Source organism: Mus caroli, unplaced genomic scaffold (assembly GCF_978045245.1).
Source record: "Mus caroli unplaced genomic scaffold, Mus_caroli_1 scaffold_13, whole genome shotgun sequence".
In the NCBI taxonomy this organism is placed as follows: domain Eukaryota; kingdom Metazoa; phylum Chordata; class Mammalia; order Rodentia; family Muridae; genus Mus; species Mus caroli.
This window is the reverse complement of record NW_028227268.1, coordinates 4,511,297-4,582,801: the sequence shown is the minus strand read 5'-3', so window position 1 is coordinate 4,582,801 and position 71,505 is coordinate 4,511,297. Positions and strand designations below refer to the sequence as shown.

General features: G+C 50.8%; 1 long non-coding RNA gene across 7 annotated transcripts; it reads left to right on the top strand.

Annotated features, from left to right (window-relative positions):
• The first annotated feature begins 55,315 nt into the window (after positions 1-55,315).
• Positions 55,316-68,324, top strand: LOC110306019 (uncharacterized). 7 transcript variants are annotated; one of them, XR_015044920.1, is made up of 4 exons: positions 55,316-55,630; positions 56,688-59,498; positions 64,173-64,266; positions 64,617-68,324. It is a non-coding gene; the product is annotated as an uncharacterized LOC110306019 (long non-coding RNA). The 7 variants fall into 7 exon arrangements; XR_015044918.1 differs by lacking the exons at positions 64,173-64,266; positions 64,617-68,324 and having other exon boundaries at positions 56,688-56,967; positions 57,467-62,064; XR_015044921.1 differs by lacking the exons at positions 64,173-64,266; positions 64,617-68,324 and adding an exon at positions 60,952-62,064.
• The last annotated feature ends 3,181 nt before the right edge of the window (positions 68,325-71,505 follow it).

Sequence of the window (71,505 nt, the reverse complement as noted above, 5' to 3'; positions counted from 1 at the left end):
CTAACCAGCTGGGCGCGCACAGATCATGGGTGGTGGTGCTCGCCTTTCATGTCAGCCAGCACTTGGGGAATGCCCTTGTGCTCAAGACCAGCCTGGTCCTGTGTTCCAGAGTACCCAAGGCTACACAGAGAAAGTCTATCCCAAAACAAACAAACACAAACAAACAGAAAAAAGAAAGACGATAACAAAATAAAATAGCGCCCGGAGGCACCTGAGTCACAGAAAGCACATCTTACCTGCTGCTGTAGAAGCAGCTGGAGGGAATCCCCCCGAAGTTATTTTTGAACTCATAACCATATGTGTGTCTATCTTTATTTTATGCACACAAACTTACACCCTCCCTGTGCAGACACCAATGTCTGACACTTTCCTACAGTGATTTTGGCTCTACCTTGCCCTTTTATTGGCTGCGTAGTACTCCGTGACATCATGGCCTCAACTTTCCACCCACAGCAGTGGGTGCTTTGGTCCCTGATGGTGCTTTGCCCTTGTGATGTCCCTGCAGCTGGCATTTTTGAGCAGACATCTTCACTCCACACATCCACAGATGATTGCTAAAGGCAGAGTAGAGTTCATTGTTGCTGGGGGGTGGGGGTAGTCAATGAAAGAGTTGGTAATACATAGAAACAAAGGGCATGTGAAGTGATAAGACAAGCCTGTCATTTGCAGATGACACTTTCCCACCTAGAATGTCCAGTAGAATCAGCTGATAACGGTTAAAACTAACATAGAATCAGCAAGATGACCAGGCAGAGGCTCCACGCTGCAAAAAGACCCAAGGACTGGGTACCCGATGGCTCTCCCCTCTCATTGGTCCTTTCTTCCTAGACTCCAGCCAGATCCAGTTAGGACATTTAATGGATGGGACATTCGAATTCTGGTTCCCAAAGTCCTCTCCAGCAGTTGGTCTCAAACTTAAGGGAATATCAAAGTCCCCTGGAAGGCTTATTAAAATGAACAAGCCCCAACCGGTTTGCAAACCTTCATGTTCAGGTCTGCACGCAGGAGGGGAACCAGCACCTTAACCAAGCTTTTCAGGGGCAACAAGGACCTAAAGATGCTCTCTGTGTTCATAAAGCCTGCAGTTTGGGGAAAGCAAGCCCCATTCCCACTCTCCCATCAAAGACTTGGCAGTTTTGCTAGTTGGATGGGGGGAAATATTACCCTATTTTCTGACTCCAGTTTGCACTCCTGTGATTATGACTGGAGCTGACATGATCCTCCATGTTCTCCTTGACCTCTGTTTTCATGCCATAGGATGCAAAAGAGACTACATGTGGCTCTGTCCCCTCATTGGGTCCCACCCACCCACCATGAGGAAAGAATCCAACCTCTGCCTTGAGAGAAGTCCTGCCCCGATCTAGCTCAGAGTCCAGTGATCTAGTTTGCAGCTCAGGGAGTCCTCAGTCCTAGTGGTTCCACCCTCCTTAGAAGCCCCTGTCTGCAGCCCTGGGGTGTTTCCTGCATCAAAGGAAGTTTTCAGTAGAAAGGACAAAGAATGGATCCAGAAGCCTTGGCCACGTGTTTTTCACTGAAGACTCAAAGCCACCCTGGACTCTCAGCCAAGGCTTTATTGTCTATTTAAAATGAGGGGCTGACACTTAGGGGATGGGAAGATGGATCAAGGACACTAGAAAGCCACCCAGGGTTAGAGAAGCATATGTATGGGGAGGACAATTGTCTTCCTGCCATTAGATCCTGTGGCTTCAGCAGTGTATTCTGGCATGTCGGTTAATGAAGATGCAGAGCCTGGGCAACAGGGTGCTCTGTTTCAGTCCACAGTCTCCCTCCAGAAAAAATGCTACTGGAATTATTCTGCATTTTCAGGTCTGCCGAAGCTTCAGCAATAGAAGCCTTTTATGCAAATGTGCTGTGGAAAGAATGCATTGTGAATATAGACCCTTAGGATTCTGGAGCTCTAGTTACTCCATACGTGTAACACATCCTGCAAAGAGGCAACTGTTTTGAACCAACAAGCTTCTTTTCAAGGAAGTTTGTCTCTCCTTGAAGTTAGACCCTGTTTCTGCACACAGATTTATAGGGCGTAGTGACAGGTCAGCATTGGTGCCATGAGCACAGTCCATGAGAGGAGATAGAACCTGTCCATGCACCCTTTGTGCCAATGTCTTTCCATCCATTCACCCACCCACCCATTCATCCATCCATCCATTCATCCACCTACCTATCCATTCATCCACCTGCTTAACCATCAATCTCTCTACCCATTCATCCATCCATTTATCCATCTGTCCACCTGTCCATCCATCCTTCTACCCATCTATCCATCCATCCACCCATCCATCCATTCACTCATCTATCCATCCATTCATCTTTCTTCCCATCTACCCATACATCCACCCATCTACCCATCTGTCCATCCATTCATCTTGACTCCTTCACCCATCTACACATCCATCCATCCACCTACTTATCCACCAGTCTCTCTACCCATTCATCCATCCATTTATCCATCCATCCATCTGCCCACCCATCCATTCATCCATCCACCTGTCCATCCATCCTTCTATGCATCCATCCATCCATCCATTCATCTTTCTTCCCATCCATCCAACCATCCATCCACTCACTCATCTATCCATCCACTCATCTTTCTTCCCATCTATCCATCCACCCACCCATCTACCCATCTCTCCATCCATCCATCTTGACTCCTTCACCTATCTACCCACCCATCCATCTGCCTACTTATCCACTAATCTTTCTATCTATCCATCCATTAATCCATCCAGCCTCCATCCATCCATCCTCCAGCCAGCCAGCCAGCCATCCGTTCACTCATCCATCATCTATCTTTCTATCCATCCATCCATCCATCCATCCATCCATCCATCCATCCATCCTCTGATTCACTCACCCATTTATCCACCTCCACATACCCATCTTTCATCCCTCCCTCCCATTTATCTATTCTTCCTTCATCTGTCCACCCACCTATCCATTCCTTCATCTTCCTGTCTCTCCATTCCTCTAGCCACTTATCACCTGCCCTTCTATCCTTACCTCTACCTGTCCCTCTAGTCGCTCACACAAATTTCCTCTACCTGGGACACAGTAACTAACCAGAGGAAGGCACAGACAGCACAGTTCCTAGTCTTGACAGACAGTAGGCAACAACGGCGAGTCTAAGTGAGAAGGCCAGGCGTTTTAAAAGCTCGGTGTGGGCTGCCATAGTCACAGGCAGAGCCTGTGCTGGGAGAAACCTAGGCTCCAGATCCCCAGAGTCTATGAGAAGCTCAGAACTGCTTAGTGGCTTTTGCAGTCATAAGCAGAGAGTCCTGTCAGGGAGCTGAGGGTCCTGAGGTACCGGATGGCTGACAGAGTATCCCTTGATCTAAGATCTGGTATCCCATGGTGTCCCACCCCAGTCTTCCCAGACTCTAGTTGAGCAATTATCTTCCCATTTTGTAAACAAGAAAACTGAGGCTCAGAGTATATGAGGCATCACCGAGCCGAGCCCACTTAGCCTCCAGAGCAGGATTTGAACTTGCAGAATTCTGAGCTATATTTATTTCATCCTCCCCAGACTCCCCTCCAAAGAGAGACAAGACTTTCCCTATTGGAGCCCTGACTGTGTCACCACAGGCCCAAGGTGAGAGGCAGGGTCCGGTTGGATCAAACACCTGTCCCACCCTGTTCCTTTGAGGCCTGGCCACTGGGATGGAAAGCCGGAGGCAGCCATGCCCCACCAGGCTGAAGGCTCACAGAAGCGCGAAACCTCTTTACTGCCCCCATTTACAGTGATACGCGCTGCTGCCCATTTTGTTTGTAAAGTGTGATAAGATGTTTGCTTAGCCTCACTGTCCGCGTTAAATCGTCTCAGTCACATTTTAAAGCCTAACTTAAGAAACCCATACACTCTTCCACATCGGGGCAGGATGGGGAGACAAACGTGGGTTTGGACCGCGTCTGTTTTTAGTAACACCACTTGAGTTAGGGTTTCGTGTTTGTAGGTGTAGTCGGCTCCTGGGGCGGGGAGGGGGGGGCGGGGCTCTTGTCTTTGCTCCCCGTGGTGCATCTCTAAATTAGGAGTTATTGCTCAGTGCTCCCCCGAGCCTGTGGGGCATCCCTTTTCCTGATCATCTCGTCTATATGCTTCCAGTCGGGAAAAGAATTTGTTCTAAAGGAGGAAAGGCATAGCAGGCAGAGGAAGCAGCCAGGTGAAGCAGCCAGCAGCTAGAGGCTAGAGGCTAGAGGCTAGAGCCAGCCACAGGTGGCAAACGGTAGGCTCTGAAGCCAAACAGGTTCCAAGGCCACCCACACCCCGCCCCCGCGCCCCGGACTCTCCTCTCTGCTGTCTCCTTGGCCCGCACCATGAACTGATTCCTGCCGTCTAGGTCTTCTGCCTCTCTGCATTTTCCTAGCAGTATCCATTCCTTGTCCTCTCTTTATCTCCCTGGCGGCTCCAGCCTCTCCCGGGTTCGTAGAGCTCCAGACGCAGCGAGCGTTCCTGGGGATTGAGGCTTTTGCTCCCCCACCTACAGGGCAGCACGGTCCAGCTGAAGCCCCTCCCACCCCTACCAGCTCCTCCCCCTTACCCTTCACAGGCTTCTCTCTCCAGTAGGGTTCATGCACTCTGGCATCTGTTTTTTTTAAAAGAAGCCCTGTCCCTAGAACTCTCCTTGTGGTTCAAGCCACTTCTGCTGACAACCTCAGGAACTTACCTTGTCCTCAACAGGGAAGACCAGACTTGTGCCTGTATGAGGGCGTTTGCCACCTATTGGGAGGTCCTACCTGGGTGCATGGAACCCCTAAACCTGGTTAGTTCCAATCCATGTCTTGGGGTGTGTGGGCCTTCAAGTCAGGAGCTCCCTCTCCAGCTATCTGAAGGGCCACACTTGCGCAGGAAGAAAGTCCTTTATTACCACCTGAGGCCTTCACCAAGGGTGGAGAGAGCCCACCACAGTAAAAACCCTCCCCAGCTGCTCCCCAGGGGAGGGAGAGAAGACAGAAGGACTCTGGACACTTCTGGCATTTTTTTTCTGCTGGGGACTCAGCATCCTGGGGACTCAGTGTCCTGGGCCCTTCAGGTCTAGGAATCCCCATCTGCTAGGACCAGGCGCCTCTTGGCATCGTTTAGAGGCCCGCCTCCCTGGTCAGCCTCCCTGCAGGAAAGTGCCCTGTGCAGGACAAATCCTCTTACAGCCTTGGAGACCAGAGAGAGAAGACAGCACATAGGCCAGGCAGAGTGGGCCTGTGGAGACTCTGCAGGAGATCTGCTATTTTCTCCCAATTTGCCTCCATCCCCTGTGAATTCTCTTAACTGGGGATCTGTATGCTGCCGCCTCCTCCTCCTCCTCCTCCTCCTCCTCTTCCTCCTTCTTCTCCTTCTCCTTCTCCTTCTCCTTCTTCTTCTTCTTCCTCCTCCTCTTCCTCCTCCTCTTCTTCCTCCTCTTCTCCTCCTCCTCCTTCTCTCCTTCCTCCTCCTCTCCCCTTTCCCCCTCTGTCTCTGTATATTTCTCTCTTTCCTTATCTCTCCCTCTCCTTCTCTCTCCCCCTCTCTATTCCTCTCCTTCCCTCTCTCCCTCTGTGGGTGTGTGTGCACCTGTGCATGTGCACATGTGTGAGTGTGTGTTGGTATGCATGTGTGCACACTTGGCTCCTGTGTGGAAGCCAGAGGTTCACACAGGGCATCTTCCTAAGTCAGTCTGCACCTCTCTTTCTTTCTCTCTCTCTCTCTTTCTCTCTCACTCTTTCTTCTTTCCTTCCCTCCCTCCCTCCCTCCCTCCTTCCTTCCTTCCTTCCTTCCTTCCTTCCTTCCTTCCTTTCTCCCTCTTTCTTTTTAAAAATTTATTTATTTTATGTAGTCCCATTATGGATGGTTGTGAGCCACCATGTAGTTGCCTGGAATTGAACTCAGGACCTCTGGAAAGAGCAACCAGTGATCCTAATGGCTGAGCCACCTCTCCAGCCCGGCACCTTCCTTTCTGAGACTCACGTCCAACCTGGAGCTTATTGCTCGGGCTTGACTGGCTGACCAGCAAGCCCCGTGGATTGGCCTGTCTCCACCCCTACCCACTGGGAGTACAGACTTGTGCTGACATACCAAGCTTTTGAGAGGTTTAGGGACACAAACTCAGGTCCTCCTGCCTGTGTAGCAGGAGCCACTTTATTCACTGGCCCACCAATCCGTTCTGTCTCTGTAAGAATACTCACTGGGTTCTGCTACCCTGCCCAAATCCAGGTTAACCTCAACTCCACCAGTGTCTTAATTACATCTCCAGAGACCCCTTTTCCAAACGAGGACCACACTGTCTTAGTCCAAACTGGCATGGCTCTGGGGGCACACTACTGAAACCAGAGCACCCCCTTCCAGGTCCTTCACGATCTCATTTATGCATTCTTTCCTGCTGGAGGGACATGAAGATAGCTTTTGATCTCACTGAATTACTAAAGAATAAATGGTCCAAATGTTGGAGAAGATGGTGGCCGAGCAGGAAGCTAAGAACAAAAGAGAGGTTCAGCTGCCCTGGGATAGGTAGATAGGGCTTCTGCCTTATTTCTTTCCCTTCTCCTTTCTGTTCTTACCCTCCCAGCTCCCCCCTTCTCTTCTCCCCTCCCCTCAGCTGCTATGGAGGCCGTGGCCACAATTTATTATGCAGAGATGGACAGCTGGCACCGAGGCAGGCGCATCCTCGGAGGGGCATGCCGTATTTCAAACAAAGAACACACAGCAAAGGACCTGTGTGGGATCTGTGAGCATCTGTGTCGAGCGAGATTTATCTAAGCAAGCAGAGGGGCCCTCACCTTGGGCTTGAGAGCTTTAAAGGGAACAGGCGACCACGGCAGAGGGACAGAGAGACACTTGTGATTATCATTATTTAATATAATGGTCCTAAACTGTTGGGAGGGGTAGAGATGCCACAGGAGGACTGTTTTTTATTACGGGAGATAACGGTGCAGAGAACGGTGACAGGGAGGAGGGAGACTGTGCATTCCTGAAGGGGAAAGAGCAGGATCAGGAGCTGCAGGGAGAAAATAAACAGAGTCCCCTCCCTCTCGCTCCCCTCCCCTGCCTCCCCTCCTTCCCCTCCCTCTCCCTTGCTTCCCTTGCCTTTCCTACCTGCAGCTGCCGCAGAGGGATGAGGAAACTGCCTTGGAGAGGTTTCAGGAACAGAGAAAGGAGCCCAGCATCCTCAGCACCTGAAGCAGGGATTCAACAGGGCTGCAGGATCCCCAGGGGCTGCCAGAAGACCCAGGGTAGGGGGTGGGAGGGGCACATCTGGATCAAGGGAAGCTAGGATGGGAGGGGACAGTGAAGAAGGCCCAGGAACTAAGCTGGTGGTTTGCTTTTTCTGGGGTCCCAAACGCCAACCTGTGTCTCCTCCTGGGGGAGTTGACTGGGTCCGTTTGACGCTGCTGAAACTGAGGGTTTGGGTCCAGGGTCAGTTATGTGGACCATGCCCCCACCAGGTGCTCCTGGCTTCCATACTGTAACCAACTGTAGTGACATTCTGTTCTCCTGCAGAGTCCAGTCTCCCAAATCCTCCTCCCTAAGACAGGATAAAAGGTGTCATCACCCAATGATGTTCTCTCTGGAATGTGCCAGCCCCCAGCAGCATCTCTCTGGAATGTGCCAGCCCGGTACTCCCCGCAGCAAGGACCTGGCAGGGCTTGAGCATCAGGCTGGGGAAGGAGAAGGAGCAGGAGCTGGACCCCTCTTGGCAGCCGTGGAAAAGCCCAGGTAGAACAGAGGGCCTCACAGCCTGTTTCCACGGAAAGGTTTCTTCACCCCCAAAGCAGCTCAGATGCAAGACACAGGGAGGAGAAAACAAGGCAGGAATAGAACTTGAGAGGGTGATGTGGTGCAGAGTGTACTCCCCAAGGAGCGCTCTAGAGCTCAGACAGGGTGGAGCCCAGAGGAAGCAGGGATGGGTGCTTTACTGGCTGGCAGGCAGAGGCAGAGGCAGAGGCAGAGGCAGAGGCAGAGGCAGAGGCAGAGGCAGAGGCAGAGGCAGAGGCAGAGGCAGAGGCAGAGGCAGAGGCAGAGGCAGAGGCAGAGGCAGAGGCAGAGGCAGAGGCAGAGGCAGAGGCAGAGGCAGAGGCAGAGGCAGAGGCAGAGGCAGAGGCAGAGGCAGAGGCAGAGGCAGAGGCAGAGGCAGAGGCAGAGGCAGAGGCAGAGGCAGAGGCAGAGGCAGAGGCAGAGGCAGAGGCAGAGGCAGAGGCAGAGGCAGAGGCAGTCTTTGGCTATGAATGAGCTCCAGGGCAGACAGTGGTCAGTTGGGAGTGGGGACATCACTGGTGATGCCCTGAGAAGCACTGAGTAAAGTGGGGCCTGAGGTGGCCTGGGGTGCCCTGCAGGACCCTCCCCCACACAGGTACAAGGCAGTTCCCACTACTGTTTGTAGGCGACGCCAGGTCAGAGTCAAGCTACCCCAGACTGGTTTCACCTCCAATTCTAAGCACAGCCTTGGACCTCAGTCTCCTTGTCTATAAAATGTGGCTAAAGAAGGGGCACACCCTCAGGGCCTTCTCATCTCACCCAGCTTTGTCACACAGGGGAGGGGGGAGGGGTGGGAGAGAAGAAGGAGGGAGGAAGTGAGGGGGAGGGGAAGAGAAGGGGAGGGAGGAGAGAGAGGGAATGGGGAAGGAGGTAAAAGGGAGAGGGAGAGGAAGGGGAGGGGGCAGGGAGAGACCCAGCTTTGTCACACAGGGGAGGGGGGAGGGGTGGGAGAGAAGAAGGAGGGAGGAAGTGAGGGGGAGGGGAAGAGAAGGGGAGGGAGGAGAGAGAGGGAATGGGGAAGGAGGTAAAAGGGAGAGGGAGAGGAAGGGGAGGGGGCAGGGAGAGACAGAGAGAGAGGAAGGGAGGGGGGAGGAAGAAGGAGGGAGGAAGAAAGGGGAGGGGAGGAGAGAGAGGGAATGGGGAAGAAAGGGAGAGAGGGAGGGAGAGAGGGAAAGAAGGAGGGAGGGAGGGAGGGAGAGAGAGAGAGAGAGAGAGAGAGAGAGAGAGAGAGAGAGAGAGAGAGAGAGAGAGAGAGAACAAAAACACAAGCAGGCCTAGCTATGGATGGGCACCAGGGCAGTTAGTGTCTCTGTAGGCCATAAGGAACCTGGCTGTGTGAAAGAGGGACTCTAGCCATCTGGAAGAATGGTCTGTTTCACACACACACACACACACACACACACACACACACACACACACACACACACACTGCTGAGCCACCAAGGGTCTCTTGAGGCCAGTCAGGGAGACAGCCAGGGTGGACAGACAGCAGAGGTGCAGCAAGCCTCTGTCCCCTCTTTTCCTCTGGGCCACCAGCCTCAGGCATCCTGGTGCCTCTGAAGTGCCTGGGGAGGCTGCTGTCTGAGAGGCAGAGATTTCCACAAAATCAGCTTCTCCAAGGCTTGGCTTGTGTGGGAGATGTCTTACCTGGAAGGACGGCTGAACGTGCTTACAATTCTCCTTTCTACAGTTCTGCTTCTCATCTAACCTAGATCCTTCATGTTCTACTTAAACATGTTTCATGGGCTGCTTTTTTAAATGTAGTCATTTATTTTTGCATGTGTATATTTGTGGGCTTGTGTGCACATGTGTGCTCATGTGTGGAGGTTAGAGGTCAACAGCAGATGTCTTCCTCAATTGCTCTGGCCATATTCTTTTGAGACAGGATCTCTCACTGAACCTGGAGCTTGCTGATTCGGACCCTCCTGTCATAGTCTGCTTTACCCTCAACCCCCACACACCCAGCTCTGAGTTCACACACTTCTATACCCAGCTTTTCTGTGAATGCTGGGGTTGAAATTCCAGTCCTCATGTTTGCACAGCAAATCTTTCCTGACCAAGCCATTGCCCTGGGTCCTGTTTTCCTTTTAATGATCACTGAAGCTCAAACAGAAGAGAAAGGACTTTTCCTTAAATTCTTCATTCAATCTCTCAACTATGGGCTCCCTTTCTGTTGCGTGGGAGCCCCCACTCACTGGGGCACCGCCCAGGGTCTCTCACTTTGGGAGACCTGGCTCTGGGTTTTTTCCCTCCACCCTGCTTCCTTATTGAGAGATGGTGTAAGTATTGGAGAGAGAGAGAGAGAGAGAGAGAGAGAGAGAGAGAGAGAGAGAGAGAGAGAGAGAGAACCCATGGCTCTGGAAAAATGATGTGTGACACTCTTCATATGGGTCCCGTGATTAGCGGGCGCCTTGACTCCCTCCACCATAACGCTGGGGGGTGCAGGCTGCACTCTCTAATTCCAGATAATTAAAGAGCAATCGAGCTCTTTCTAGCTGCTTGGGGTATGAAGGCTGCTGCCATTAATGAGGTGAAGCCCTCCCCATTCTTCACACCTGGCTGCAAATCTTGGCCTCTGTCCTGCAAATTGAGAGACAACCAGGTCTCAGAGGCCACTGGATGTGTGTGCACATGTATGCCTCTGTGCACACGGGGATTGCATGTGTGCATACGGAGGTCACACCTGTGTGCATGTATGTATATGTGTGTGTACAGAGGTCACAACTGTGTGCATGTGTGTGTGTGTGTAGGTCATACCTGTGCCCATGTGTGTACATGTATGTATATGGAGGTTATGCCTGTGCCCATGTGTGTTGGAGTGGGACCATTTACTGGAGTCATACCTGCTCCTCTTGTCCTCCCAGCCCCAGGGAATGTTCACGTTTGCTGCCATCATTATAGAGAACAAGTGAAGTCATGACTGTGCAGAGCAATCTCAAAGAGAGCACAAGGCCCTTGCCCTTGCCCTGGTCCTAGGAGACTCCAGGACACCCACAGGCCCCTGAGCTGCAGGTTTCAGCAGTGACTAGTGTTCCACAGGAAGACAACAGTCCCACTGCAGAGGCCCATCTGTTTCTGCAGGCCACCAGGGCCACCAGGCTGCTGCTTGTCCTGGGGGATGTGTAGGTGTGACTGGCATGTGTGATAGCAGAGCCTGAAGTCTGCAGGGGCCTCCAGGCCTCCCTGGGAGAACAGAGCAGAGGCTAATTGCAGGCAGAAAGGACCGACAGATCTCCTGGACTGCAGAGTGAATCTGTCACGTTCCTTGATAATCCTCAGTCTCCTCTCACTGAGTCTCCCTGGTCTCCCGCTGACTCAGCGCTCCCGGTCAGTAGATGCAGAGCTGCCTTTGAGAACAGACTCAGAAGTAGGTACTGGGCACTCCCTGGCACTTGGACCAGAGATGCAGCTAATGGAGGCTTCTTGTCTTATTAATACAGTGTTGGTTTATAAATTTTATTTACAGTGTGTGTGTGTGTGTAGTCAAATGCATGAACACGCACATGTGTTGTGGTGTCCTGGTGGAGTTCCCAGAACAACTTGTGGAAGTCAGTTCTCTCCTCCTACGATCAAGCTTGACAGCAATCGCCTTTCCCTGATGAGCCATCTCGCTGGCCCTGAAGAACAAAGCCAGCGATTAGAAGAAATCAGTTTGTCTATTTTTTCCAGAGAGTTCTAAACCTCTGTGTTTTCTTCCGAGTGGCCGATTGCTCTCAAGCCTTCCGTCTGTGGCGTTTTCCTCTGTGTGGCTGCCGCACACACACAGTTAGGTCTACGACCATTTCCAACCTGCATGCATACAGGCTTAAGGACTGGCGTCTCCATTCTTCTATATGAAAAGCTTGTGTTTTAGCCCCAGTAACTAACAAAGCTGTGTGGTCCCTTCGTGAGTGCCTGGTGAGTTTACTGGGGAAGCACCCACTGTGCATTTGCATCTATCCAAGTATAAACCTCTTCTTCTCTACACAAACTCAGGGGCCCGCCCATGCCAGGCAAGCACTCCACCCTGGGCTGCCTCCAGTCCATCTAGGCAGCTATCTTCATGCCTCTGTAGCAGTTCTTGGCCTGCAGGCCAAGGAGACACTAGGGGGTTATACCAAGGTCAGCTGTGTCTACTCCAATAAAGCCTTTTGGGAGAGCAGGGGTGAGGTTCCGGTGGGTAAGGTACTCGCTGTGCAGCTGTGAGGGCCCGAGTTTGGATCCCCAGAACCCAGTTAAAATCCAGGTAGGAGTGGTGGAAACTGACTCTGCCTTAAGATATAAGGTGGGCAGTGATGGAGCCAACCTTAGGCTGCACAGGCAGCAGCACATACATGTGTACACACCACGTACACACATATAAAACACCCAGCCACAGGCAGCAATGCATACATGTGCACACACCATGTATATGCATATAAAACACCCCCAATTTTCAGAAACAGCACTTGGGGTGTGGGCTCCACAGACCTAAGGGGTCTAACCTGAGCCATATTTGGCTGGGACCAGTGAGTGGCTATAGAACCTCTTAGCCTGAGCTTCTGTGATGGTTTGTACATGCTTGGCTCAAGGACTGGCTCTATTTGGAGGTATGGCCTTGTTGGAGTAGGTGTGTCACTGTGGGCATAGGCTTTAATACCCTCATCCTAGCTGCCTGGAAGCCATTATTCTGTTAGCAGCCTACAGATGAAGATGTAGAACTCTGCAGGCACCATGCCTGCCTGGATGCTGCCATGTTGCTGCCTTGATGATGATGGACTGAACCTCTGAACCTGTAAGCCAGCCCCAATTAAATGCTGTCCTTATGAGAATCGTTTGGTCATTGTGTCTGTTCACAGCAGTAAAACCCTAACTAAGACAGCTTCTATAACACAACTACCACAGACAGAGTGGTTGAATCAGTAAATACATCTTTTACAGTCCTAGAGGTTGGAAGCCCCAGCTCAGGGAGGGGTGGTTTCATTCTCTGTGGAAGTTGGCTGGCTTTCCTTAACCTCACCTGGGAGAGAGGGGAATCGAAACTTCTCCTGTGGCCTAAGCGGTCTGGGGTCTCTCTCGCTCACAGGGCTCCTCCCTTGTGACCCAGTCTTCTCCCAGAGGCCACACCTCCTAACACTTCCGCACTGAGTCTTGGCTTAACACACAGACTTAGGGTGACACAAGCCTAAGTCTGTCACATCCTGTGTGCCCTTACTCTAACATAGGCTGACTATTACTCCGGTCACTATTAGAATGGGCACCCTTGTTAGAAGCAGGCATTGTGTGGATTAGCACCACCCCTCCCGCTTTGAGACAGGAGCTCAGGTAGCCGAGATCACAAAGTGGCCTCAGACTTCCTACACAGCTGAATATGACGCTGACTTTCTCATCCCCCTGCCTTTGCCTCCCAAGGGCCGGGATGGATTGGAGCCCAGAGCTTCCTGCATTCTAGGCAAACCCTCTACCAACTGAGTGTCTTACAGCTGAGCCATATTTATGCACACTCTTAATTCCTCAGGGTTTTGTGGTCCACATTTGTAAATAAAGACATTGAGAGTTCCCGTGTAAAATTACCTAACCCAGGATCAAGGTTCTGCCAGTCTGGGCAGCCATTTAATTTCATGCATTGCAACAATGTGTATGCTGTGGATATGTGGGAGGGGCCACAGAGGAATGTGAGTCCAGGTGCGGTGGGTGAGGCTCACCCGGGTCAGTTCTCATCCACAACTTCAAAGGCAAGAAGTTGCACCATGCAGAATCAGGGCTTGGGTATCTGGCTCTATGCAAGGCTGGTAGTTTGGTTCATTTGCTCCAATCTTTCACACTCTTTCTACTATCTTCGAAGCCCTCCTTCTTCTGGCCTTCTGGCTGTCTGTCCTCACCACTCAGCTCTGAACATCAGTGCCATAGTTCAGCTAAGATTGCCACTCCTCTCCTGAACAAGGATTTAAAGCAAACCCCGAGTTTCCTGCAGCCACTTTCCACCTTCCTGACAATAGCAGACATCACTAATCAATCACAGCACCCTAGCTGTTCAAGCATCCCAAGCCTTCCTGATCTTTCTCAATAAAGGGTGGCCTCTGGCAGTCTGGGAGCAGCATGAGGAATGAACTCTGTTTTCCATCCCGGCTTTTTATCTTTCCTGGTTTTTTTTTTTTTTTTTTTTTTTTTTTATGCTCAGGCCCACTCTAGGTTGCTGTCTAGGTAAGCACTGCCTGTGTTTCATGCACGCATCCATCTCTAAGGGACACTCCTCATGTTCCTGAGCACACCATGCCTTCACAATCTGTCTGCCACCCCAGCATCCCAGCACCTGGCGCACACACACACACACACACACACACACACTCACACTGCACAGCACCCAGAGTCTCGGGCTGGCTTGCTGTCACTCGGGTTCCAGGCTAAGCAGGTTAGCTGGTCCCAAGGCCACCATGAAACTCAGGCTTGGAATTCTTTGAAGGTCTGTCTTGCTTCCCTGCCCTACACTTGCCCCACCCTCCCTTTCCTGCCTTGTACAGCCCACATCACACATCTGCCCACACCCCTACCCCACCCTGAGATCCCCGGCTCTCTGGCTTTTGTTGTGTTGTCTCAACTCCAGCACCCCAACAGTGCCTGGCACATTGTAGGGAGATGAAATTTCTTGGTGTGGAGGAGACCCTCCTGAAGTAAGTCTCAGCCCCGCCCCTCCCCCCTCTGGGGGGGCTGGTTGGTACTTATGAGCTCTGATTGGCAGGTGCATATGGCTTGGATAAATGGGAGGAGGGAAGCGTGTTCGCACTTGCTTAATACGCTCAGTGTTGTTGACAACTGAATGGCTCTGGGGAGGCATCAGGGAGGAAGATAGAGGAGTCTTGGGCTCAGGGATGGGAGGACAGCCAGGGCTGGGTCTCAGGCTTCTCCTGGGGACCCACATAGTAAACAAGGACCCTTCAGGGCAGGCTTTCCCTCATTGTAGTCTGCAACACAGAGACTCTGCCTCTGCCCTGAGCATTTCCAGAGACGCTGTAAAGTCACTTGTGCAAAGCCTTGGAGCAGTGGTGCCCAACTGTCCTAATGCTGCGACTTTTAACACAGTCCGTCATGTGGTGGTGACCCTCCCCCAACTTCCCCAAAATAAAATTATTTTGTTGTTACTTCATAAGTGTAATTTTACTGCTGTTATCATGGGTCATAGTGTAATATCTGATATGTGACCCTCGTGAGAAGGTCATTCCACCCCCAAAGAGGTCGAGACCCACAGGTTGAGAACCATTGCCTTAGAGGCTCCGCCCCTCTGTAAGGGTCCATGATTCAACAAAGAATGATACCCTGGACTCACATAGTGTGTAAAAGCAGAGACTGTTTTATTCTGCAGAAGTCCAGCATGCTGGGGTCTCCCATTCCAAGATGGAAAGATAACCAAGTGAGCTCGCAGGCCTGATTTGAAGGACCTTAGGGGGATTCTGGGGACCTTTATCTCACTCTATCTCTAGGGACCTTCCAGAACCCTTACGGGGCATGGGGCAGGAAGCTGTTGCTGGGGAGGAATGGAACTGTTGCTGACCCCGTTGCCCTTGCCTCAGCCCAGGTGGCAGGACAGCTTCTGATGACAGGGGCATTTCTGACTAGCCATCTGTAGCCTGGGGTTTTTCTAGTAACTGACTTGTGTGGAATTGCCCAGTTCTTAGGCCTAGTCTGCTGAACTGCCAGTTTGAAGCCTATCATGGAGTCAGCCTAGCCTTCTCACCTCAAATGTAATAACAGCAAGACGGCCCTGTGAGTGAAGGTGCTTGCTCCCAGCCAAGCCTCATGACCTGATTTCTCCTGGCTAGGCACCATGTTCTGCCTCCCACATGGTGGGATGAGAGAAATGACACTCGAAAGTTGTGCTCTGACCTCCACGTGTGCACCATAGCACGTGTGTGCACATAATAAATACTTAGACACAATGAAAAAAATTTTAATGGGATGATGTGTACTGTGTGCTCGGTCCCCTTTTTGGCTCAGCCTGTACCGATGAAATATATCCTACAAACAAGTTCAGAATATGGAGTAGAGAGATGGCTCAGTGCTTCTAGGGGACCTGAGTTTAGCCTCCAGGACCCACATCACTTTGGTACGACTAGGCTTGAGTTCAAATGCTGCTCTGTCCCCTACAGTCCCCTGGCTCTGGGAAGGTGACCACCTGTTCTCAATGTCCTTCTCTGTTGGGTAACAGTACCATGGTTGTCATGAGGACAAAATGGCAACTGCAGACTCAACTCTGGCCCATGCCCCTGGGGTTCTTTTTTTTTATTATTATTAAAGATTTATTTTATTATTATATCTAAGTACACTGTAGCTGTCTTCAGACACACCAGAAGAGGGCATCCGATCTTATTAAGGATGGTTGTAAGCCACCATGTGGTTGCTGGGATTTGAACTCATGACCTTTGGAAGAGCAGTCAGTGCTCTTACCCACTGAGCCATCTCTCCAGCCTGCCCCTGGAGTTCTAGTCTCTGCTTTCCCTTTGAAAACTAGAACATGGGCACGGGTGGGGATGGAGAGATGTCTCAGAGGTTAAGAACACTGGATGCTCTTCCAGAACCCAGGTTCAATTCCCAGCACCCACATGGCAGCTCATACCTGTCTGTAACTCCAGTTCCAGGGCTTCTGACCCCCTCACACAGACATACATGCAGGCAAAATGCCAATAAAAATAAAAATAAAAAATTATATTTTAAAAAATGGAAAACAGAATATGGGAAAGGCCCCATATTCTGCATGTCGCCTGTCACGTTGCCCAGGGCCCTTGGTGGTATTCTTGTCTGAGAGGAGTAAGAATTTGCATGTCAACAGCTGGCCCTGCTGCATTAGGTTGGAAACAATCCTGTTGCAGCTTGTCAAGTGCCGCTGCTGCTGTGGTCGCTGGCACAGACAGCCCAGAGCTTCAGTTCTCTTGCCAAGCAAGCGGTACCTCAGTAGAGGACATCTTTGTTCCCTCGTCTCCCGGGACCTGCACCGGGACCGGGAAAGCTGTTTCTTTCTCCCCTTGGAAAAAGACTCAGTGGGCCCTGGAGAATTCTCAATGTCTCGTCTTTATCGAGAAGCCCCTTCTGTAGAGAATGGATTGTGGCTGCTGAGACTCCGTAGCATCTCAGCTCCACGTGTCTCCATGTCCTGTAGCAGTCTGCAAGTGTGAGCCTGCCAGCTCAGGCTGCTGAATGCCCTGCACTATTGGAGAGCCCCTGTCCACTTGGAGATGGTACCTGGGACACCTGCATGGTGAGACACTCATGTGTGAGTGGCCAGGCTGGCCTTTGAAAGTCAGGGAACCTGAGGTACCTGTCTTGGTTCACTTGAGCCAGAAGTTTGGTTCCCAGGTCTATGTGCCAGTCTCTACCTCATCCACAGTTTTCATCTCACTCGCTCTGTGGGGATTCCTCCTCCCCACCTGCTCAGTGTTTCCATGGCCATTTTCCTGCCGCTGCCTTCTTGATCATCATTACAACCCTCAGAGCCATGATACACTACTTGGGGGTACCAGAAAAAACACCCCACAAGCTCAGGGACTGAGTCAGTCAGCTTCCCCTTTCTCTAAGGAATATCTAAGATGGTTTGGAGAGAAGGCTCAGTAGGTAAGGTCCTGTCTGTGTAGGCCTGAGGTTCTGTGTTTGATCCCCATATCCATGGAAACAAAGTAGGGAGGGCTGGTTTTTGTGAATGCTGGGATGTACAGACAGGAGGATTCTGGGGCTCACTGGTCAGCCAGTCTCACTTACTTAGTGAGAAGCAAAACAAAACAAAACAAACAAACAAATAAATGCAGACGGTGCCTGAGGAGCAACGCCTGAGATTGGCCTCTGGCCTCTCTGTGCACACGCACCAGAGGGACCTTTTCCATCCTTACCAGTCTAGCCTTAACAACCCTGGCTCAGCACGACTTCCAGGGACCCTCACCCCAGCCACAGTCACGTCATCTCCCACCTGACTCCTCTGTCACTATGGAGCCCCAACTGTCCAGGTTGGAAAATAGCATCTGCTCAGTGTTTCATTTGTCTGACTGCTGGTCTGCAGAGCCCGAGGGAGGACGGAGCCTGAACTGTGAGTGGGATGTGCTGTCTGACAACAGTACCTTTGAAGTGGGATGCAGGCGTGAGCCTGTGCATAGGAAGAGCAGAATCCAGGTTTGGGGAGGGAAGCACAGATAGATAGGCTGCTGGCAGAAGAAGCTGGTGGAGGATAGGGGAAAAGGGAAGACAGGGCTACTGGCGCCCTCCCTTTTAGAGCCCTGGGAGCAGAGCATGTCCATGGACACTAATTGGCTGAAAGGGAGAAATTCCCCTCTGACTCTCACCATTTCCTCTGGGCCCACATCTCCCACCCTGATTATATGACTTCTCAGGCCTGCCTGCAACTCTGTCCCTGGCCCGAGACTCCATATTTTTCCCATGGTGCCAGCGTGCGTGCGTGCGTGCGTGCGTGCGTACATTGGTGCATGTACAGAATGGAAGATCCTGCCTATATACTCATTGCTGCTGCTACATAAACACCAGATAAACTGGGAAGACTCCCAGAGGGGACAACGGGGTACAGCTGAAGGAGCAGAGAGGAGGTCCAGGACAGGAGAAAGCCACTGAAAGACATGTGGTAGCCATGAGAACGTCCAGAAGTTTCTTGCTACACAGGACACTTGAAGGCAGAGGTTGGACACAAAAGGAAGCAGAGAGCAGACTCTTTGTGCTGGGCCTACAGCCTAGGTCTCTATGTGTGCTGAGGAGAGGTGGGCCCAAGAGCTACCTCCAAGATCACCTTCTCCTTGTTCCTCTTAGTGGACCAGTCTCTGACAAAGGGTGGGCGTGGCACAGGAGCAGGAAGCCAGCTGACGCTTTGCATCTTGGAACACAAGCATGAAGGGAAGGGAACACACTAGCACTGCGTGAGAGGTTTTGCTCTCAGAGCCTGCTTCCAGTGACACACTTCCTCCAACAAGGCCACACCTCCTAACCCTCCCCACACAGCTTCACTAACAGGGGACCAAGTATTCAGATATCTAAGACTATGTATGGGGGCTATCTCATTCAAACCACCACATGAAGTGGAATTTTCTGCTTGTGAGTCACCATGTGGTTGCTGGGATTTGAACTCAGGACTTCTGGAGGAGCAGTCAGTGCTCTTAACCGCTGAGCCATCTCTCCAGCTTGAGAGGATGTTTTGCTGAGAACAGACACCTAGTGTTTTTCTGGAAGCTGCCTGGTGATAGGGCAGGTGATGGTTTGCTGGAGCGGATGCTTAAGCGGACAGGAGATGTTTGGAAAGGGTGTAAGTTAACCCAACAGACAGTGGACAATACTCTGGCCACTCTTTGCTGGCCTTCCTTGGGCTTTGCTGGCGCTGGTCTTCGCTGACGATGCTATGGCGTTGGTTTGCTTTGCCTTCTTTGCTGATCGTGACTTCATAGAGAGAAACACATCAAAGAACTTCTCCTGATATTCCAGTGGCTTCTTGCTGCTGACTTGGGCCGATTGGCAGAGCCTCTCTGTTTCTTTCCCATTGAACTGCCATTGCTGATTCATGAGTGGTGGTTGCCAGGGGATCAAGCTACTGCTGTTGATTTCTGTGAGCTGAGCTGCTGATATCCTGACAATGAAGATTGGAATCGCCCCCCAAAGAACTAGTTCTAAACAGATCCACATTAACCTTTCCTTTCCATTCCCTTTGGTGGGAGGGAGGTGGGCTAGAAGGGAGGTTGAAGCATTTAAGATCCCTTACTAAAATAGGTTTTGAAAGATCTAAGCCTATAAGCACAAGTGTCAACTTGACCGGATCATGATGTGTACTTCCACAGACAACTGGTAGGCGGATGATGACTGAGGAATGAGGGGATCACGTCCTGCATGTGGACAACGCCATCCAACAGGCTGGCAGGCAGGTGAAAGAAGGTGGAGAAGGAAGAAGGGAGCTTGTGCACATGCAAGCCACACACACACACAAACACACACATATCTGTAGCTGTTGTCAATCACTGATGTCAGACTCCAGCTCCTCTTTCAACGTGGCGACTCCCGGAGGAGCTCCCAGATTGTCCACACCCAACAGAACCATGGAGCACCTGGCTCTTCAGACTCAGCGCCTGCTGTTCTCTGTATCTCTGCTTGCAGATGGCTGTTACTGGACTTCTCAGCTCCACGACCTATGTGGTGTTGCTTCTGTTTTCTCAGTAGCCAGCCTTCTCAGGAGAGCTGCATCTCCAGGACCATTCAGAGAAAATGAGTGGGCATACCAACCACACCGGAATGAGCCAGATGAACAGATGTAGAGCCAGCTCAAGGCCACTGCTGTTCCACCAATAAGCATAGAAGAGAAGGGCAGGAAGCATGGCTCAGCTGAGTGAATACTACTCTTGCTGAGAGCCTGGTCCCAAACCCCACAGCTTCAGGGGATCCAGCACCCTCTACTGGCCTCTGCAGATACCTCATGGGCATGTACATACCCACACACAGACACATAATTTACAATAATAAAAAAATAAATCCTAATAAAGGGAAAGAAAGGAGCAAAAGTTATGTAGAATATTTTCTACATAATTCTACTGTGAAGCCTAATGTTAGCGAGGGTGAAGGTGACAAAGGAGGGCCCTGAGGAAAGGGAGAAAGGAAGGAAGAAGAATACTAAGAAAATAGATTAAATTTTTTTCATTACAAAATAAAAAAAATATGTAAATGAGAATTAGGCAAAAGCAAGAAGATAAAACAAAACAAGATATTTTGAAAAGTGAAATATAAACATGTTTTAAAGAAGAATTGGAGTATCTTGATTCTGGGTCGCAGGTTGTGGTACAGTGGAATAGTGGGCTCTAGTCTGCTGTGGCTCGCTCTGTTCCTACTGCTTATGCCTGAGCTGTGCAGGCAGAGGGCTGTGCCAGCCAGGGGCGTGTCTGCAGAGGGGCGTGTCTGCAGAGGGGCGTGTCTGCAGAGGGGCTTGTTCTCTTTGGAAGCTTCTCCTCTCTGTGTTCTGACACCTCCCAATCCTGAAGACCAGATCTGAGTTAAGAGCTTAGGCAGCAAACTAAAGGGTCCTGGGAGGCAGCACCAGAGGCTGAGCGATCCGCCCAACAGTGGCTCGCAGCTGAAGCCCCACAGTAGCCCACAGGCTTGGTCCTTCTCACAGAGAACCGGCCACGGACTATGGAGCCCTCCTTGCTCAGGGGTCTTCTCAGGGTGATGCCGGGAGCGATATGGTGGTTCCTGGGAGACGCTTCCCTATCTTGGAGACTCCAATAGCAGACTGAGAAAGGACAGAGAGGCCGGGAAGTTCTCAAGAACAGGAGAAGAAAAGGGAACCTCTCACCCAGGGATCTGGTTGAAGCCTGCTGACAAAGCAACAAGGACTCCGGTACAACTACCATGGCTAAGTATCCCTCCCAGCCGTAAACCTGCAGTTTTCCAGAAACCCCGTTTATAGGGAAAAGAGGCAGACTGAACCTCTCTTGCAAGCCTAGTGAGTCTTGGCATTTTCTTCTTGGACTGAGTGTCCTCCAGCCCAAGAGACACCTTGGCCAGCTTACTGAATGAGAGAGAAAAGGAAAGATGGGATTTCTGACCGTAACTTGAGAGCTATTACAATGCTATGCTCTCCCTCCCTCCTCTTCCCCTCCCTCCCCTCCCCTTCCCTCCCCAGTCTTCCCCTCCCACCTCCTTCTTTCTTCCTCTCTCCCTCCCCCCTCTCCCCCTCCCTCCTGCTCCCCTCCCCCTTCCCCCTCTCCCTCCCCTCTCTCTTCCCCCTCCCCCTTTCTTTCATCAGAGTAGAATCTCTCCTTATTCACTCTGATTCTTCCCATTCACGTAGTCACACAAACACTTCCAGCTCCCACCCTCCCTTGGAAGCCCTCTTTTCTTGTTCTTATGAAACCACTAATACCACAATAGGGGGCTCCATTCTCATGACAGTGTCTAACCCCAATCGCCCGCCAAAGGCTACCCACACCTGCAGATGACATCACCGCATGGTTTTGAGGAACAGATTCCCGGACATGTGAAAGTCAACACATCAGAAAGGCAACACATCAGAACACAGCAGGGAGGCAGACATCAGCTCTGCAGCCCTGGCCTCTGCTCACCAAGGGCACCTGACCCTGCTCCTGTCTGTCCTGAGTCACACCCATGGGGGCCAAAAACCAGGAGAGCTGATCCTCTAGTGTTCCTGGGACAGGCGACAGAGAGCCGATCCCTTCCTCTTCTGAGGCAGGAGTTTCCTGAGTGTCACCCCAGTGTCATGGGGAGATGCCCTAGAGGAAAATGGGTCCCTGTGCCTGGGCTCTGACCATCTTCATGGCCATGCACCAGATATCTGGTCTGAGCAAGCAGATGGGGCTGTGAACACAGAGTATTATAGCTTTAGTTTTTTCAAAGCACCCCCCTTTTTTGTTTTTTCAAACGATGGTTCTTAAATGCTTTAACCTCCCTTCTAGCCCACCACCCACCAGAGGCAATGGAAACGAGAGGACATGGAGCAGAAGGGAGGTGGGAAGTGGACCTGTTTAGAGATGGTTCTTTGGAACAAATCCCATCTGTGTTGTCAGGAAATCAGCAGCTCAGTTCACAGGCCAGCAGCAGCAGCTCAGTCCACTTGCAAACACTTCCCAGATACACCAGCAGTCTACAGGAATAGCCAGGCCTCAGCCAAATCAGCACAAGTCAGCAGGAGGGACTCCAGGAAAAGTTCTCAGCTGCTGCTCTCTCCCAAAGAAGCGAAGATCAGCGAAGACTCAAGACCAACAAGCATTGCCCAGCCAACTCTTTAAGCAAGCCTGAAGCTCAGCTCAGCCCAGCCAAGCCAAGCCCAGCTAGCTCCCATCACTGTCCACCAAGTCCTATTTATAATTCCCTCAAACTTCACATGTCCTCCACGGGTCTTGCTTCACCAAGTGTCTTGCCTCAGCCCGTGTGTCTGTCTCAGTTGACATCACTCTGCCCGTGTCCCCGAAAGCAGCAAGAAGCCACAGCACACCACCAGAAGGTTTTTTTGGTGCGTTTCTCTCTATGGAGCCCCGACAAATGGAGCTCAACTATGCACTGTAAGGCAGACCAATACATGCGTGTCGTAAGTGAAGAATCCTTCATCACGTGTCCTTTCACGTGCTTCCTTTAGCAGAACATCCTTTCACCTGTGTTTGCTTCGGCGAAATGTTCCTTTGTGTGTTTGCCCCAGCAAAACACCATCCAACACAACTGACTTTTCAAAGAACCCTTAAGTTTCCACTTCAAAACACAGTGGGCTGTGGAGCTCTGGGTGAAGAAAGTTACGGAAGTCATGGGGCAGGTCCTTCCCAGCCCTGAGCCTATCGCTTCTGCAGGCTGTGTGTGCTCAGAAAACCCTGCAGCTGAGATGGAGCTCAGGGAGAGGTCCTGGTGTGAACTGACTGCTGCTTTGGGGATACTGCTCCAAGAAGCCTCCATATCACTCCTAACCCAGGGAGCCAGGCCGCGTGCAAAGCATTTCCCTCTCTCCCCACTGCCTCTGAGCAGGAACATGAGGCGGCACCATGATCGCTAGCCTATCGCAGGCCATTTCCTGGGCCTTTGATCAACCTCAGTGGGGAAACCTCTGGGATACAGAAAAGGGCATCCAAACCCCCAGTTCCGTAGTCAACTCTCATTTCAATCAAGAGGCCCCAAGTTCACAGATTTAGGTTCTTGGGAGCTGTGGTTTTTTTTCTTCTTAAAAAATTGAGCTGCTGCCTTGCCTCTTTGAGGCCCCAGGAGTCTGAACAGAGATGGTTTCCAAATGGGTGGAGAGAAAGTGCCTGTGCCAAGCCCTAGGGACCTGGCTTTGGGATGGCTGATCTGCCATGTTCATCCCTGGATGGCTGTGAGCCAGGTATCTTCTGGCCAGGAAAGCCTCTGCCCTGAGCATCCTTCTGGCCCCAAGCCAGACCTAGAGCCCCTCCCAGACCCTATTTGATGGCTAATGCTAAAGACTGGGCCGGGAAGTAGGCAGACCGCTTTTTGAGTTTTCCCTGGTTATCCTCTCAGGACACCCACTCAGCCTCCATCCGTCCTATGGCTGATGGGGAACCTCCTCAAACCCTGAGGGATCCAGAGCCTTTTATTCTAGGGGTGCTGTGGGTAGAGGCATTTCCAGCTGCCCTCACTCCCTGGGCCCATCTTCTGCTGTTGTTCTTGCTGTGTTGATTTGCATGCCATTTTGCTTGTGGTCTCCATGGCAACCACCACCAAATGGCCTAGGGATAATGGAGGGGCTCTGGGTAGGGGAGGGGGGAGCCTCATGAGTGGTTTTGACTTCAAAAAAAAAAAAAAAGAAAAGAAAACAGTGATTCGGCAGCGCAGCGTGCCTGGCAGAGGGGCAGCCCTTCCCCCGCCTGCAATCCCTCAGCGCCCCTCACCCAAGGCTTCTTTCTAACTTGTGAGGGGGAGGGAGGCAGTATCCTGGAACAGGAGCCCTTGCATCTGGCTTCAGAACAATGGGAAGAATCAGGGAAAGCAGTGGCAGCCAGAGGAGGGAACCCTTGGGGGCAACCAGCGCCTTCTGGAACCATCTGCAGCTTCCAGAACAAATCTCCAGCCGGCAGCTCTCCTGCTCCGGCCATCTTTGCTCTTCCTCTTGCCAGGTCCCTCCACCCTTCCCAAATCTCCTCTCCACAAGGAAAGAGAGAAAAATAGAAGCATGACTTCATGTCTCAGGGCCTGGCTCCTGGGTGGAGGATCTAGAGGAGTTTAATTGTTCGCATATGTCCAGCTCTGGCCGTTCACAAAATGTGTTCAGGGCCGTGAGCTGCAGCCGTTGAAAGGCTGCGGAGATAGCACGGGGATTGTTGGGCTTAAAGATGAGCAGACTACAGCTCAGGGCTGTGAGTGCGGCACAAAGAGGGGGACCCAGGCCAGCTCTATGGAGGGCTGGAAACCAGCCTCCGATTTATGTCCGATGCACTTAAGTGGACCGAGCTTTCTTCTCTTCATCTGTGCGTTTCTCAAGCTAACTTCTCTCCTGCTCCCAAGGCTCTGTGGATGCTGGAGGTGAGCTCCTGCCTCCCTCCGACCCATAACCCCATAGCGCTTGGCCCTGTTACTGCCTGAGGCCAGTGGCTGGCCTGACGCCATCTCCTTGCTCTCTGAGTCGCTCTGCTCTTTCATTGCTCTTCTCTCCTTCCAAGGTGCAGCGGTTCCTAGGTTCCTAGAAACATCCGGGTCATCCAATAAACATGTTTACAACAAGAGACCACACCTGCCTCAGACAACAGGAAGCCCCACAGGACAGCTGACCCATGATAGTCATTAAGAACAGTGGGAGCTGAGGCTACCCCTCCCCCCACCCCCACCCCACCCCCAGCATAGGAGCAGTCATCTCTTGGATGGATCTGGAGTCATAGAAAGTTTTTTACCTGCTTCCCCAGGGTGGCCACACACAGTGAAGCACTCCCATGCAATTCCTCTGCTTGGCTCTGTGTTGGGTGTATTGGGGCAGGTGGCTGAACCTCATTTGTTTGGACTTTGGGGAGCAGAGACTAACAATGAACTGGTAAAAACCAACCAACCGCACAGTGCAAGTGCAGCACACTGCCTAACATAAGACAGAGGGAACCACAACACATGGCTTGCGGAGCTGGGCGAGCACACACTGCTTTTCCTTCATGAGAGGATAAACTGGGGTCCAAGAGAGTCTAAGCGGGGTTCAACCCCCAGCACCACATGAACTGGGCATAAAGTAATTATGGCGACACATGTCTATATTCCCAGCACTGGAAAATAGAGGCAGGAGGAGCAGAAGTTATAGGCTGCTATCCTCGGCTACAATCAAGTTCAAGGCCAGCCTGGAATACATGATGAATCCTTGACACAACAACAAATGGAATCCTAAGAAATACACAGAGAGGAGGGAGGGACAGAGCAGGTGGGATAAACAGCAAGGACAAGGCAAGATATCAGACATGAGTCCCACCCCAGAGACAGCCCATTAAACATGAGCGGTCAAAAGCCTCCAGCTGAAAACCAGAGATCAGGAGCTGGGGAAGTGGCTGTTCAAACTTGAGGACCAGGGTTCAGATCCCAGGTAGGGCATGATGGCCTGCCCAGAGATCCTGGAGCAAACCGCTAGGAGTGAATGTGGCATTGACCCTATGCACAGCTGTGCTCCAAGCTCCCTGAATATGGAAGCTGTGCTCGGCTGAGCAACGCCAGGGCATTGGACAGCAGCTACCATGCTCCTAGAGAGGCTCAGTAATGTTCCTGGATTGACACCCTATGTAAGTGTGCATATGTGCACTTGTTTCTTTGCCCAGGGCTCAATACAAATGATAGATATATGGGGATTTAGGTGGCAGTTGGAACAACTGAAGAAAATGGTTGTCATACCAAAGCAGTGAGGTCTGTGTGCATGCACATGTGTGTGTTTATGTATGCACACATGTATGTTCATGTGTGTGTGAATGTGTGCACACATGTATGTTAATATGTGTGTTTACAGGTATATGCTCATGTATGTGTGTGAGTGTGTGTACACATGTGTGTTTGTGTATGCACATGAGTGCACACCTGTATGTTCCCATGTGTGTTCATGGGTGTGTGTGTGTGTGTGTGTGTGTGAATGTGTGTCACTCAGAAGACAACCTTGGCTGTCATTCCTTGGGTGCTGTTACCTTGTTTGTTGGCCTGAAACCCAATGAGCAGGCTGGCTGGCTGGCCTGTCCCCAGGAGCCTCCCTGTCCCCATCTCCCCAGCCCTGGGATTACAGGGGCCACCATATCTGGCTTGTATGTATATTCTTCAGATTGAACTCAGGTCCCATGCTTGTCGGGCAAGTGTTTTGCCATCTCCACAAGGCCAAGAAGTTTTCCTGAAGTGTAGAAGCAGCTAAGCTGCTGAGCTGTGGAGCTTCTGAGACACACACACACACGATCACACATGAAACATACATGTGTGCACACATATGCATACATAAACACATGTGTGCACACAGAGCCTGCTGAGTTAAAGCTCTGGACAGCAATGCGCTTTAACAGTGGTGACACCAGAGGCCAGGGAGTAGCTGAAGGTACTTGCCACCAAGTCTAATGACCCGGCTTTGACCCCCTAGAGAATTGACTCCCGAAGTTGTTCTTGGATGCCCACACATGTGCTATGGCACACTCGTGGGCCCCCAACATACAAATAAGTAAACATAAAAATAGCATTTTAAATTCAGATGCTGGGGAGGTGGAGGGTTTAGGGATTAAGAACACTTGCTGCTCTTACAGAGGACCCGAATTTGGTTCCTAGCACCCAAAAGGTAGCTTACAAGCCAGTTCTATGGGATCTGGTGTCCTTTTCTGGTTTCCAGAAGAAACAGGTTCACACCTGATACACAGACATACATTCAGGCAAAGTACTCATACACATAAAATATATAAATCCTTTTAAAATTAATTAATCTTAAAAAATATCAGTGATACCCCTTCCACCTGCACAGGCAGGAGCAGGCGCCCTGGCCTCTGGGTCTACTGAGCAGTCAGGGAGGCCGGCCTAGTGCAAAGGAGGAGTTCGGCTCTAATTTCTGCTTCCTCCCAGTTTCTCTGTGTTAATTACGGTTTTGCTTGTGACTTCTGCAGAGGAGCTGGGCTTTCCCCAGAATCCCCGAGAGAGGTGGGCCTGGTCTCTTGTTGCAGGAGGCACCTGATAAAATCCAGCAGTGGGGCCTCATTGTCCCGTTGTCCCATTTGCCGATCTGGCAGGTGCAGAATCGCCCAGGGTGAGGCGACCTCCCAACAGCCAGCTTTGCCCATCTCCCACCCAAACCCGGGGCGCGGCACGTGGCATCAGTCGCTTGGCACGGCCCACCTCTCTTGTTTGCCAGTTCCCTCCACCACCTCCCTTCTTCCTAATTAACTCCACGGCAGCAAGTCTGTGTTCCTCTGCCCGGGCAATGAGCCAGCATCCTGGCATGCGCCTGCCTGCGGGCTGGAGATGAGCGCCCCCCACACAGCCTGGAACCACCCCCAAACTTCAGCAGCAGGGACCCTCTCCAACCTCAGGTCTGGGTGGCAGGGGTGCCCCTGGCTGGCTGGGTGACAAGACAGGCCCGGGGCACTAGACTTTGTGTGTTAGTTAGGAAGCACTGAGAAATTGCTGGTTGGGTTCTGGCTCCTCCTCCTGCGAGGAAGGTGCTGGGGATTCTTCCAGCATGGGCAGAGCTGGCAATGAGCCCAAGAGGAAGTGCTGAGGGGGGGAGAAGGACCTGAGCGGGAGAAGGACCTGAGCGGGAGGAGGTGCTGAGGGGGAGGAGGACCTGAGGGAGAGGAGGTGCTGAGGGGGAGGAGCTGCAGAGGAGGAGGAGCTGGCAAGGAGGAAGAGCTGAGGAGAAGGGGAGGAAGGATTCGGATTCTCTTAGGCCTTATACGAACTGTGATGGGCACCCACAGTGACTAAAGCTAGGAGCTAGGAGCGGGGAGAGCACCCGTTGATCGTCCCCAATCCTCTCCAGTCCTCCCACCTGCTCAGCCTCGGCTTGCCTCTCTATGCACTGAAGAAAGGCAGGCAGCTCTTCTCTGGACGCCCAAGCTGGCATTGTAACCCTGAGATCTGGATAGCAGCCTGGGAATCTGCATGGCTCCCACCGCCTGGAACTTCTCAGCCAGCCAGTGGTCAGGTCACCAGACTGAGTTCCTTCCCACTTCCACCTCCGGGTATACATAGGTCAAAGGGCCCAGAGGCAAGAGAGGGACAGATGTAGATAGCCATTTAGAATATAAAAGAAAATTAACAGGGTGTCTGTCCCAAGTCACCATGCATCTCTCAGTCAGGCAAAGTTGCTGTGAGGCAGAAGAAGAATCCTGGAGCCCCTCTTCTTTATTCCCCAGCGCCTGGCCACCCCTCTCCTCTCCTGCCAGTCAGCATATCTATAGGGGAACTTAGCGCAAAGAAGGCCTTCTGATGTTTGTTTAAAAAAAAAAAAAAAGGAGGGAGGGATGGGAGGATGGACAGAGGACTGGAACGGGGAGGGAAGAGGGAAAGAGATGAGAAGGAAGGAGAAGGGGAGGGGGTGGGAGGAAGATAAGACAGAAAGGGAGAAGGAGGAAAAAGAGAAGCAGGAATAGAGGAATTAGGGAGGAAGGGAAGAAAGAGGCAGAAGAGAAGAGAAAGAAGAAAGATTTGAGGGAGGGAGGGAAGCTGGAAGGAATCTTTTTTATTTTATTTTATTTTTTTAGACACTCAGAAGGAACAGTAAAAACCCTGAGCTGAAAGCTTGTCCCATCTCTCCGGTAGCCTCTGTCAACCTCCCTTCAGGCCTCTCGCTCCAGTACAGTAAGGGCAGGCCCTGGTGCCGATACATGAGCTCCAAGCTCTGCCATGCTGGGATCTGCCTCCCTGACGCCAGCATCATCCCATGCACTACAGCTCAGCCTCCTTCCTGGCTTCCCACAGAACAAGGAGCTGGCTGGCTGAGCATCCAGTACTGCCTCATGCAGGCAAGACTCATCCATAATGACAGGAAAGGATGTCTGCCCATGCTGGAAGCCACCTGGGACCCTATATCTTGCCGCACACTCTGTCATAAAATATCTTGTCACCCCGGCAAGTATCATCTCTGACAAAATATTTCTGGATACAAAAACAAGAGGCCTATTGATTTTTTTCACTAGGTCACACACCTTGTGGGTGGCCCTGTGTAGCTCAGTTGTCATGGATTCTGTCCCTGAATGCCCACTGGGACCAGGGTGGCTGCTGACCCATCGAGCTCCCATCCTAGTGATGGTTACTCTGGAGCTAGCACCAGCGTGGATATCCTTGTTTCTTTTATGTTGCTGTGATAAAATACCCTAAATAAAAGCTTCTTGGTGGTGGTGGGGGGGAACTGCTTATTTTAGCACTTAATTCCAGGTTTTGATGCACCACTCTGGGGAAGTCACAGCAGAGGCACTTTAAGACAGATGGTCTCCGGTCGCATCCACAGGCAAGAGCAGAGGAAAACAAATGTGAGATTGATTATGCTTAGACTCCTCTCTGCTCTTACACAGTCAAGGACCCACTGCCTAGGGAATGGGGCCATCCACAGTGGGCTGTGTCCTCCCACACCAATTAGGACAGTCTCCCAGGGATAATCCCAGGCCCATCTGATCTAGACCATCCCTCACTGAGACACCCTTCCCAAGCATCATAGATCGTGTCAAGCTGGCAATCAAAAGCAATTATCATAGTTTCCCAGCCTGGAAGCAGCACAGGCAGGTGACAGCTCAGACACGCTAGAGAAGACCCAAGTGTCCATTTCAGGAGTCCATACATCCCCCTTAGGAAATCTATTACAGCAGAAATGTATGTCTGCTGTCTGGGTCTACGTAGACCTGAGGGGGATATGTCTGCTGTCTAGATCTACGTAGACTCAAGGTGGGGCTTTCTCAGCACCCCCTACCCCACTCCCGTGGGTCCTTCACTTGATAGGGAGAGTCTGTGTAGGGCTTGAGTCTAGCGAATTTGACACTGATTTGTCTGGCTCCAGCAGTGGTCATCTGCAGGACCTGGAACCTAATCTTTTTCTCTCAGCCTTAATCCACTCTTGGTAAAATGATCATGACAACCTCTCGATGGGATATCAAGACTTGTATCTGGTGGTTGCCCCTGGTTTCTATCGTGGAATATCAACATTCTCAGAATCTACTACTGAGTGGTGGGGCAGGGGCTGTGCTAATAGAGAGGCCAGTGGCAGGCTACAGGCAGCGCTGGGATAAGGCTGTCCTTGAAAGCAGAGACACAAGACTAGGGGGTGGGGGCTTCAAGTCCATCCAGGACCCAGAGAAAGCTGTAGGACTGAAGGTGGAGGTCGAATCCGTTCCTTGACATCACGGAGCCCCCCTGAAAGTTCTCTGGAATATTTTATTCCTCACCTTACTAGATGCAAGACTTGGGAATATTTTCTCCCAGTCCATGAGCTATCTTTGCGCTTTGTGGACTGTGTCCCACCCTCTGCTGCCCAGTGGGAAAGAATCAAGCTAGAGCCTCAGGCATACTGAACAAAATGCTCCACCCGGAGCCACCAACCAGTGCATCCTTGCTCGGCTCTGAGGATTTGACCTGGCTGGGAGCTATCTATATAAGGGAGTAAAGAAAGGACAGGCAGACATATGGACACACAGACAACAATGGGATTGGGTAGACCGGGATCTTGGATGGAGAAGCTGCGGCACCCCAAAGCTCAGACTGTTTATTATGTACAGCTACATGGGGAGGTGGATTATCGCACACAGATGAACAAGGAGGTAGGGTTAAGAGATACAGGTAAAGAAGGCAGGGTTAGCTAAGCTCTGGGAGCACGCTCTTTGGGGAAGCAGTTTTTAGACTAAATATCTGGATGGGGATGTGGGAGGAAAGCTGTGTGGACATTTTCTATACATTCTCAACATTCTCTCAGACCAGGAGGGTAGGTCTGACGTTTGTCCTGGGTCTAAGGCACTGGGGACCGTGACATGACCACACCCATGTCAACAACACACATTCACTCAGCCTACACAGACCATCCTTGATTCAAGGTGATCCTGACTTCATGGGGAGAAGGCATGAAAGCTGTGTGTTCAGGACCACCATGACTCCCTCTGAATGTTGTATATACATACTTAAACGACTCATACGCGTGCCATTTCTCAATTCCCATGAGTCTCTCATGAATTATGGAGCACTTGAGTGCTCCCCCTCCCCCTCCTCCCAACTCTGTACTTAGCTGGTCAGAGGTAGGCATGGCTTAGGAACTCCTGGCTGATGAGGGTAGCTGAGAAATGTGTGTGTGTGTGTGTGTGTGTGTGTGTGTGTGTGTGTTTGATGGTTTTTACAAATGCCTTCTCAGTCTAACAAGAGAAAGCCAAACACCGACTTCACCCTGGTCTCTAGCTGGTGGGAGCACCTTGGGGAGAACTTCGGGAAGTCCACAGAATCTCTACCTCTACTCCATCATCCATGTGAGGACAAGACCAGACACGGCACTTTCAAGGTGGTCTTATGCTCTGATGCCTACCATTGGTCATGCCAAACTATATCTGAAAAATGTGCCTATGCAATTTTTCTTTTCCTTTTGAGACAGGGTTTCTCATGGTCTCCAGAGTGGACTTGTCACATAGCTGAAGATGACCTTGAACTTCTGATGCCTTCCAAGTGCGGGTATTACAGGCCAGCTTATGTGGTGCTGCGGATGAAAGCCAGGGCTTCATGCATGCTGGGCAAGTACCCGACCAACTGAGATACATCCCCAGCCCGTCCTTACTACTGGAATATGTCCTGTGGCGCTGTGTGCTGTGACATGAACAGAGTCTTAGCTCAAAGAAGAGCTCTTCCTTGAGGGAAAAACCAAATTCCACAGTGCTCTCTGGGTCTAATATTGCCTGAGCACCCCCTCTCCGAGGGCCAGCTCTGTCCTCAACACTCATAATAGCCAGGGACCAAGGAGCCAGGAGCTAAGCCCAGCTCTCCAGTGCCTTCTGCTCCGAAGCTGGTCATCCCAGCTTGATTTTGAAAGTCCATGCAAGTTGCCCAAGACCAAGCCCAGCCCTGAGAGGGAGGCGCAGCCAGTAGTGAGATGCCCGATGTGGGTGTTGGGAACTGACCTCTGGTCCTCCACAAGAACAGCAAGCCTTCTTTCCTGCTGAGCCAGCTCTCCAGACCCAGTTCTTATTTAGCTATGAACTAATCAAGCAGCTTTCTCACAGACTATAGAACCTCATGCCCAGTGAGCCAGTGTGGGAAGCCACATGTGCCGTTGCAGAGTGGCACAGGCTTCTGTTGGCCACCACGCATACATAGGCAGGAAAGTTTTTTGCCAAGATGAGGTTTTGAGAATTAACCAAAATTAACCAATCAGATGAGAGAGAAGTTGACCAATCAGATGAGAGAAAAGTTAACCAATCAGATGAGAGAGAAGTTAACCAATCAGGTGAGAGAGAAACTAACCAATCAGATGTAGGCATGCAAATGAGGTGGTAAGCATCAACCAAGCACAACCAATCCGGGTGTGAGACACGCCTCTCCTAGGCCTATATAAAGCAGCACCAGTGCTGGGCTCGGGGTCTATTCGCCTCTACAATCAAGCTCTCCCAATAAACGTGTGCAGAAGGATCCTGTTGCAGCGTCGTTCTTGCTGGTCGAGTCGGACGCACGCAAGAAGCCAGGAGAAAAAAAAACATTGCCAAGTGGCCAACATTGGTATCTAAGACTCAGCTCTTGTGATTCCTAATTGACTTAACTATGGATCTGGAAACAACCAAGACACATTCCTCGGCTGTGCTTGTGAGGATGCTTCCTGGAAAGATTGGATGAGGTAGGAAATGCCCAGATATAAAAGGTCTGCGGAACAAACAGTCCTGCCTGCCCTTGCTGCTTGCTGGTGGGGACATCTACCACTAGGCACCAGGGCTGCCATGGCTGCTACCACCTTCCTTGCTGCTAGACTCTAGTTTCTTTGGGTTCCAATATGGACTGAAGACCAGCGACTCCCGGGACGCTTGCAGGCCTCTAGCACAGGATTGAGACTGTTGAAGTATTCAACCTCACTGAGCCTCTTCTGCACTCAGATGAGCATTGTTGGTCTGCCCAGTCCTTGCTGGTTAATCTTACTAGTAAATCCCCTTTTATAGATGGGTAGGAAAGTAGCTGGATAGATGTGAATATGAATTCTATCAGCTCTGTACCCTGGTACACATCCCTGCCCAGGAGCCAAACACTCGACTCTCACCCCAAATCCACCCATTTTGTAATCAAAATCAGTTTGAGCACAACCAGGCTCATTTGATTTTGTAGCCTATATTATTCATAGTTGAAACTGAATGGGGTAGATCTTCACCCTGCAGCCACTATGGGCACAACTATAACAGAATGCCAAGTGGGGACGGAGGTCCAGAAGCATAGCCTCTGGAACTTGGACAAGGGGTAGGAGTGATTTATGATCTCAGAATTCACCGAAGTTGAAACAGACATCAGCTTTCCATCAGTGGAAAATGCTCAGGCCTGGAGTAGCATCCTGAGCATGTATCTTCCTTAGAAACTTCTATTCCCTCCCTTTTTCCTGAATACTTTATAAGCCTGAGCATGTCTAAGAATGTGAGTTTCCTGTGTTATGTCCCCCTCTGCCTAGACTGGCCCAACAGTGGCGCCAGTCTTTCACTATTCCCTCAGTGACTTTCTAGAGTCCAGGAAAGTTGATGGCGGTAGGAGTAGGGGCAGGTGCAGTATAGCAATTTCTTCTCAGTTGTAACATTCCATCCTGTGGAGAAACTCCTTAAGATTCAGGAAATAAGCAACTCACAAGTCTCAGGAAGTCCCTGAAACTTACAAGTTTCACAAAGCCCTTCCCTGCCCATGGTTAAATAGGTGGCAAGAATTGCTTAAGGAGAGGAGTTCTACATGTTGATCTTCTTATGAGTTATGCAGAGAAATTCAGGGTTCCACCTTTCATGAGTCTCACCCATGCTAGAATGGGCTTTGGGCGATGCAGCTGATTTTGAGTCCTCCATGTTTCTATATGTAACCCAAATAAATTCATTGTCTCATCATAAGAGTCCTGTCTTGTTGGATCTCAGCTGCAGCAGTACAGCCTCTAGAAACCTGTTCTCCATAAGCCTCAGAACCTTCCCCAGCCCTGGCTCCCTCTGCTGCCCTGGCTTTGCTCAGAATGATCTCTTGGCACCTTCCTCTCTAATTCCTTCCATGCTTTGCTCCACCCATGTGTGGTGCTTCCTCCACCACTTGTGGGTCCCCACTAGTTCTCCCTTTGGCTAGCTCTTACCCACTTCCCCTCAACCTTATTTGGATGGATCACAGATGAGAATGTCCCATGCACCATAAAAGGCTGTTTCCTCATTCTGCTACTCCAAGAGTCTTCTGACTTCCCCAAAGCACATTTACAAAAGCATTGTAGGTTATAGATCAACTCATGGTCTTTTAGCCTACTCCTCCATCTGTGTCACGCATGGGTGACCACAGATGCTAGTTGGCAAGGTGAACCTTCCTCCACACCCTGAGCTCTTGACTTATGACTTCATTGTGGTGCTTATCATACGTGCTCTATATGACCACACACCAAACATGATGCAAAGCCTTCTGGTATGCACCATGCATAGTGTTTAATGCTTTAATACCCAACAGAGTTAGTAGCCAGTGTTTAGTGAATGAATGGATGAGCACACAGTCAGAGAGAATGTCTCTGGTGATGCTCACAGGAATGACATCATCACACATATTCATGGAAGTGACATCATCACACATGTTCATGGGAATGATGTCATCATACATTTCAGATGTGTCATCTGGTGATTCTGGCTCTTTTTTTAAAAGACCTCTTCCTCTTCCTCTTCCTCTTCCTCTTCCTCTTCCTCTTCCTCTTCCTCTTCCTCTTCTTCTTCTTCTTCTTCTTCTTCTTCTTCTTCTTCTTCTTCTTCTTCCTCTTCTTCTTCTTCTTTTTTCCCTGAGACAGGATTTCTCTGTGTAGCTTGGCTGTCCTGGAACTCACTCTGTAGACCAGGCTGGCCTCGAACTCAGAAATTCACCTGCCTCTGCTTCCCAAGTGCTGGTATTAAAGGCATGTGCAGTCACCACGCCTGTCTTCTAGATGAGTTTCCAATGCTCTTAACCATTGAGCCATCTCTTCAGCCCTCATCTGGGGTTTAAGTCTTCATTTTTCACCTGTGTGGAACACACAGGCTCTTTCTGGGGTTGGAAGGGTGACTCACAAGTTAAGAGCACTGACGGCATAGTCATGAGGACTGGAGTCTGAACCCAGCACCCAGCTAGCAGGTCTGGATCCCACACATGCCTGTAAACCCAGCTCCTAAGAGTCTTAGACCTTCTTCTGGTCACCCGCAGGCATGCACTCTCTCCTATCTCCACACGAATGGGCACACACTCAAAGACACACACACACATAAATAAATAATAGTATTTTTATTAAATGCTCTTTATCACTTTTACAGTACCATTCCTCTGTTTTATTTCACAGTGTGTATAGAAATAGTTTCCTCTCGGCAGGAATTAGCTCCTTGCTTAGCACTCCGACAAAGTACCAGACTGATGGCTCTTATCTGTAAATGGAGAGGGGGATCAGGAACGCTCGGAACTCCAGTGACCTGCCCAAGGCCTCCAGGGCTGCATGATGACTACCCAGCTCTTCTGCGGAACCCCCCCACCCCCAACAAGACACTGTGCCTACTCAGCTCCCCAGTAGCTCTCTGGAACCAGACCACAAAGCCCTTGCTCTCCAGCCAGGTTCTCTCACCCTGGAGAGAAAATTTTCTGGCCATCATCCTCCCTTCCCTAGTGAAAGCCACTTCTACTTGGCATTGTTGGAAACATCTATCAGGTTGTGACAGGTGCAGGGAAAGGGGTGCGTGCATTGGTGGGGGCAAGGACAGAGGCAGGTAGGTACACGAGTGAAAAGGGGGTCGGGGTAGATGCATAGATGGGGCGGTGGCAGAAGGTTGCAAATGGGCATGGGTAGGGATGGGGCCGGGGGAAGATACGTCGGTATGGACAAAGACAGGGGCTGGTACAAGTGTGCTGTGGGGATGGGGATAGGGATGGGCAGGCCTAGGGGCAGGAGCATGGGTAGGAGTGGGGGCAGGGGCAGAGGCTGGGATATGGGTGGGGTAGGAGCCTGGGTAGGGGCAGGGGCATAGGTGGGACAAGGACAGGCACAGGATTGGAGCAGGGGTAGGGGCATAGGTGGAGCAGGAGCCTGGGGGGGGGGGGGGAGGCGGGGACGGGGGCGGGAGCCAGAGCCACTGGCGCCCTTTATCCAGTTTCTTCTCTGCCCTTCCTCCTTAGCCACGCTGGTTCTGATCAGAGCTCTGAGGCTTTTCATTTTCTTAGAGAGACAGCTCTTCTGAGGAGTACCTTGGGGAGACGTCCCGCCACCCGAGAGGGAGGGAAGGAGCAGTGGGGTCAGGAGTTCAGCTGTGCCTGTGAAGACCCTGGAGCTCCTCTCTTCAAACTGCAGCCTCCTTCGGTGCCCCTTAGGGACGCCAGTCAAACCTCGCCGCCATCTTGCTTTTTTACCATTCAGAGAGGAGAAGGAAGATTAAAAATACATGACTGGCATTTTCCAGGTTGCCCTGCTGAGCACCATGAAGGCCCTCCTGCCTCCTTCCTATCCACCCCCCTCCACCTTCCCAGACTCACTCTGAAATCCAAAGCATCTCCTGGAGCAAAGATGGAGGGAGGGGTTAATGAGAGGGGGCAGGAGCGCAGGGATCAGCGGGCAGGAGGGGGCTTTGTGCTTTATTGAAAGAAGGTTTCTTTTCATTCCAGACTGCAGCCTATGCCGAGGTCCCCCAAAGCCAGGGGATTCCAGAGTAAGCAAAGAAATCCAATCGCCCTGAAGAGTGGCTTTCCAGCAAGTGGGCTCAGCAGAGGATTAGGTGGGAACCTGCTTGCTCTGAACTCTGGTTTCTAATTGGACCTTGATGACCCTCAGAGAGACTTCTAAGAGTCTGACCCAGCGTCTCTGTGCCTAGGGGGTGATAGGTCCCCTGTGTCCCCAGGCTTGTTCAGTCCTCCCTTTGCTGAATGACAGGTCATTGGGCAAGGGTGTGTGTGTGTGTGTAGAAGGAGCGCTGCCTAGCCCAGGGAGAGAGCGCTTAGAGCAGTCTACATTATCACACACACGAGGGTAGGAGGAGACAGGACTGCACGCCCCTCTCCACCCAGCCGTGTATTTTGAGGGTCACTTCTGCACAAGGCTCCAACCCTGAGTAGAGTCACACAGGCTGCTCTGGGGACTCTGAGCCAATGGTCCAGCACTTAGCAACAATATACCTCCTAACTTCTGGCTCTCTACACTCAAGACAGCCCAGGTGCCTGGCACTTTCCCATTGGAAGACAACCAAAGCAGGAACCAAACGGTTAGGAGTGGGGAGAATCGATTATACGTCTGGTTCTTTCGTGTAACAAAGCTGGGACTTCCATGTTTTTATGTCTACACAAGTTAGGGACTGAAGAGGAGAGCTAAGCCAGAAGCCCACTCCCCTCAGAAGCCCCTGCGTGAGGGAGAGAGATGAGGCCCACAGAGGTGTCCTGTTCCCTCCTCTGGCCTCATGCTTGGTCTAGTCTCTCCTCCCCACAGGTTTGAGGTGTCCCTGGGGAGAGGTTTGGTGCAGTGGAAGTGGGAGTGTGCTGGATAGTTTTATGTCAACTTGAGACAAGCTAGAGTCATTTGAAAGGTAGAAAATCAATCGAGAAAATAACACCACGAGATCCAGCTGTAGGGCACTTTCTCAATTAGTGATTGATGGGGAAGGGCTCAGTCCATTGTGGGTGGAGCCATCCCTGGGCAGGTGAACCTGGGTTCTATAAGAAAGCAGGCTGCGCAAGGCATGTGAACAAGGCCAGTAAGCAGCCCCCTCCATAGCCTCTGCATCAGCTCCTGCATCCAGGTTCCTGTCCTGTTTGAGTTCCTGTTCTGACTTCCTTGAATGATATACACTGAGCCAAATAAACCCTGTCATCCCTAATTTGTGTTTTGGTCACAGTGTTTTATTACAGCTATAAAAACCCTAAGGGTGTGTACTGGCTATTTTTGTGTCAACTTGACACAGCTGGAGTTATCACAGAGAAAGGAGCTTCAGTTGAGGAAATGCCTCCATGAGATCCAACTGTAAGGCATTTTCTCAATTAGTGATCAAGGGGGAAAGGCCCCTTGTGGGTGGGACCATCTCTGGGCTGGTAGTCTTGGGTTCTATAAGAGAGTAGGCTGAGCAAGCCAGGGGAGGCAAGCCAGTAAAGAACATCCCTCCATGGCCTCTGCATCAGCTCCTGCTTTTTGACCTGTCTGAGTTCCAGTCCTGACTTCCTTTGGTGATGAACAGCAGCATGGAAGTGTAAGCCGAATAAACCCTTTCCTCCCCAACTTGCTTCTTGGTCATGATGTTTGTGCAGGAATAGAAACCCTGACTAAGACAGGGTGTCTTCTAGAGGTAAGGCCAGACCCTGACCCTCAGCCCAAGCAGATCTCTCAGTGCCCTTTCCCCTAGAGCCCAAAGCTAATGTCTTTAGGCCTTGTATTTCCAGCCTAGAGTCTCTCAGGCTTCCTTCATAAAAGCTGCCTCTGTTGGGGTAACCCCCAGCTGTGGTTCTCCACCACCCCCTTGTCCTCTTTCTGATGTCAAAAGTGGTTCCAAGAAGATGTGGGATGGATCCTTAGGATTCATGACAGCCCACATGTGTCTTTCCCTCAAGGACGATGACATCAAATGCCAGTGTGGTAAGGGCAGACTGGCCCAGCCCAGCACCAATCCACCCACTATGGAGGTGGATCTGCCCCGCTTGCCAGGACATCAAGCCCCATCCCTAGCTGGCCCCACCACAGATGGGCACCTCTGTCAGCCACTGTGTGTCTCACCTGGGCACCAGGAAGGATTGGTGAATCTGTTTGTTCTTGTCTAGAGAGCCATGTGTCACACATCATCCATCCATCCATCCATTCATCCATCTATCCATCTGTCTGTCTATCTGTCCATCCATCTGTTCATTCATTCATTCATCTGTCCATTCATCCATCCATCCATCTGTCCATTCATTCATTCATCTATCCATTCATCCATCCATTTGTCTGAACGTATATTGATTGATTCATTCATTCATTCATTTATTCATCTATCCATCCTTCCATTAGTCCATCCATCTATTCATCCATCTATCCATCCATCCATCAGTCCATCCATCCATCCTTCCATTTGTCCATCCATCCATTCATCCATCTATCCATCCATCCATCAGTCCATCCATCCATCCTTCCATTTGTCCATCCATCCATTCATCCATCTATCCATCCATCCATCCATCAGTCCATCCATCCATCCTTCCATTTGTCCATCCATCCATTCATCCATCTATCCATCCATCCATCCATCAGTCCATCCATCCATTTATTCATTCAGACACTTGCATTTGCATACTCATCCTTGTATGGATGTACACATTCACCCTCTTCTTACCTCATTCCACATTCATTTGCTCTTCTATCATTAACTCATTCGCTCTTGCATTCATGCATATCACAGCTGTAGCCCTGCAAGCAGCTGCCTCTTAGTTTAACACTTAAATGGCTTGATCAAGATAGAGCAGGAATTATCCAGCTTTTCACCTGCTCTGGCCATGCTGACTACCCAGTGTCTCAGAACCATAAATGATCATCATTTCCTGCATGCTGTGGGATGCCGTCCAAGCTGAGACCATCCTGGCTCATGCCAGTTAAATGGAGCCCCACCTTAGCTCCCAGAAGGGAAGAAACACAAAGTAACAGAGTTCACAGCCACCCCCACCTGTCCTCCTTTCACATTAAAGGGGCTCAAAAGTCCAATTACAGCGGGGAGTGCCGTGGCCACTTTAAACCAGAGGCTTTGCTCAAGGGTGTTTGTGATTGCCTCCAGCCTCCCCCAAGCTAAAAATTATCTGCTTTTCTCTCTTTGCTAAATTATAACCCCCTCAGATTGGTGCTGGGACTGGAGGGAGTCCCTGATGGAAAACCCGAATGTCAATCCTTTTCACAAACTCAGAGCTATTAATTGGTTTGGAAATACTGAACCTAGAGCTAAAAAGGCTTCTGGGGGATTAATGTCAAGCAACACACCCTCTTGATGGTGCCAGGAGCCGTGGCGTGGACAGAGGTAGCAGAAGACACCACTGTGTTTGAGTCTGTGGCACAGAAGTAGGACCCTGCCCCAGCAATGCTGCTTCCTGGGCTGCTCACAAGATGAAAGGACCGTCCCTGCTAGGCTAAGGCTGCCTTCACTCCGCAGAGGGGCTCAGGCTGGGTGAGTCAGGACCCACAAGCAGGCTGTGCCTACCTGTTGCAAGGATTTTATCCCTTGGTTGCAGGGTGGCTGGGGCAAAGACAAGGGACCAGACAACATCTACCTCCCTCCTTCTAAGGTCCCACGGACAAACCACAGTTCGACTCCACAAACATTTCCCTGGGAATCAGGGAGTTTAACAAGATTACCTACAGAGTGGTAGGTAAAGGACAATGGTCATGAGTGTGGGTGACTCTGAAACCGCCACACCCACAGGGTGGAAACCCAGCAGCCCCCTTCCCCAGTCCTCCTGTCTACACACTCCGTCCTTGAGTCTCCAAGGCTCCGTGCAATGGTGGCTGAGAGGACTGGCTGGATACTGTGTGAATTCCCTTTGTAAGGAGCAGAGCAGAGATGGTGACGCTGAAGAGGGAATCTGTCCAGCTCCTGCATAGCTTTATCTTTCAAACACTCACCTCGTCCTGGGCTTACAGCCTCACCACCTGAGTGACTCTTCTCTGTGACCTAGTACACCCCAAAGTCACCCACCTCAGCCTCTTAGGGATGGAGAGAAGTCCTCAGGGTTCCAGAAAACAGGGTGAAGAAGGAGGCACTCAAAACAAGCAGCCACATAGGCTGTGCTTCTCTGCTCTGCATCCATAGGGTATCCATTTCTAGAACAGATCTGTGCATCTCTGGTCCTCTCTCCAATCCCAGTGCCAGGAGGGAGGAAGGTAATCCTGCTGGAAACCACTCAGGAAATCATCCTGGCATCTGAGTGTTATTGGTGTGCCTGTAATCCCAGCACTGGGGAGGCAGAGACAGGGGGATCCCTGACACTCATTGACCAGCCAGCCAGGATAGTCAGCCAGGGAGGTCCCAGTGAGAGACCACGCCTCAAAAAGCCAGGTGGACAGCACTTAGGAAGGAGACTAAAGTGAGAAAGTGCAAGCACACACACACACACACACACACACACACACACACACACACGGGAGGGAGGGAGGGAGGGAGGGAGGGAGGAAGGAAGGAAGGAAGGAAGGGAGGGAGGGAGGGAGGGAGGGAGGGAGGGAGGGAGGGAGGGAGGAAGGAAAAACCACTCTACGCTGCCCAATCGTTTGCTTCTGGAACCTAAACCGAGGAATTCATCTGAAGGATGGACTGGAGCCTCAGACCAAGAGGCTCAGCCTGCAGAAGACACCTCTCGCCCCTTCTCTTCCGAGCAAGCGAAAGTCAGCTGTCTATACCAGGTTAACAATATATATTTATGAGATGCAGCCGGCTGCGTGTGTTTTGCACATGTTTGTTAATGAAGGGTAACCTGAGGGGCAGGCTATTATGTAAATAACCCACTGTGGGTGGAGGTGAAGCCCTGCATAATGACTGGTCTTGACTGGTCTCAGCAGCTTTTGGGAGGTGCTAATTGATATTGGACCTTGTCATTTGCCAGGACTCGCTCTCACTTTGCCAAATGAAGGACCCAAAGGATGTGGCCCGTCTCTGTTTGAAATCAAATGGCCTTTTCTCCTCTTGGTTTCTGCATGACCAGACATCCTGTTCCACCATGCCTGGGCATCCTCAGGGACCAGCCTAGTCAGAGCTTGCAGCGATGCTGGCTGCTGGCAGCCTGCAGTGTGCAGAGGGAATCCTTTCCTATGGTGTGCAGAGGGACCCCATTTGGCTGCCTCAGCTCAGAAATCAGCATGAGTCTGCACAGAAGACAAGAAATGAAACAGCCAGCTAAGTAGTGGGTGAGGGAGGCCTCACCACACAGTGGGGGACAGAGGTAGGTGGGGACAGAAGGTGAAGGTTCTAGCCTTGATGTCGTGGTCAGAGGGGGGGGTGTTGGGTCACTGAAGGCTGTAGATACTTGCAACCTCTCCCAGGAAGGGTTGGCCAGCTCCCTAAAGGGTCAGTTGGTGCCCCTAAAATCAGAATGGGGCCTGATGTGTGAGCCACCTGCTCATGCTCATTAGCCTGTTCCTAGGGTGCCCAGCCCCTGCCCACAGGCTGGAGGGAGAGTGAGCCTAGCTTTTGTCTCTCAATGTCCAGGCTGAAGCTCCAGCACTGCCTGGCCTGGAAGACTGACAGCAGGCTGTGCTGTCCACTGTTGCTCTGGTGGGGCCCTCATTCCCCTCATCCCTTCCTCTCCTCCCTTCTCACCCTTCCTCCCCTCCCCTCTCACCCCTTCTTCTCCTCCCCTCTCACCCCTTCCACTTTCTCTCATTCCCTCTTTTCCCTCAGCTCCTCTTCCTTCCCCCCAAACTCCTCCCACTCCTCTCCCCCTTTCCCTCCTCCCTTGCCCTCTTTTCCCACCCTTTCCTCTGCTTCCCCCCTCCCTTCTTCCCCTCCCCTCTCCTCCCCTCTCATCGTCTGTGCAGAGCTCATTTAGACTCTGAGTAATGGCGTGTTGCCACTGGGGTCTCCACAAATGAGATCCTACCTCCCCCAAGACTTCCCTGGGTAAATAAACGCTAAATACAAACAAGGCACCTGCACAGAGCTCGGCGCTGCCTTTGACTAAAGGGAACGCGCTGAAATGGCTGATTAAAAATAAATAAAACCAGGCTCTCGTAGGTTCTTCACACACAAAGGCTGGCTCTACTCTGTCGCAGCTGAGATCCAGCCGCACAGGCCAGTGGCCCAGTGTGCAGGGGTTGCTTCTGGGGTCACGTGCTCCAGCTGGCTGCCTGCAGTCTGTGATCTTACACCAATGTGCAGGCACTCAGCTGACAGCCGCATTTCAGCTGTGAATGGTCTGTGTGTACACAAGAAGAGAGTTCCCTGCAGAAAACGGCTCATGTTCCAGCCTAGGAATGGTTACCGTCCTAGGAGACAGGAGTCTGGGACACAAATAAACCCTGTCTTGGGAATGGGGACAAAACCCAGAGCTGGAACCAGCTGCTCTAACCACATCTGCCCACCACATCCACACCTGTCTCTTTATGACAGACTTTCTCCCAAGCTCTAAACAGGGCAGTAGGGTGTCTGTGCCAGGGGTAAAGAGGTTGGGGGCTTGTGTGAGAGTTCCATCTCTGGAAAGAGGTAAACACAGACAAGACGATCCCTTTTTATAAGTCCCCATTGACAATGCAACAGTAGCTCAACCATTGAGTTTATTGTTACTTACAGAGCAGGGATAAGGGCTGTCGGTTGTCTATGGGAGCAGAGGGAACGCCGAAGCTGCCACACTGGAAAGTCTTCACCCAGCAAGGGAGGGATTACTTTGTTAACGGTTAGGAGAGCCCACCCCAAGTGCCGTGGCTTCGCTTCATGTGCTGGGCCCTGAACTGTATCAGAATGAAGAAGGGTGCCTGTCTTAATCTCTTTTCTATTGCTGTGATAAAACACCATGACCGAGGCAGCATAGAGAAGGAAGGGTTTATTTGAGGCTATGGGTCCTGAGGGATAAGAGTCCATCACCATCACAGTAGGAGAGTATGGCAGCAGGCAGGAAGGCAGTCGGAACAGCTGAGAGCACAAGCAGGAAGCAGGGAGAGCAAACTTGGAATGCCTGGGAGTATCAGGACCAGGAGCAGAATGTGGTGGTTTGAAGGAGATGCCTCCCATAATCTGGCATCTTGCCAGAGGACGTGTGTCACTGGAAATGGGTTTGGGAGCTTAAAGACTGTGATGGTTTGTATATGCTCTGCCCAGGGAGTGGCACTATTCGAAGGGGTGGCCTTTTTGGAGTAGGTGTGTCACTGTGGGTGTGGGCTTTAAGACCCTCATCCTAGCTGCCTGGGAGCCAGTATTCTGCTAGCAGCCTTCAGATGAAGATGTAGAACTCTCAGCTCCTCCTGCACCACACCTGCCTGGGTGCTGCCATGTTCCCTCCTTGATGGTAACGGACTGAACCTCTGAACCTGTAAGCCAGCCTCAATTAAATGTCATCCTTATAAGAGTTGCCTTGGTCATGGTGTCTGTTCACAGCAGTAAAACCCTCACTAAGACAATGACTTTCGCCATTTCCAAGTCACTCTCTGCTGTAGCTTCTGATAGGTGGGTGACCCATGCCTATGGAGACACCCAAAGGAAGTAGCTCATTTCCACACAGTGTGGAGAGCATTCATGACACAGAGCACTGAGTCCCCTCACTGTGGCACAGATCACACTTGCATCCAGCACTTGTGGTTTGCCTGTCCACAGCATCCTTCCGAAGCAGGCTCTGTTGAAAAAGGCGCACAAGCAACAGGGGCCTGCTGGGATGGCCCAGCTGCAAGAAGTGTTTGCCATCGTTATAATCTGATGACTTAAGTTTGCTCTCCCAGATCTACATGGTGGAATCCCAGGGGCCCAGGACGTAGAGAACGGAGGCCTGCAGGTTGGCCTCTGGCCTCTACACACACACACACACACACACACTCACAGATACAGACACACAGACACATACAGACATACTCACAGACACACATACAGACACACACAGACACACTCATAGACACACAGACACACACACACAGGCATACAAACAGGCACACACACAGACACACAGACATAGACACAGACACACACACATACACATAAACACACACACAGAGGAAGAGAGAGTGTGTGTAATATAGACAGACATTGAGAACCAGATGCCTCACCAAGATCACACTCTTACCAGGTGGAAAGAGAAGTCTCAGTGATGTCATACTCCTGTGCAGGAGCAGACTAGAAGCTCAGAGATGACAGAGATGGCCTACGTGCTGCTGGCTGTGCAGATGATAGCACCTTGGACAGATCCACAGGCATGCTCAGATAGTGGTCTAGGAACCTGCATTCTGCCCAGGGTCCAGTCCTTCCAACGACAGTCCCTGGTAGCTGTGGCTGATCTTGTCCCAAATATGTGTGACTGTCCCTGGACCTCAGCTGTTCCCTTCATGCCCCTGACACTGAAACAAAAACATTCTGCCGGATATGCAGGTTGCAGGCGGTGGAGTTGCGTTGCACATGTGGTAAGTTAGTTGCGTTGCACATGTGGTAAGTTTATCCATCTCTCTGTAAGGTTCCTTCCATACGGTTTGCTACATAATTGCTAATTACCTCATTTTCCATTTCCAGGTGAACAGAGGCTGACCTCCTGGCTCCATTTACTGTGAAGGGAGGTCCTTAGTCCCTGTATCCGGCCCTGAGCATGTGCAGGCCGCCTCCTGCTGTTATCGAGCTGTACCCAAGGGCCACTCCGGGCTTAGTGAAGAGTCGGGACCACCTGTGATTTTATGGTGCCATTTATGCCAACTTCTGGGTCAGGTGAATTCCTAGGGACAGGCACAAAGCAGACAGTAACTGCTAAGGGACTTCCCTCTGGAATGGCAGGAATGTTCTGGAAGTAAATGCAGGTGGTAACTGAAGTGTGGATGCTCTAAATGGGACAAGGCTGCAGGTTTTAAAGTGATTCCTTCATAGCATGGATTTTGTCTCCACATAGAAAGGGAGGGGCAAGGCAGATCCTAAGCCTTTTTCACGTGCCAGAGCCCCTGAGTTCCTGTTTTACATTGCCCTTCTTTAGTCACATCTGGAGAAACTGACTCTGTAGCTGGCACCCCCCTACCCCCCTGAAGCAAACCCTGATAATATCTTTTTTTTTTTTTTTTTTTTTTTTGGTTTTTCGAGACAGGGTTTCTCTGTGTAGCCCTGACTCTCTTGGAACTCACTCTGTAGACCAGGCTGGCCTCAAACTCAGAAATCTGCCTGCCTCTGCCTCCCAAGTGCTGGGATTAAAGGTGTGTGCCACCACTGCCCGGCTCTCTGATAATATCTTGATTGGCACCTGGGAGGGCACTGGGGTACACTCCATGATCAGAAACTAGAGGCTGAAGCCCCTGCAGAGGGCTCATTCCAGCACACAATAGAAGTGTGGATGCGGGGCTGGTGAGATGGCTCAGTGGGTAAGAGCACCCGACTGCTCTTCTGAAGGTCCAGAGTTCAAATCCCAGCAACCACATGGTGGCTCACAACCATCCGCAACGAGATCTGGCGCCCTCTTCTGGAGTGTCTGAAGACAGGTACAGTGTACTTACATATAATAAATAAATCTTTAAAAAAAAAAAGTACTGTATAACAACATGTTAAACCTTTAAAAAAAAAAAAAAAGAAGTGTGGATGCTGGTGTGACCGCATCATCCCGGCATACAACAGAAGGCTAGACAATGGTGTGACAGAGATGCTAAGTGACAGCCTCCTGGAAAGTGTTGGCTGGGGGTGGGAGGGAGCTGGGAAACCCTCATTCAAGCCAAGAGAACCAAAGGCAGTGGATCCCCTTCCAGGGATGAGGGGTTTAAGAGCAGTGATGGAGGCAATGGCCACAGACATCCATTACTGACAGGAGTCAGTGACGGTGACTCAAACAGTGAGTCCACATCCACACACTCCAGTCTGGCTCACACCTCTCTGTGTAATGTGGAGTGTTCCCCATGGGCTTGTGTGTTTGAACACTTGGTTCCTAGCTAGTGGGGCTGTTTTGGAAGGTTGTATAACAGTTAAGGGGTAGACCTTAACTGTAGGAAGTATGTTATCGGGGGCAGGTGTCAGGGTTTATAGCTCTGTCTCACTTCCTGTTCACTCTCTGCTTCCAGATTGTAGAGGCACGGTGACTATGGTCAAGTTCAAAGGAAACTCCAAAATCAAAAAAAAAAAAAAAAAAAAAAAAAAAAAAAAAAAAAAAAACAAAAAAACAAAAAAAAAAAAAAACCAAAACAAAACCCCATCTAGATACACAGAATTTGCTCAGCCTGTACTATAGGAGGATTTCTGGTTGTTAGATAAAAGCCAGCATTCCCTGGCAACTAGTGAAGCCTGTTCTCCTCTACCAGAAGGAGTCATTTCCCTTATCACTGGCAGAAGGGACAAATGACCACTCCACGGGTGATGCCTGTTAGCATACCAAAGCACACGCTGGCCGTCAGGCTCCCTCAGTAAGCAGAAGAACCTGTTATATATCTCCAAATCCAATGCTCCCCCCACTCTACACCCCCCCCAGATCACGGACCCCCACCCCCACCCCAGCTACTCATTCTCCTTATGACTCTGCTATTTTCAATATGTCCCCCATCTCTGTCCCTCCCTCTTTTCTTCTCTCCCTCCCTGCTTCCCCCCTACCACCATGCTTTCTTGGCCATGTTATATACTGTGTAGCCTTGAACTGTGACCCAGGAAAAGCCCTTCCTCCCTCCCTCCCTTGAGCCACTTCATGTTGGGTATTTTGTTACAGCAATAAGGATTGTACCGAGTAAGCAGGAAAGAGTGACACTTTCATTAAAAGATATGGGCTCCACCCACCAAGATCCTTCAATGATGGTTTGTCTAAGGAGCTGCTTCCTAGAGCCACAGTCACTAAGTGACGTTCCTTGGTAGTCTGTGGTCATTCTCTGCTGTGACCGGACGTTCAGATATGAGGTACATACCTTGCAAAACCCCAGTGTCCATTTAAAACTGAGTGATGGGTCCAACCCACACTTCTTAGCTCCCAAATGTGCCCAGAACCCCATGGGTACACAGTGAACCCCCTGCAGCCCTGGGGTTCTGTGCTACCGGAGGACTATGCCCTAGGTGAGGTCATGGGGCATCTAGGACCCCAAGGAGAAGGACACAGTCCGGTTGTGGAACTGAAACCAGCCTGAGTGGAAACGTCTGCTTTGGTATCCCCGGTTGTTATCCATGTTTCTTTCTTTCTTTTTTTTTTTCTTTTTCTTTTTCTTTTTTTTTTCTTTTTTCAAGACAGGGTTTCTCTGTGTAGTCCTGGCTGACCTGGAACTCACTCTGTAGACCAGGCTGGCCTCGAACTCAGAAATCCGCCTGCCTCTGCCTCCCGAGTGCTGGGATTAAAGGCATGTGCCACCACGCCCGGCTTATCCATGTTTCTTTGTGGGTGCCAGCCTGGCCTCTGCTCTCCTCAGAAGAATGACGGGAAACAATGTTTCAACTGCACTGGACTCTGGAGTTGAGTTACACGGCCAAATCCCAGAGGAAGGTAGGCCTCCGACACACCCTCTACCACCCAGTACCAGGGACAGTAGAGTGGGGCTAGGAGCTCTGCTTTCAAACAGATCTGTGGTGGCAACAATACAATGTTAATGATCTGTTTGTGGATAATCATAGTCATGTAGAACAAATTTCTTAGACTAATAAAGATCATAAGAAATAAAAATTATATATTAATGATTTTAAAACTCCAGACGGCTGGAGAAATGTCTCGGTGGCCGAGAGCACTGGCTGCTCTCCCAGAGGACCCAGGTTCTGTTCCCAGCACTGCATGGCTTCTCACAACTGTCTGTAACTCCAGATCCAGGGGTTGGCTGCTCTCTTCTGGCCTCTGCCAGTACTGCACATGCACTATGCACATGGAGGCAAGACACATACATATAAAGTAAAATTAAACCATCATATACATATATAGAGAAATAAAGCAATCTTTAAAAAAAAAAACCAGCCAGTTATGGCACATGAATTTCATATTAGCACTTGGGAGGCAGATCTCCGTGAGTTTCAGGCTGGCCAGGACTATGTAGTGAACCTCTGTCTAAAACAGAAAATAAAATCATATTTAAAAAGATATTTTTTTAGACTCTGTTAGGAGGATTGTTATCCCTCATGGCTCCTAGCTGAGCATCAAGTACATCAGGCGAATGAATAAATGAATGAATGAATGACTTGACTTGACTCAGGTGGTGGAAATGTCTTAGAAAATTGGCTAAGTCCCCTGATTCTCAAACTGCTCCAGAAACCCATGAGTTTCAAGCAAAATTCCATTGAATAAAAAGTTTTCACTGCAAGAAAACAACCAGGGCAATCTGGCCCACCATCTGTCTCTGTAAATAAAGATTTATTGGAACAGGGCCATGAACATTCATGGGCAGATTGTCTCTCAGTGCTCTTCCTGTGCAATGACAGAGGTGAGAAGTTGTCACGGTGATGTCCTGGCTGGCAAAGTATGGTAGAACGTCATCTGACTCTTGACAGGGCGGGGGGGGGGTGAGGGGCGGGGGCTTGGGGGAGTTTGCTATTCAAATTGTCCCATTTTACAGATGAACAAACTGAGGCCCTGAGACTGACTTCAGGAAGCAAACTGATACACCCTTCCTCCCTCTTCTCCTCCTCCCCTTTCTCTTTTCCCCCTGACCTCATTCCATATCCTCATCTTCTCTCTTTCTCCCCCTCCAGCGATTTCTTTCGTTGTTTGACTTGGCGACTGCTGGAGCCTCCCTGACTTGAGAATTGATGTGGGGAAGGGCCTTGCAGGGAAGCTAGGTGCTGGTGGTTCTGCCCAGTGTGAGGCAGGTTCCTCATCCTGGAAAAGGAAGACTTTACTATCCAACCAAGTTCAAACAGGCACCTTCCCTGAACTCTTCCTAGACATTGACGCCTTCATGGGACACAACAGCTCCGAGAGACTGTGGACTTGAGGGGCACAGATGTGTGAGGGCTGGGGCTGGATCCAAAGCCTGTCTGAGCTGACTCCCCTGAGGGTGGGACTTAGCATTATAAAGAGTGCTAAGTGGGCACCTCTACTCAGCAAATAAAACTACTGAAATAAAAGCTGCTAGAAGGTAAGACCTGGTAGCTCACACTTTTAGTACTAGCACTCAGGAGACAGAGGCTGATGGGAGCCAGTCTGATGTACACAGTCAATGAGTTCTGAGCAAGCCAGGGCTAGCTACACACTGAAATCCTGTCCAGTGGTGGGGGTGAGGGTGAGGGTGAGGGTGGGGAGCACACTGGAGAGGGGCTCAGCAGTTAAGAGCGTGTGTTGCTCTTGTAGGGAACCTGGGTGATTTTCCTACATGGTGACTCACAACCATCAGTAACTCTGTCGCCCTCTTCTGACTTCCAAAGGCACCCGCATGCACATGGTGAACATATACACACACAGGCAAAACATTCACGCACATAAAATAGATAAATCTAAAATAATGTTTGTTTGTTTGTTTGTTTGTTTTTAAAGGTTTATTTATTATTATATGTAAGTACAGTGTAGCTAGCTGTCTTCAGATGCACCAGAAGAGGACCTCAGATCTCTTACGGATGGCTGTGAGCCACCATGTGGTTGCTGGGAATTGAACTCAGGACCTTCGGAAGAGCAGTCGGTGCTTTTAACCACTGAGCCATCTCTCTAGCCCTGTTTGTTTGTTTGGTTTTTTTTTTTTAATAAAGAACTGTTAGAGCCCACCCAGGGAACTCATCTAAAGGGTGCTGACATATGGGTCCTCCCACTGCCAGTGACACCTGCAAGGACATTTTCTGTGCAACAGACAAAATGTGCCAAACTGTATCCATGTGGGGCTCTGAGGGGAATAAAGGGAGGTCTCTAAGTGGCCACTTATTTTGTTGCCCAGAGTTGGCAGAGTTGGCGCCCCTCCTCCTCCTCCCCCTCTTCCTCTCCACCTCCTCACTCCTCTCCATCCTCTGTCTTCCTCCTCTTCCCCCTCCCTCCAGCAAATCCTTTCTTCCCTCTCTGTTCTGACTGACACTCACAGACCTCGGTGCCCCACTCGGTCATGTGATCTTTGGATTTTTCATCACCACCTACTGTCCCCAAGGGAGGATTGGGCATTTAGCCTCTATGTCCCCGTCCCACTTGCTGCAGCCCAACTGTGGCGTCAACATGATGGGAGCGAGCATGAAGTCTCTGTGAGGAGAGAGAGCACTGGTCAGTTGGCATTATCACCTTGGCACTCAGCACAGCCCTGACACCTGTAAATGTTTGCAGTACGCTTGTATACATGGATTGAGTGGTAGATGGATGGATGAACTGATTGTTAGGTGGATAAATGGAGGAATGAGTGGGTGGCCTGGCCAATGACAGGCTGATGGATGGATGGATTGATAGGTGGGCAGATGGAGTGCTAGGTGGATGGATAGGCTGGTGGATGGGTATGTGAACAGGTGAGCAGATGGATGGATAAATGGATGGACAGATGGATGGATGATAGAAAGGTGATGGATAAATTGAGGTAGGTAGATAGATGGGTAGATGGATGGATTGATGGATTGATGGGTGGGCAGATGCATGAATGGATGGTAAGTAGATAAAAGAATGAATGGGTAGGTAGGTGAATGGACAGATGCGTGAGTGGATGGGGGTGGATGGGGAAATGGTTGGGCAGATGGATAGATAAATAGAAAAATGAATAGATAATAGGTGAGTTGGTGGAGAGATGAGAAGGTAGATGGATGGATGGATGGATGAATGGATGGATAGATGGATGGATGGATTAGAACATGGGTGGGTAGGTGAACAGGTGGGCAAATGGCAATGCCCACTCAAGAGAGCTACTTAGTTCCTGGCTTCCAATTCTAGTGTCAACAACCAGAGGTCCTTCCAGCTCAAGGAGGCCAGGAAACATTTGAGGACCTTGCTTTGTCTCCACAGCATCTGTCCTTGCACAGTGTTTTCTGCTCCAGCCCTAGAGAGCATGGAAATTGATTTGACAGTAGCCCAGAGGGAGCACCTCTCCTCAGGCCCAGAGGGAGCACCTCTCCTCAGGCCCAGAGGGAGCACCTCTCCTCAGGCCCAGAGGGAGCACCTCTCCTCAGGCTACAGCTTTCGCAGCCATTCTCTCATCTTCAGAGCCTGCGAATGAAAGGAACTGTGCCCAGCAAGCTCAAAGGATCAAAGGCTGGCTGTCCAAGAAAATGAAGAATCGAATTGCCCCATGGTAGCGTTCCCTCAGGAGACTGAGAGAGAGAGAGAGAGAGAGAGAGAGAGAGAGAGAGAGAGCAGAGAACCCAAGCCCAGCACAGCTCTAGATCCCAAAGGTTTGAGCCATTGCTCTCCTGTCTGCAGAAGCCAGCTCACGGATAGGGTCAGCTGCCCCTTCCTGTGCTGTTTAATTCCAAAACTTGAATGCTAACCTTCACGTGTCATGAGCTTTGGTGTAAAATCTGCAGAAGTCAAGTGCTATGTGAGCTCCTGAGCCCGTGTGCAGCCCCTGTCTCTCTGGATTGATGCAATGTTTTCCTTTCTTGGTTTTGTCCAGGGTAGCCTGGAATGCCCAGTCCTCCTGCTTCAGCCTCCTGCATGTGAGAATCACAAGCAGGCACAACTCTAGATTGAAGCATTTCCCTGGTGAGCATGAGGCCCCTGTGTTTCTGGTCACAGAGGATGTGTTGCCCAGATGGCCTCAAGTGTCACAAATTGGGAAGACCTCCCTAGCCTTTCATGAAAAAGAGCCAGTGTCCTGACCTCTGCCTCTGTCTTCCTTACACATCTGAATTCCACAGCCAACACAGAGCCAGACCAGACTGAGTTGATAATTCCCAGACATGTCAGCTTTCAGAGCCCTGATGGTTGCATGAGGCCAAGCTATGTGGTCCTCCACTTTAAAGGATGGAGAGAAACCTGACTAGGGCCTTTTCTAACCACCATAGGCCTTGAAAAATGTCTCTGGTGGGCTTATGTGTGGCTCATGCCTGTAACCCCCTGCTCTGGGGCTATAGACAAGTACAGGTAAGATAAGGGTAAGAGGGCTTGCTGCTCAAGCTTGGAGACCTGAGTTTGAATCCCCAGCATCCATGTAGAAACCCAGGCCTGGCTATAACTCTAGCCTGGTGGGCAGAGACAGGAGGATCACTCACATGCTCTGACCACAAGCCTATCTCCAGATTCAGTAAAAATCCTGTCTCAAGGGAACAAGGCAGGGCTGGAGAGACTGCTCGGCAGTTTAGGGAGCACCGGCTGCTCCTGCAGAGGACCTGCGTTTGGTTGCCAGCACCCACCCTGGTGGTTCACAACCACCTGCAACTCCAACTCCAAGAAGGGGACCCAAGCCCTTTTCTGAACTTCTCCAGCGCCTCAGGACTTTCACTCACACGTACACACATCCTCAAAGGCATGCACACACCTTCACACACATATAGACATATACCTATAAATAAAATAAATCATTTAGAAAGAGAATAAGGCAGCGAATGATAAAGCAGGACATCCAACGACACCCTCTCCAGTCTCTGCACATTCAAAGACCCCCAAGGTATACACATGTGTGTGTGTATATACATCACACACACACACACGCACTCACACATGCATACACATGCACTCACATGCATACATACACAAACACACATACACATATATACAGGCACTCACACACACATGCATGAGCACATACACTCAGACACACACATGCACACCCACTCACACATATACATACTTGTGCATGCACACACGCACACACAATGCACACATGTTCAAGGCCATCCTTAGCTACATTGTGAGCTCCAGGGTAGCCTGCGTCACAGGAAATCTTGCTACTGTCTCACTAACTAACTCTGATGGCTATTCTTGGTGATCAACTTGACCATATCTAGAATTAATTAAAGCCCAAGCAGCTAGGTATAGCTATGAGGGGTGGTCTTAATTAAAGCACAAGAAGTAGAAAGACCCACCCACCCTAAGTCCAGATCTTTTGAGGGTGGGAAGATCCACCTTTAATCTGGGAAATGTATTCCTTCACTAATAATAGATCCTACTTCTTTAGGATTCTAGTGTGTGTGTGGAAGACCAAGCGAGACACCCAGTCTCGTGGATTGAACAGCTACTGGATCATTGGACTTTCCATTGTTTGACAGCCCTTGGACTAGCTGGACCACAGTCATTCTAACACACACACACACACACACACACACACACACACACACACACACACACTTCATTCTATCAGTTCTGTTCCTCTAGAGAACCCTAACTAATACACTAACTACATCCCCAGCTTGTGGAGCTATGGGACCCGGATGCTTGGAGAACTTTAGCATCCCATGAGATCTAGCTGGAGGAAGCAAGCCACCGAGAGTGGCTGGGGGTAGCTGGCCCCTTCTTGTCTCTGGATCTCTTCTTCCTGTCAGCCATGAGGTCTTCTACTCCTCAGGCACTCACTACCATGGTGTTCAGTCCCTGGGAACGAACCATGAATTGGTGTGAACCAAGCCCTCCAGTGTCATGACAAAACATACCCCTCCCCCCCCAGCAAAGCAACTGACGTGAGGCTCATGGGATTATGGCAGCCATGTTCTGCCAGCAGCTGAGAGCCCAGAAAGCTAGCTAGCTGTATAGTCTAGTCGGGACGCCGAGGCCTGACAACAAGTAGATCATGCATGCATGCCCATGGGCTGGTTAGTGTTTGTCAACTCCACACAGACTACAGTCACCTGGAAAGAGCGGGGCTTTACCTGAGTGCACACCCTTCCCACCCTGGGACACCAGAGTGGGGCTTTTGACTCTTGAGGACTCTCTGAGTTTTGAAGGGAGCAGAGGGTCAGGATGGGACTGACCCACAGGCTTGTCCGTGGGCATTTTCTTCTCTGTGTGATATGGAAGAAGGCAAAGCTCACTGTGTGCAGTGTCACTCTGGGCAGGTGGGCCTGGGTTGTATAAGAAACAGGCTGAGCAAATCATGGGGAGCAAGCCAGGAAGCAGCTCCCTCCATGGCCTCTGCTTTAGCTCCTGCCTCCAGGTTCCTGCCTTGATTTCTCTTGATAACGGACTGTCACTTGAAAGTGTAAGAATGAAAACCCATTCCTCCCCAAGTTGCTTTGAGTCAGTGTTCCATTGCAACAGAAACCAGAGTAGAAACCCCACTCATGTCTACTCAGTGAGGGCCGCTGTCTTTACCCCATTTCCCTATTGCAATTTCCCTGAGCCTTGGTCAAGTTGACACTTAGAATAATTCCAGCCAGGTGCCCAAGAGCCAACAGCTCTGGATTCCACTCTCTGATGGTTCCAGAGGCAGAAGGTGAGAGCCCTGTGTGCATGGGGGTGGGGGTGGGGCTAGGATCCGCACCTATTTGCTCTTGGATAGGCAGGGGGCTGTGTGGGCAGGGAGCAACCAGTGAGGGCTGTTTGTTCTGTCAATGGTTAACCCTTGTTCAAATTTATATCCTGAATCTTTTATGCAACTGTGTCAATGAAGAGTCAGCTCAGCTCTGTGCTGCTGGGGCTGAGGCACATGGTGCTTGTGTTTGGCCACAGGAGTCCTGAAGGGTGCCGGAATATGCTGGCTCCACTCCCCAGCCAACGTGCTTGTTACCAATTAGCCTAGCCCATCATGCTACCATCCCTTATGTAACCAGTCAGCCTTGGGAACATTTGAAGGATTCAAGATGGAACGGATAAAGAGGCGACCGATTACATGCATCCGGGCCTACGTTGGGGCTTACAGGGCACAGCCATGAGATCAGGTCTCTGGACGTCTCTCCAAGCAAGCAAAGAGGAGAAGATATTTAGTGTGAGGTAGGCACCCTTCCCACCCTGGGACACCAGAGTGGGGCTTTTGATTCTTGAGGTCATTCTGCATTTTAAGGGAGCAGAGGGTCAGGACGAACCAGGCCACTCCAGCATGCAAAAACCTGTTTCTCATTAAAAATAAAAACCAGCCTGGGAACTCTGGCCCTTCTCCTTCTGTCTCAGGCTCACACTACCAGGAACTCTGGAAGACCCCAATGTTTAGGGAGGTTGGTCCAGGGACCCAGACTGGAGAAAGCTCGGCAGAATCAGATTCCATAGCTGGCCGTTCTGCCTAGGGCTGCTGCCCGTCCACTGAGCAGGGCACACAGGCTCTGTGTGGGACCCTTGTTCTCTTCAGTGTATGAGTATTTATTTTTAAAGGGAGCTCTTGTGTTAGCCAAGAGTTGAGTCATCTCAAGCCAATGTAAAGACACCCACTGTGCCGACAGCCATGTGTGGCAGAGCAGGCTGCCCTGGGCATACTCTAGGCAACTGCATTCATCTCTCACTAAAAGGGAGTCACTATAGGACCCCGCAGTGTGACTGGTTGAGCAGACAGGTCTCTGGTGGGAGGAAAGCCTGCTTTGTAGTGCCTGCCCAGCACCGTGGCATAAATATTCCCACTGTGGCCGGTTTCCAGCTAACGACGTGAGGCCTGAAATCAGTGCAAGATGGCTAGCCAGCCCTCCTGCAACTTAACTTTCCACCTTAGCGACTGTTCCGCTGAGCTGTGGGCTGAAGAAACAGACAACCTGGGAGGAAAGGTCACCAGAAAGACAAGAGGCAACAGTAGACACCTTTGTCCCTGGATGGGAGAGGGACTGGCCAGAGGCCATCTGCTAAGATAAGACTGGCTGGCTGTCCAAATGTCATACCCTAGGTGGCAGGGCGGAGAGTGCTGGGCAGAGCCCTGGGCCCTACACTGGTGTCAGTGCATGTATGTGCATACGCATACACGTGCACCCATGTGTGTTACAGTGCAAGCGTGCTCCATGCCTGTGTCGTGGTCCAGTGAGCACCTTAGTTGCTCCTCTAACTCTTCCCACTCTTGGCTTGATACAAGGTCTCTCTTTGGCCTGGAACACCAACAAATAGACCAGCCAGCTTGCCAGCCAGCACCTGGCATCTGTCTTCCTCTGACTCCCATCTTGCTAAAGATGAAGTTGCCAGTCCATGCCACAACGCTGCATTCATTCACTGTGTGTAGCATCTGGGGTAAGAAGGACAGCAGCTGGCCTTGGAGGAGGCATAGAGGACCAGTAGATCCTTCAGTCAGGCAAGGACCGGACTGGCTGGATTCATCACGGATGCTGGCACAGGAGATCCCAGTTGTCTACGTCTCGGTAAGATGTAGGGTGTAGGGCATCTTTAGATGTGGGGATAGAGCATCAGCTCTTCCCACCCAGGGCTTTTCCGATCCACAGTGGCCTCTCCAGCTTGTTTCTAGTCTACAGCAAGCTCACTATAGGCCCCTTGTAGAGTCCAGAGCATACATCTTCTTGCCTCAGATGCAGACCCCAAGGGAGAAAGTACACGTTGTTTTCAATTAACCCAAGGCCAACGGACTAGCTCAAGCTCTCCTGTCCCTGTACACACAGCCTCCAGAGCTACTATCAGCTGGCCCAGTACTGTCCTGAGGCTGGCCTACAGCAGGATCAGAGTCTTCCCACCCCACCTTCATCTCGCTAACAGGATCCATCACTAGACAGTGTGATTAAATGGGCCTTTCTTCCACTCAGTTTGGAAGGAAGATGTTCCAACAAGAAATTTGTTTTGCCTAAGACTGGGATGTTTAACCCTGGGGAAGGGGGTGCCTTTACCTCCCCTGATTCATTTTCTTAGTGCCTGTGGACCAAAGCTAAGCTGGGAGCATTTGCAGGGGTGGCTGGATAGAGGCAGACTCTGGAGCGGGACAGAGCATCATCACATGGCCACTGAAGAGAAAGACAACCCTGATAGAGGCAGGCATGGTCCTCTCCTGTGGGGAAGAGTCTTCACCAGAGATGCCAACTCAAGCCGAAAGAGCAGCCTGCACGAGCCAAAGGCAGACATCCACCTGGCTCATCACCAAGCTATAGACTGAGAGTTAATAGTGGCCCGGGCTAACCTCCTACCTCACAGATGTGCCCACGATGCCAGTGGTACAGCGAGTACCATCCTTGCGGGGGTGGGTGCGGGAGGAGGAGGTCCTGAGCAGCATCCAAAGAGAAGGTGGAGTTCCTGTATTCATCGCTCTCTGTTCCCTTCCCTCCTCAGGTTACTTTTGTGGGACATTTGGTCCCAGCAATGAGAAAAACAACTGAGAAACAATGTAGTTTGAAGCCCAGTGCGCAGGTCAAGTGAATGGCACCTCACGTGGCAAGGATTTGGGATGAGAGACGCTGGGGAAAGGGGTGGGAGGGGACTCTCACTGCCTATGAGTTGCCATCTCTGTCCACCGTCCACAACAAGGGAATGACTTTCTCGTGTCCACAGAGATGGTTTGTTTCATACCTGTGGCCCTAGCACTCAAGATCCTGAGGCTGGTAGCCGGGCGTGGTGGCGCACGCCTTTAATCCCAGCACTCGGGAGGCAGAGGCAGGCGGATTTCTGAGTTCAAGGCCAGCCTGGTCTACAAAGTGAGTTCCAGGACAGCCGGGCTATACAGAGAAACCCTGTCTCGAAAAACCAAAAAAAAAAAAAAAAAAAAAAAAAAAGATCCTGAGGCTGGAGGCTTGCTGTGAGTTCCAGACTAGCCTGAGCAATAGAGTGAGCCCTTTAGAATGTTGGGTATATCATGGTGTGTGTAAACATGCGTGTGTGTGCGTGTGTGTGTGTGTGTGTGTGTGTTCAGAGTGTCTACTCACACTGTCGAGAAGGATGATCAGGTGTCTCACTCTGTCCCTCTCTCACTGAAACTGGAGTTATATAGATAGCTGGCACATAGCAGCCTTCTTGTCTCTGCCCACCAATGCTAGGATTACAGATACACACAACATACTCGAAAGGATGCTCTGATCTAACTCAAGTCCTTCTGTGCTTGCCCACTGAGCCATCCCTCCCTCCCTCCCAGTAACAGTTGCTTTAAAACCTTTGTTTGGCTCAGAAATGGTTTCCTTTATGGAGACTCAGGAGTGTGTGGCACCCACCTGCTGCTTGGGTAGGGTGTGCGGAACAGCTCAGCCACTTTGGAAAACCATACCATAGTTCCTAAGATGTCTGTCCTGGATTTTTCACGTGACAAGCCTGCCTACTCCCCTCTCTTCATGCAAGAGAAAAAAAAAAAAAAGGAAGACCCTTGGAGAAGTGTTCATTGAAACTTAAGTCAGAGTGGACAAAATTTGGAACTGACCCAATCCCCTAAAGGAGACAGGGAAGACAACTGCGCTTGTCCACACAATAGGATAATACCCAGCAATGCAAAAGACACAGACTTCTGAGTGACGGGGGCTGCTCTTGGTGTGGTCCTGTTTATAGCTAGCAAAGCTATACATACAGTGATAGAAACTGCTGAATCTGGGTCTGTAGGAGGCAGAGGGATTCCCCCACAGTGGGAAAAGGTAAGTCATCCATTTCATCTAAGTGCTGGTCATAAGGCAGTGTCACCTGGCGTCTGTGTCCCTTGTCCAGCTCCAGGTCCTTGGGCTTCACTCCACCTGGAGACCCCAGCGGTCTAGATGGAGGATTCACTCACATGCCCCTTTCCTCTCTGTTCCAAGATACCCCAGTGGGAGGCGGAGTCTACTCCTGCCAGTCTCTGAAGTTGAGGCACCGGTGCTGGCTCCACATCTGAGCATACTGGGATCTCCCACCTGTGACCCAGATCACTTCCTGGCCACGCCTTCATTCCCAAGGTGTCCTAGAGTCCCTCCATAGTGATTTTCAGGCATAACAGGTAGGTAATAGAGATGTGGCCTTCTCTGAGTCCTGCCCAGCAGCCACACCCGACTCTGCCTTCTTTCCAGAGAGGGGAGGAGTCCCACCATCTTCCCTTCCTTTGTTTTCTCATCTTTTGTTTGTTTGTTTTTGGAGACAGGGAGACAGTTGCAGGACAGCCCTGGATGTCCTCCAACTCTCTCTATAGACCTGGCTGACTTCAAACTCAGAGATCTTCCTGCCTCTGCCTCCCAAGTGCAGGGACTAAAGGTGTGCGCCACCACCACCCAGCCTTCCCTTGCCATCTCTTGCCAGGACCTCCTGGTCCCCTGCATAGCCTGGCATCTGGTTGTCCACAAGATGGCCCAGCATACAACTATCTCTCCACCAAGTCAACCCTCTCCACCAAGCCCAGCCCCATGTCTGCCATCTTCTCCCTGACATTGAAGGCCCTCCTGTGGCCATGCCCAACCAAGCCCATTCTCATTCTGTCTAGTGGCACTTTCTGCATCAGAGCCTGGGTAGAAGATTCTGGAATCAGACAGATGTATAGCGCTCAAAATCTGCCTGTGTCACCACTGGAGCAGCATGGGTGTACTCCCTCTCAGAGTCTCAGTGTCCAGCACCATGAGGCAGCATTATAATCCTTGTAGGATGTTGGAAACCTAACATGTCATGGAGCTAGGAGTGGGCTTCAAGCAAGTCTCTGATGTCAGTGATTTCAGTTACTTGAGGTCAACAGGCAGGTCTGATTACAGTACTATCTTAGTTACCTTTTAGCTGTTGTGATAAGACACCATGGTCAAGGCAACTTGGAAAACATTTAACTTGGGTACTCACAGCTGCAGAGGATTGGAGTCCATGACCATCATGGTAGAGAGCCTGGCAGCAGGCAGGCAGGCATGGAGCTGGAGCAGTAATTGAGAGCTCGTATACTGATCCACAAGTACGAGTCAGAGAGCGCTCACCAGGACTGGCATGGGCTTTTGAAATCTCAAACACAGTGACATGCCTCCTCCAACTAGGACACACCTCCTAATCCTTCCCAAACAGTTCCACCAACTGGGATCCATGTATTTAAATATAAGAGCCTATAGGGGGCATTCTCCTTCAAACTACTACACAGCTATTTCCTGAGCTGGGGATATAGCTTAGATGGCGGAGTGGTTGCTAACATGCATGGGGCTCTGTGTGGGTTCTCCAGCTATGCTAGTTAATATTTTGTAAATTTGACACAGCTAGGGTCATCTGGAAGAGGGAGCCTGAATTGAGAAAATGCCTCTGAGGTGGTTTGAATGAAAATGGCTCCCCATAGGCTCATAGGGAATGGCATTATTAGGAGGTGTGACCTTGTTGGAATTGGTGTGGTCTTGTTGAAGGATGTGTGTCACTGGGGGGTGGGCTCTGAAGCTCCAGATGCTCAAGCTAGGTCCAGTGTGTCTCTCTTTTGTTGCTGCTTGCTGACGATGTAGAACTCTCCAGCGCCATGTCTGCCTGTCTTCTGCCATGCTTCCTGACATGACAATAATGGACTGAACCTCTGAACTGTAAGCAAGCCCCAGTTTAAAGCTTTCCATTATAAGAATTGTCTTGGTCATGGTGTCTCCTCACAGCAATAAAAACCCTAACTAAGACAGCCTCCATGACCAGTAGGCAAGCCTGAGGTACATTCTCTTGATTGATGACTGCCGGGTGGTGGGGGGACAATGCCACTCCCAGGATAGGGTCCTGGGGTAAGGAAACAAACAGTGAGACAGTATTCCCCAATGGTCTCTGCTTCCCTTCCTACATTTCGGTCCCTGCCTTGAGCTCCTGCCCAGGCTTCCCTCACTGACAGACTGTGACTGGGCATGTAAGGCAGGAAAAGCCTCTCTCCACAGGTTCCCTTTGTTCACAGTCTTCATCAGGCCGCAGAGAGCGGCCTGGGACAGCAGTACTACATAAAACCAGGTGTGGCAGTACATGTCTGTCATCCCTGTGCCAGAGAGGGAGGTGAAGGCAGCCAGGACACAATTTCAAGGGCATCCTCAGCTACTAGTGAGTTTGTGTCCAGTGGAGACCACCTAATAACTATCTGAAAGAGTGACATCAAATAAAGATATGTACTGGCTGGGTTTGTGTGTCAACTTGACACAAGCTGGAGTTATCACAGAGAAAGGAACCTCCCTTGAGGAAATGCCTCCATGAGATCCAGCTGTAAGGCATTTTCTCAATTAGTGATAAGGGGGGCAGGGCTTAGCCCATTGTGGGTGGTGCCATCCCTGGGCTGGTAGTCCTGGGTTCTATAAGAAAGCAGGCTGAGCAAGCCAGGGGAAGCAAGCCAGTAAACAGCATCCCTCCATGGCCTCTGCATCAGCTCCTGCTTCCTGACCTGCTTGAGCTCTAGTCCTGACTTCCCTTGGTGATGAACAGTGATGTGGAAGTGTAAACTGATTAAACTCTTGCCTCCCCAACTTGCTTCTTCTTCATGATGTTTTGTGCAGGAATACAAACCCTGACTAAGACAAGGTTATTTGGAGAGGCAGTGATTGCAGCACATGGCTTCTGATACGGTTCATCAGTAAACACTTGTTTCATATTTTTGAGTTGTGTTAACCTCTTCTTGTGTCTAATTTAAAACGCTATTCCGGGTGTGACTCGGTGAGACACCTGTTAGAGGTAGGGGCCTCATGCTCAAGCTAATTCTATCCTGACTCCCACCGCTTAGATGCAACCTGATATCCCAGCACACAAAGGCAGATCTGGTCTGGACCAGTTCCCCTGCCCCAGCAGAAGCACAGCTGTCCATCCTCACATGCCTCCTGCCTGCCCTGGCACTCCATTCGGCAGCCATTTCAGCATCCGGCATCTCCATCTTTCTCATCAGTGGGAACAGCACATTTAGGCAAACATGGATAGAGATAGAGGAGGGGTGGGGAAGGACAGGGGGTAAGGCATGGCACAAGAGGACGTGGGCGTTGGTGGGTAGCTTGACTGTCCGCCCATCGGCTAAGAGCAAGTGCGCATGACTGCCTCTCTCTGGTGCTGCGGGCTGCCTGGTTAGCCCCCTCGCTTCCAGGGACCACACGCCAGTGATGGATGAGACTTTAATTAAAGTAATGAGACGTTCATAATGGTGGTTATCTCCAAAATTAGGCCCTTTAGCGATTATTCCTGGGGAGTGTTCCTGGGGTGGATGGTGCTTCTTTTAGAACAATTATGGGGAGGGGCCTGGCTTCTCAGGGATTTTTCCCAGCATTCCCTAGGCACTAAAGCATCTATGATGAGACAGTTTCCCTGGAAAAACAAGAGCTGGCTTCTGCTCAAGTTTTCTCCCCAGGGATTGAAATTGTAATGACTGTTGGAGACTTGGTCAGCAGATGGGATGCTGGAAAACCCCAGAGAGAGGGAGAGAGAGAGAGAGAGAGAGAGAGAGAGAGAGAGAGAGAGAGAGAGAGAGAGAGAGACTGTGGACTCTGGGTTGAGGTCCTGCCTTGACAACACTGGTCCATACTGGAAGTTCAGACAGAGTCCCCCCTTGCTGGGCCTCATCCACACCTGTTAGTGGGATGAAGCACTCATAGGCTATAGGAACAGGTGACAGAGGTTTGCAAAAGCATTTGGTAAGTGCCCAGACACCTGACCCATGCCAAGTTCTTTGCCGAGTACTAAGTGTTCAGGAGCTGTACTGGGTACTGAGTATGGCCAAGAGCAGTGCCAAATGCTGCATATAGCAGGAGCTGTGCCTGGTGTGCCATGCTCTGCACCACAGGAGCATGAAGCTGTGAACATAGTAGGCAGGCCTGCCCTTGGGAGCTGACAGTCGCCAGATCCAGCACAGCCTGGGACAAATGCTAGCACAGCAGCCACTGTACATCGCCATCTGGGAAGCGGGCCAGAGGGCCCGCTCTAGTTCAGTGAGACACACACTGGGGGAACGGTGAGACCTGGGCAGAGGAGAGGGAGCCAGGACCACAGGCAGAAGAGAGCCAGAGCAGGAGACACCCACCCACCACAGGAACTGCTACCTCGGCCTCCCTCTCTGCTCTGACCCCTCGCAGAGTGTGTGGGGTAGCTCTCCGCCTCGGGGCTGCCTTCACTGGGCGGCCTGGGTGATGATGGTTCCCGAGCGGCTGGCATCGCTCCCACTCTGCCAGGCAGAGGAACGCCGACCAATAGCAGAGGTGGGAGCAGATTTTTGCCCAGCAACAGCTGTGGAGAGACCGGAAGCTGCCCCTCCTCCACCACCACCTTCCCCCAAGGCCCTGGCTGAGCAGATACAGGGATTTGCCAGTTTTGAGACTGGCAGATCCTGAGGAAAGTCTCTGCTCCCTGCCCTGGATTCCCATCCTGGCCACCTTGGAGGCAAGGCTGTCCTGCTGAGAAGAGATTCTAAATCCAGCTGGAAAATGCCCTTCAGCAGGACCCACAGAGGATGACATTGAGAAAGGCAGTTTGACCTCCAGGTGGAGAGGGACAAGGCCTACTGTGTGAAGAAGATGGTGGCCTCATTCCCCTGCAGCTACCAGCTCCACGAGACAGGTGGCCATTGCAGGCCTCTACCCCAACCTGGCCCATCGGAGATCCTGGCTCTGTAGGCAGAGCAGAGGCCTGAGCCTTGCTCTCTGGCCGTTCCAGCTCCTTAGGGGAAGTAGGTGTGTGTCTCCTCGAGAGGGTCTAAGCCATATCTCACTTCTCCACTGTCTTCCTCCAGGACAGGGTCCCCAAGATGTACATCTCAGCCAGGACCCCCAAAGCAGCCAGAAAAAGAGATTGCGAGAAGCACACAACCCCTCCCCAAGATCCAGGTATGTTTGGGATGCTTGTTCTAGCCACAGGTACACTGAGACCCTGGGCATGGTCTCTGGGATGGCAGAGATCCAGGATTCTCAGCCTTTCACCTGGATCGATGATACATGGATGTGGGAGACTCAGCCTGGGAGCCTGCCTGGTTCCAGCAAGTGGAAGGTTTGAAAGCCAGCAAGAAAGCCACAGGGCTGGAGTATGGCTTGGTGGGCAAGCGCTTGCCCAGCATGGAAGAGCCCTGGGTTTCACCTTGGCACTTACTGCCAAGAAAACAGAAGGAGAGAAAGAGGGAGGAGGGTGTCCGTTCCTCTGGCCTGCAGGAGAATCTAAGAGATGCCCTACTGTCACTTAGATACAGTTCCAGGAGCTGGGGACACGGTCAGCAGAGTGCTTGCTCCGTGCACGAACTGTTGGGTCTCATCCCCAGTGCTGAGTAAACTGCATGGTGATACACATCTATAATCTCAGCGCTTGGGAGATAAAGGCAGAAGAATCGGAAATTCAAGGTCATTCTCAACTATATTGTAAGTCAGAGCTAACCTGGGCTACACGAGATTCTGTCTCAGAGAAGAAGAGAAAAGGCACCTGGGCCAGAGATGACCACCTGAGAGCCCAGGCTGGGACTGGGAGGACAGAGGACTTTTACCTGCAGGGCCCTGGAGCTCATGCTAGCGAACGTCCTAACCCCACCCCCAACCCCGGTGAGATGTGTTGGTTGTAGTCAGAGGGTTTGACCTGATGTGGGGCATGAGGGAGACATTTTAGTTAATGGTCTCCAGTCATGTATGTACGGAAAGCTGTCAATACCATGGTAGCCACACAGCCTTGTTGCTGTAGCTTCTTGTAGTCCAAAATGTCCTGAGAGAGAGAGGACCCTACCACACCAATTGGATGGCCAGTAAGATATCTGTAATCTCTGAAGCCCACCTTCCTGATCTCATATGGCCCCTTCCTCTCATGTCCGCAGCACACACACACACACACACACACACAGCCATGTCAGTACATATGAGCATCCCTCCTCAAAAAATCAGTAATTGCCAGGCAGTGGTGGCGCATGCCTTTAATCCCAGTACTTGGGAGGCAGAAGCAGGCAGATTTCTGAGTTCGAGGCCAGCCTGGTCTACAGAGTGAGTTCCAGGACAGCCAAGGCTACACAGAGAAACCCTGTCTCGAACCCCCCCCCCCAAAAAAAAAATCAGTAATTACAACTGTCATGCCAGGGGAGGGCTTCGGTGGCCTTGATTTCATCAAGAGCTGAAGGCCTGCCATTCATGGCTTTGGGATCATCACCTGTGAGTCTCGGGTCCCCAGATGGTAACCTGGAGGATAACTTCCCCTTCTAGACTTGGACAGTGCTGGGACAATGAGCAGCCTTCAGACAGGCCAGTCTGGCAAGGACTTGGAGAAAGAGCTTTGCTGTTACCCAAGTTATAATCTGTGGAAGGCGTGGTCCTAGCCAGGTGACAGGTGGAGCAATGTCACACCTCTGAACAAAAAGATAAAAGAAACCTTTGTCCCTTCTCTTCTCTGCTTCCTTCCTTTCTCTTTTCTTGAGGAAAGGACTCAAAAGAACCCAGCCCCTTGCTCACAGTGACCCTGCTGTGTGAGGGTTCCTGTAAACCCCCAAGTCCAGCCATGTGGGGCTTGGGGGTGTGTTCCCTGCCTCAGGACAGAGGGCAGGGATGAACCCTGTGTATGTGAAAGCCCAGGTCTGGATCTCTGGGACCTCGCCAAAGAGCAGCATCCCTGCTCTTTTCTCGGCTTCCCCATGGGTCCAGAGGTATGCCCCACCCATCCCCTGCCCACACCCCACCCACCCACAGCTTCTGCTGCTCCAGCCCCGCTCTCTGCTTTCTTCGCACAAGAGTGAGAGCAAGCCCAGCTTTCTCCTTTCAGTCAGAATCAATGACAAAGACAGAGTTGGAAGGCAAGCCTAGCCGTGGGGAGGAAGAAGAAAAGCACCTGGTGTCAGAATTGATGCAGGAGGCAGTTAAAGGAACCTATTAGGATTTCAGTCGCCTCGGGGAGTGCTGCTCACAGGCGGGGAGTGGGTGTGATGTCAGTGGAGCCCACTGGCAGGCAGGCAGCCTTCACACACCTGTCATTAGCGTGCAAGGCCCGACATCGTCACAGCTGTTAGTCTTCAGTGGGGTGCAGAAGGTGGTGCGTGGCGGAGATGTCTCAGTCACACAAGACAGAGCTCTGTGAGGAGCCTGCTGGGGGTTCTGCTGAGACTCTGGGAGCCCTGGGTTGGTGGCTGGGTAGTTTGGAAAGATAGGACTATGCACACACCTTGGGGTTGGAGAGGAGCCCAGGCGATGCTAAGCAGGACCCTGTCAGTGAGGGGGGGGGGTCCTTGAGCACCCCCCCCCGTCCATGCTAGTACTTAGGGTCATGTCATTGTCTCTGAGGGGTTCCTTTGAATATTCACCCTGACGAACAGCCAGCAAACAGCAGTGTGTGCATACATACCCCCTTCTGTCTTCGTCAGGTTTCTATTGCTTCGTCAGGTTTCTATTGAGGTGGTAAGCACCATGGCCAAAAACAACTTGGGGAGGAAGTGGTTTCTGTATTTCACTCACACCCCTAGATCATGGTCCACTCCTGAGGGATCTCAGGGCAGGAGGGTGGAAGCAGGTGCTGAAGCTAAGACCACATGAGATGCTGCTGCCTGGCTTGCTCTTCACAGCTTGCTCAGCCTGCTTTCTCAGAGCATCTGTCACCACTAGCCCAAGGGTGACAGGGTCCACAGTGAGAGGGGTCCACCTATACTAGTCATCAATTAAGAAAATGCCCCATAGGCCAATCTAGGGGAGGACATTTTCTCAGTGATGTTTTCCTCTTCCCAAATGACTCTGACTAAAACTAGCCAGTGCATGTCCCTACGGAGAGGAGCAGGGGGGTTGGGGGGCCAGTGGCAGAGCGCCCTGGGGCTTTGGGCCACCTGGTGGTCTTCAGGGGTGATTCCACCTCTCTCTGCAGACGATGGCTTCCCAGGGCTGTTGGAGGCTGAAGGCCCCCAATCTGCAGACACAGAGCAAAGAGCTGCTTGTTGACAGGATCCTGAGAGCTTCAACAGCCAGCTGGGCTCCCTCATCCAGTGCCATTCTGGTCAGCATTGCCTTGTTGCCAAATACACCTCAGGCACTGTGGAGGTGTCAGGACCGAGAGGGGCGCTGTGATCCAGGGTGGGGCCACTGCGGGGCAGGTGTCAATGGGCTGCTAGTTTAGAGGTAAATTATAATTCGAGGAGAGAGTGGTCCTGTCTGTCCGTCCGTCCATCTGTCTGTCTGAATGTTCATGTGTGAACAGGGCCATGTGTGTACTCATGGAGAAAGAAGGGTAACTTCAACTGCCATTATTCAGGTGCTACCCATTTTGGAATTTTGAGGCAGGGTCTCTCATGGGCTTGGAGCTAGACAAGAAGTTGAAGCTGACTGGGCAGCGAGCCCCAGGGATTCATCTGTTTCTGCCTCCCCAGCCCTGGGGTTATAGATGCTCAACGGCATGTTCAGATTTTTATTTTTTTTTAATGTGAGTTCTGGGGGTTGAACTCAGGTCCTTATGCATGCAAGGTAAGCACTTTACCTTATGAGATCTCTGCCAGGCATCTCAGAGATAATCTAGAAACTGGTTTTGCCTCTTCCCACCAGAACACCTCAGTCTGTGGTCTGACTTATCAGAGTCTGACCCAGACATTACTGCCCGACCCCCCCCCCACCGTTCTCTAGGTTACCAGGTCACATGGGCTAAGTCGTGCTCCCTCAGTAGCTTCCAGGGTTTGTGGAATCTCTTCTTGCCGGGATGTACTCTCTGTGAGCAGAGGCAGCTGGAGCAGGGCTTGGTGTGAGAAGGCACGTGGCTAATATTTCCATTAAATAAACACATTTTGCTAATTGGATTACTGAGACACTGTGATACGCTACTGGACCTCCAACATGTTGCTAATAAATTGTGTGAAGAACTTAATCATGTTAGCATCCCAAAAGCCTGTCGGAGAGGAAATGAGAAAATCAGCCGAAGTTGACAGCCGGAGCTTCTAGAAGATTCTCAGAGCCTGGGGGCTTCCTCATATATACTTCCCTCCACCTCGGCCTTTGTGCTGGGTGGGAGGGATGGGGAAGTATTCGGGTACCCAGGCTGGACGGGAGTGAAACCTCTTTCCAGTCCGCGAACATCCTTCATCACCTGAAGGTGTCCTCTTGTGAGTATCCACCTCACAGGCCAAGCAGTCTACGGCTTTTTAAATATCCATGAAAGTGTCCCCCTACCTTCTGGCCTGTTCCTCTTTCCAGCAGAGCCCTTCCCTCCTGCTCCCACCTGCTAAGATATACCCTTCTGTCTCACACCCCTTCATACAGGGTCCTCATGAGCTCGGGGCCCATGGGCTCAGGCAGTGGAGCTACATTCTGTTAATTGCTCATTTGTCTGTGTTTTTTCGGGGGACCAGGTCATCCAGCCCTGGCTGGCTTAGAACTCGCTATGTAGTAGGCCAAGCCAGCCTTGAACTCAATCCTTCTGTTCTCTGCCCTTCTGGATTTCAACTCAGCACCCCCATATCACAGAAGGCTGCAGCTGTGGTTCTGTGGAGGAAAAGTAGGGACTGAGAATCCAGTCTCTCCTGGCCGTCAGTGCCCTTCCTGGAATTCAAGAGAGAAACTTCCTTTTCCACAGTCTAATGTGGAAAGTGGGTGACTTGTGCTTAATGAATATCGAGGTACAGTCTTGAGACGTGAAGGACAGAATTGAGGAGACCATTCAGCCCCTCTAAATTCGTGTTCACCTATCAACGAACGGATTGGAGAACGACGATAATTTACGCTGGTGTGGCCTTGAAACTCTCGTGAAGTGTTTCTTGAAACTCTCATGAGTGTCACTGCTGACAGCTCAGGGCAGCAGCGTGCAAATGCACATACATCCGCTCACACTTCAAGTGAGCCCCTAAATATGAACAGCTTTCGGCAGGCAGACCCTCATTAAAATAATGGCGAGCTTCTGAGGCACGGGCCTACACAGCCAGGTGTTTCTCTAACTCTCCAGGTTCAAAAGCAATGGCTTAGAAAGTCTAATTACCACAACTGAGTCCCACAAGGAGGAGGAGAAAGTGCCTCTAGCTTGTGCTTCCTGGTGATTAGCAAGAGCTGTTATCACAGCATCCAAATCTGCCCACCCTCCAAACACACCATGGCTACACTCTAGCACACGGGGTGTCCACTTACAGGAGCCAAAAGTAGGTCATTAGAAGAAAGGTGCAGCCTTGCATGACCTGCCGAAGTATCTGCAGAAGACTGGCCAGCCGTCTTGCCTACTGTATAATCCCAGCAGTTAGGAAGTGGAGGCTTAAGTATGGATCAAGAGTTCAAGGTCCAGGCTGGAGAGACATCTCAGCAGCTAAGAGCATTTGTTGCTCTTGCAGAGGGCCCAGCTTTGATTCCCAGTACCCACACAGTGGCCCATAATTCTAGTCTATAATTCTATGGACTGTCTATAATTCTAGTTCTACAGAATCAGGTGCTGCCTTCTGACCCCCCAAGCACGTATCTGGTACTCACACCTACATTCAGGCAAATGCCCACTAACATAAATAAATCTAAAAGAATAATATGTAAATTTTTAGAGAGTTCACTGTCATCTTTGATTGCATAGAGTTTGCATCCAATCTGGACTACATGAGACCCTGTCTCAAAAAGACAAAAAGAAAACACAGTCCTACCCTCCCTGTCCTCGAACACTGCCCTTCACAGACAGCCTGCTCCTCTGTGATATAAGCCAATGTCATGCCTGGTGGCAGATGCCACACCAGGGTTCGCCCATCAGCAGAGGGGACAGCATTGAGGTCAGAGGAACCCTGTAGGCCAGGTCCTATGCTTTGTACAGAGACAAGCCGGCTGCCTCTGTGTGTTCAGCTTGTGTTTAGTGTTGGCCCATGTCAAGGTAAGACACAAAAGGAAAACAAGACAGCCCCTCTTATAGGATATTGTTGGCTAGAACTTATTCGGCATTGGACATACAGCATTGATATCAAAACCTGTTCACTCAGGTGGATGGGCACCTCTTTCTCTCTGGGGTAGGCTTTGTGAACAAGTAAAGACATAGCTGGGCTTAAGGACTTTAACACAGTGGCTGGACATGGGCAAGAACAGGAGGTGTGTTACCATGACCACTTGGAAGGCAGAGACTGAGGAGTGATTAGAGTATGAGGCCAGTCTGGGATCAAGAAGAGAGAGGAAGGTAAGGAGGGAGGAGGAGGAAGAAGGTGGAAAGATTGGGGAGGGGAGGGGAGAAGGGTGAAGTGGGGGTAACTGGGCCTGATGAAAGTGGGGCCTACCTACTTTCAGTATCTGATTATAAGATGCTCAGAAACTTTGTGAGCTGCTGTTTAACGCAGCTACATAAAAAAATTAATTTATATCAAATTATAATTCAGTTAATTTTATTTGAGATTCGTAATAAAAGCTCAAAACCCTCTCTAATTATTTGACTTCATTTTGTTACTGTGTCCCGGTGGTCATTTACATTTCTTGCATCAGAGTGGTGGAAATATTATTTTAGATGGAATATTATTTATAGTAAGAGCGGCTACTATGTATCTCTTTCAAACTCTGGCAGCACCATGCTACAAATTTGGAAGGAAAGCAAAGAGCCAATCCAGGCCTTATTTACCTGCTTCTGTTGATGGGCTAGACTTGAGACAATTTAGCAGAGTGGAATGATGCCATTAGCTGGTGACTGTCACAAAATAGTTATATTAAGGTTGAATGTAACCACAGCCATAAATCCAGGAGTTCCCCAATAGTCAGTCAGTCTTCTTTGTCAATTAGTTATTATAGCTGTTAATGTATGTATGCACATATGTGTGTGTATTATATACAATATATATGTTCTATTAATTATAAGTTACAAAAAAGGACATTTTATATTTTATACTTATTTGTAAGTTTGTGATCCCTATTTCTGTCTGTCTGTTGGTCTGTCTGTCTGTCTGTCTGTCTGAATCTCCTTACGTAGTTGAGGCTGGCCTCCTAATCTCAGTCATCCCGTTGAATTCTTGGATTGCAGATGTCAGCCACCACACCTGGCCTGCCATACTTCCTTGATGCTATTGACATTTATAATAGCAAGCAAGTTTTCTCCCTTTGGGTCCGGAGATCAGAGTTCTTTGTCGGGATTGAAAGCATGAACGTGCCATTTGATGGGGCTTTGGACAGTGGTCATGACGTGAAGAATTAGGAAGCCAT